This window comes from Grammomys surdaster, unplaced genomic scaffold, assembly GCF_004785775.1.
Source record: "Grammomys surdaster isolate TR1022 unplaced genomic scaffold, NIH_TR_1.0 270, whole genome shotgun sequence".
Classification (NCBI taxonomy): Eukaryota; Metazoa; Chordata; class Mammalia; order Rodentia; family Muridae; genus Grammomys; species Grammomys surdaster.
The window spans coordinates 2,871,046-2,942,880 of NW_021604711.1; the positions used below are offsets into that span (position 1 = coordinate 2,871,046).

The following is a 71,835-nucleotide window of genomic DNA, read 5'->3' on the forward strand; positions in this document are numbered from 1 at the left end:
CCTCTGGTAGGGTAGCCAATGCTCTTAACCACTGAGCCATGTCTCCAACCCCTTGTTTTTGTGTTTGAAACACAGTTATAAGCATTCTTTTGAATTCTTCATCTGGAAGTTCTCCCAATTCATTCTCACTGTGCATGTTACTGTGGAGTTCGTGGTTTTTGGAGAGGACATGCTACCTTGGTTTTCACGTTGCTTTTGCTTCTGCACTGGAACTTGTGCATCTACAGTTGGCTGCTTTGAGTCCTGTTTCTTCTTTCAATGGCAGTATTTACAATGTCCGTGAGAGGGTCAAGTTGTAGTAGGGTTGAGGTAGCATTCTTCTTTGTTCACCTGGTACCAGGACTAGAGGCTCTGTCTTTAATCTTACTCTCAGGGTCAGGAACTGGTCTGGGTCGTCGCCAGCCTCCCGTTTGTATCTTTAGCTTCCACTCCATGTTGTGGAACTTCCTGTGTGTGTGGATCTTGCTCTGGGACACCTCAGGCCTCCTTTCTGGATCCAGCTGGCCGTTTCTTTGCAGATCAGAGAATTGAGAATAAAAAGACTGGTAGATTTTACATCATCTCTTTGCTATGGGAGAATAATAAGTATTAATGAGAGTGTGGAAAGCAGTCCCTGGTGGTGGGAAGGTAAATTGTACAAAGATTCTGGAATACAGCATAAAACATATAATTACAATAAAATCCAGAAGTCTCATTTTTGAGTACATACTAAAAGTATTGAAGCTAAATCTCAACGTGGTGTTTGGAGACCCACATTCACAGCAGCAGTGTTTCCGATAGGCAAAATATAGGTGCGCTCAGGGTTTGTGAGTAGATACAAAAGACAGCAGACACATGTAATTAGTGTTAATTGGCCTCTTAAAAGGTAGAAAATCCTGACTTAGCCTAGAGCATAGATAAATCTAGGTGAGATGGTGTAAATGAAATAAGCCAATGGCAAAGCTTCAAATACGGTTCAGTGAAATTCCTTTGGGATAATTAGACTAATGTAAATAATAATAATAATAATAATAACAACTCCCTAGAATGATGGGTGGCAGGTTCTGGAACTGTAGCAGACAGGAAGATACTGTTTGATAGGAATTGATTGAGTTTGATAGAGGTAATGACTCTGGAGATGGATGGTGGTAAATGGTAACATAAATACATTTAATGTAGCAAACCTATATATTTAAATGTAGTTAAGTGAATTTGATTTTGAGTTCACATCAGCATGATAAAATCTGGGGCAAAAAATGAGAGTTGACCTCTCCCAGTAGAAAGAGTCCGCCGAGATGTGTCCGTGTGTTACAAATCCAAGCTTCTAACTTCCCATCTCAATCCCAGAATCCTTCGCCTACCTGCACTTATAGAAAATATTAGGTCGTGTTTCCCTCAGATATAGTCTTGAAAGAGGTGCCTGGTGAAAGGAAGGCATGATGAAATTGCAGCATCATGGTTGCTGAACGCATTAGAGGGTGGAAGATTGCTAAAGCTAACTTATGAGGAGGTGAGGAATCACAGGAGGAGAGAGGCAGAGTGAGTCACAAACAGATCCCTACTTGGCTTGATCAGGCTTTGGTAAATATTTTCATCATATCTTGGATAGTTTTACTCCAATCTGACTTGTAATTTAACTACTGAGCAATATATGAAACCAGCCATGTTCTGGGAAACTATTCAAAGCACCCATGGAGAATATCTTGCTAGTGCAATATCATAAATTCACTAGGCATTTTGAAGATGTTGGCTTGGATGTATTAAAAAATATATAGTTTACCTTCAAATTTTGTCTTTTCCTGTACAGGCATATGCAATGCAGGTGGCCATCAGAGGACAGAATGTGAGTTTCCCCAATACATTTGTTCTGGTGGGCTTCTCTGATCACCCCTGGCTGGAGATGCCCCTCTTTGGAGTGCTTCTGGTCTCCTACATCTTCACCATGATAGGAAACAGCTCTATCATTGTCCTTTCACTGTTGGAGCCTAGACTCCAAACACCCATGTACTTCTTCTTAGACAACTTGTCTCTGCTGGACCTCTGTGCCACATGCACCATTGTCCCACAGCTGCTAGTCAATCTCTGGGGCCCAGAGAAGACAATTGCCTCCTGGAGCTGCATTGCTCAGGCCTACCTCTTCCACTGGACCAGCTGCACTGAATGTGCTCTGCTGGCAATAATGGCTTTTGATCGCTATGTGGCCATCTGCTGTCCTCTCCGATATGTACTCATCATGCATCTCTGGGCATGCGTGTGGCTGGCAGCTGTATGCTGGGCCAGCGGCCTGGCCAATTCTCTGGTTCAAGCTACACTCACCCTCTACATTACTCTTTGTGCCAAAAACACACTGGACCACTTCTTCTGTGAGGTGCCTGCTTTGATTAAACTGGCATGTAGTGACACCACTACGAACGACCGGTCCCTGGCCTTGGGGGCTATTCCCTTTGGAATACTGTCTCCTTTGACAGTGCTCATCTCTTACATCTTCATTGCTAGGGCTGTGCTGAAGTTACCTTCAGCTGAGGGAAGGCGCAAGGCTTTGAACACATGCACTTCCCACTTGCTCGTGGTCACCATGTTCTTTGGACCTGGTATGTACACGTACCTCCAGCCTCCAGGCAACAGCACTCAGTCCAAGTTCCTGTCCCTCTTCTACTGTGTCTTCACCCCACTGCTCAATCCACTCATATACACTTTGAGAAACAAGGATGTGAAGGAAGCTTGGAAGAAGGTCCTAGCATCCCAGGGTAAGGGGACATCTTTGAAAGGCCAGTGATCTCTGTCTGGCTTCTGGAGCTACCATATGTAAGTTAGTGCTGGCAGGTTCACTTTTCCGAAAAGATAAGAGCTTAGGCTGGAATTCTCATCTCCCAAAGTCAGCCACTCTGATAACAACCAAGACTCTTTTGACCAGAGACTTCTGTCTTCTAAAATCCCTGATAGGACCACTGTACTTTTTTGGACCCTTCCCGGATATTCGTATTCACAGGGGGACCAGGGAGATGGCCTATAGATCTTCTGAATACTGAAAGAAAAGAGTTGTCTATAAATCCCTTCTAGTAATTGCTCTTTGCTCACACGGTGTCAAAAAAAAAAGGTTGCTGAAATTATTTGGATACATTCTCTTCAGTGATGCAGCTACTGATAAGCCATCCATGCTCCTGACAACACTCCATAGCCTATGTTCCTGTAAGTGACTCCAAATAAGCTCATTGACTCACTAAACAAACAAGCAAAAAACCCACATGAAAGTTGAAGATGACCAGTTGGGAAGAACAGGATTCCCAGCAGTGAGAGGGCTACAATAAGATAATAGGGATGTGAATACGATTAAAAATAAATTATATGCATTATGAAACCCATTATTATATAATTAACATTTGCCAAGAAAATATTAAAAGTTTTTAAAAGATCTAAGTGAGACTTTTAAGCAGATTTCATTAGATTTCTCCAGGTACCTACTCAAACTATTTTAACCTCTCCTGTCTGAGAATCTCACATCTCCCTTTTTCTTCAAACACTTGGCCAACCTTCAGGTAATCGTACCCTTACCTCACCCATGCCGACACAATTACCTTCATTGTGAATGTGAAATAATCATAGCAGCACCATTATAGATCGGCTTCACTTCTCTCGAATCATCTAAGACAATCATCACTCAGCGTCTTCAGGTGACATTTTACTATTTATGCTTTATCACTTACATCTGTGTAATTTCTCTATTTGACTTTCACAGACTAGAAAGAGCCCTTCTGTGATGCTCCACCCACTTAATGCATTCCTGTCAAGCAGCAGCAGTTGAACAGGGGTTTGATCTAAGAGAGAATATGGGTCTGTCTCTATTGAATTAGAGTTATCATATGCCAGCGCTATGGGTGGGTCCATTCTTTGGGGTGTTGGATTAATTATTGTCTCATTGGTGCAACAAAACACTGGATAAAAGTGTCTTAAGGAAAATATTTTTTTGCTCACACATCAAGGGTGTCATCCATGAAGACATCGTGGAAGCGGGAGCTTGCAGTGGCTGGCCTTGCTACATCCACAAACAAAACCAGGGAAAGAGGAACGCAGGTGCTCAGCTCACTTTCTGCCTTGTATTTGGTCCAGGAGCCCAGCCCATGAGACGATACATCTCATACTTAGATAGACCTTCCGTCCCCAGTTAACCTAATCTAGAAATCCCTTGCAGATGTGCCTGTGTTTGTCCCATGGTTCCAGTCTTATACACTAGTTGATGGTTAATCTCAACTACCACAGTTCCACCCCTTGTCAATCTAACTTTCAAACACACCACTTTTAAGCCATAGCCTTCTTCTGCTCTTGCCTCAAGAGGTTCCTATCTATCTTATAATGCAGAGTGCATACAGTCAACTTCAAATGTTCTCATAATCTTTAACAATGTCAACACTGTTTAAAGGTCCAAAAATGTAAGTTTCATCTGGAACACAACATGATTTCTTGACTATGAATATCTGTATAATAGTTTAAAAAAAAACAAGTTCTATATGTCCAATATACAATAGTACAGAATAAACATTCCCATTCCAAATCAGAATAATGGAAACATAGCAATGAATGAGCAGACCAAACAAACAATAAAACCTATCAGGGTAAGCACCAAATCCTGCAGCTCCAGACCAGACAGCTGGGGCTCATGATTGAATCATTTTGGCTCCAAAAAGCTTGGATAGTCCTTTGCCTCCATCTCTGCTACCTGCAGCACACATAACTTCTTTCTCTCTTAGGTCAGTGCTACTCCATAACCACAGTTTTTCTCAGTAGACATCCCCTTAGTCAATGCATCTCCAACATCCTGCTTGCAACCTTGAAAAAGTCCATTCTGGCCATATAATGCCTTCTGGAACCCTGACAGAGAACTCCATGATGCTCTCAACTTTGCACCTTTCATGTCTGAAAAGCCATTACCACATGGATGACACAGCCAAATTCTGCTGTCCTCTCAGGATGAACTCTGTCCCCTTAACATCACATTTTCTGTCACCCCTTGGATGCTACCCCAGGGAAACAATTTCCTTGGAATCTGTTTTTGAGCAAAGAACCCCTCCAGGGGCATTTTCAGTTTAGGCGCCTTCCTTTCAAATGAATTTGAATTTTCAAAAGGTGGATCCTGTGATTCTATAATTAACCTTTAATTCTATATCATGCCTAGATATATCCAGACATGCCCAGAGGTTCATTTCCATGGTGTCTCCAAATCCCATCAAGTTCACAATTGAAATTAATCTTCACAGGCTTTGTCGACCTTTGATCATTATAACAGAGAAAACAGTAGGATGTGTGCTAATGTTATGAATACAAAAACATTCTTGCTGCCATTTTAATCTCTACCTATGAAATGACTTGAAATGAGATATGAAAACCAGTTAGCTAAAAATCTCCAGAGATCTTCCTCTTTCTGCCTCCCCAGAGCTAGGTTTACAGGAACATGCTGCCATACTCAAATTTTACATGAGTGTTGGGAATCCAAACTCAGGCTCCCAGGCTCACACAGCAGCCACTTTACTAACTAAGCCACCTCCCCAGCCCCGTGGATCTTTTAAAGTTGGGAAACTATTAATAATGGGGTCCAAGCTTGCCTTTCAAAAGACTTACCTTTGGCTACATTTTCAGCAAAAGAAAAAACTCTTTTGTGAAATGAAAAGTATGTATCCATATCCATCTATCTATCTATCTATCTATCTATCTATCTATCTATCTATCTATCTATCTATCTATCTATCTTATTCATTATGAATTTTTATCTTTTAATTTGCTACATTTTTATTAAGTAAGCATATCAAATACAAATCTCTGAGATTTCCTTTTTAACTCTGGTTCTCATCCTAGACTAGACAGTGTAGAGGACTGAGAAGTGGAGAAAAGCTAGATCTTCGTCCATACCACTTGTGTTTTTATCATGCAATACAGTTTATCACATAAGTAGACACATCTCTTTCCATATACATGTGTGTGCTTCTGTGATCATGGAGGATGCTGCTCAAGAAAAACAGTACAGGACTGAAGAGATGGCTCAGTGGATAAAGGCACCTGCTGCCAAGTGTGACGTCCTGGACACGCTGGGTATAACATGGTGGAAGGACAGAACCAACACCCTCAAGTGTGGTCTAGCCTCCATGCACACCACGGCTCACTCGTGTCATATCTACAGCCAACAAATAATTTTTTTGTTTGTATTTTCTCTTTTTTCTTTCTCTCTTTCTCTCTGTCTCTCTTTTTCACTTTTTCCATCTTTCTCTCTTTCTCTTCCTTTCTCTCTCTCTTTCTCTCTCTCTCTTTCTTTCTCTCTCTCTTTCTTTCTTTCTTTCTTTCTTTCTTTCTTTCTTTCTTTCTTTCTTTCTTTCTTTCTTTCTTTCTTTCTTTCTTTTCTCTCAAGAACACAGTAACCAGGCATGATGGTCCATATCTGTAATCCCAGCACTCAGGGAGCCAAGTTAGGTTGATCTCTGTGAGTTGGAGGTTAGCCTGGTCTACATAGGGAGTTCCAGAGCATAGTAAAATCCTATCTCAAGAAAAAACAACAGCAAAACAAAACAAAAACAGTGTGTTGTGGCATTGTTGCTCACATTTGTACTCCTGGCTTTTGAGAGACTGAGGCCAAATTGTCATGGATCTGAGGCTGGACTGGCTACATACTGAGGTCATGGCCATCCTGGCTTATGGAGTAAGACACTGTCTCAAAATAACAATAACGAAATACCAGCATGCATCATTCCAGAACAGAGAAAAGCTCAGTGTTCTGGAGGAACAGAAATCTAGAGCCTAAGTTTTCATGCAGTTTTTCAGCACCTGGACAGCGCCTCTTTCACCTCTGCTGAGCCCTAGCTCATAAACCTGCATGCAGTTAAAGGAGATTCTAAAAATAAGGCCTCAAAAGTCTTTACCCATATTCCCTCCTTTATCCTGCACCCCCACAGATATGAAAGCATGCTATTGTAGAAGCTTCTCAAAATATATGCATAGATGAAAGGAATCTAAATGGAGACAATCCCCAAGCTAGACATTTTATGCCATCAAGTAAAACTTTCTGGGCCAGGAACGGTTACATCTTGTTGACTCATTGGCTATGGGTCCCCTGGAACCCCAAAACATCTCAGGCTATTGCCAAGGCCATTGGTTGCTCTCCACAACCTTATGGTAAGGCCTTATTGCTGAAGAAGCACGTATTTATGTCGTCACAAATACAGTGAAGTAAAGCTGGAGTCTGACTTAAAGTTTCACCCCTATTAACTGGCTCTCATGGTGCTTGTAAGGTTCTCTGCATGCTACAGGAGGAGAAAATAATTGTCAATGTCACCATCCAAACACCCTGCAACCTGCAACACTAACCTACCTGCAATGTATCCTACTGCAACCGTGGCATAAACATTGAGGTAGTAAACAACCACTTTTTAAATTGTATTTAAGCCACACTCCAGAGATGGAGCCCATATCTGACACTGCTAATGAGGCCAAGAACCCAATACTGGATAGGTCATGGGCCCTGGGGGGAAACCTGCTACTATCTATTATTTTGCTAAAGAAACAGCAATAGCTGTCAAATGACACCTAATGACATGCTGCTTTCCCCATAGATCACTGCCTTGCTTAGTCCTCATCAGAGAAGCTTCTTACAGTAGATGGGAATTAACGCAGAGACCCACAAGTGGACAGTGACAGTGAGAGAGAGACTCTGGCGCACTCTGCTCTAAACGGGATGTCCTCATCAGGCCCCTCCCCTCAAGCTTCAGGAATGTGTGCAGAAAGGGAGGCAGGAAGATGGAAAGAGCCAGAGGTGGTAGACGACACCAAGAAACCGTGTCTCCCAGACACAACAGGACTGATAACACCTATGAACTCACAGAGACTGTGACAGCATGCACAACGCCTGCACAGCTTCAAACCAGACAAAATCCCAGCACTGAGAAGGGAAGTGGACACAAAGTCCTACCGCTGACCGAGAAGATACTCTGCAATTGATATCTGCTAGGAAAAGGAAAATCAGTTTTCTCCACTGGGTTGTTTCTGGGTATGTCAACCGGACCCCATGGCAGGACCCATGCAGAGGAATAGTTGGCAAACACAAATGAGCTCCTTTTTTTTTTTAAAAAAAAAAAGTGGGATTTTAAAACTTGTTTTGTTATTTTTTATCTTATTGGATTTTTGTTTGTTTTAAATTTTGAGAGAGAGAGAGAGAGAGAGAGAGAGAGAAACATGAAGTTTGGAGGTATGGAGGAACTAGGTGAAGCTGGAGGAGGGAGAAAACATGATAAAAATATATTATACAAAAAAAAAAAGACAAGATCTCTCTATGATCTCCTGGTTGTCCTGGAACTCAATATATGCTGATCAGCCTAGCCTAGAACTCATGGAGATTTACTTGTTTCTGCCTCTGGAATGCTGGGATTAAAGGTGTGTGACACCATACCTGGGCTGGGGGGTGGGGTGTGGGGGAAGGGCTGTGAATAGCTGACAAGTTTGGATTATCACAGAACCTCATGCCAGGTTAGAGCTGACCTTGAGCTAAGTCTATCCTGCTAAAGAAATCCAGTCCTTCAGAGCACCAGCATGCCAACTAATTAATACATCCGTTGTTTCCTGCAGCTTAGGGAACGAGAAAGAAGTTTGGATGAGGCAGCCATCTTCCAGTTAACTCACCAGAATGACGAACACAAAGGGAAAGAGGAGAGGCACTCGGTATATGTTCTCTAGGCCTTTTAGGAAACATGGAGTTGTTCCTTTGGCCACATACATGCGAATCTATAAGAAGGGTGATATTGCAGACATCAAGGGAATGGGTACTGTTCAAAAAGGAATGCCCCATAAGTGTTACCACGGCAAAACCGGAAGAGTCTACAATGTCACCCAGCATGCCGTGGGCATCATTGTAAACAAGCAAGTTAAGGGCAAGATTCTGGCCAAGAGGATCAATGTGCGGACTGAGCACATTAAACACTCGAAGAGCAGAAACAGCTTCCTGAAGCGGGCGAAGGAGAACGATCAGAAGAAAAAGGAAGCCAAAGAGAAGGGCGCCTGGGTTCAGCTGAAGCGCCAGCCTGCAGCACCCAGAGAAGCACACTCTGTGAGGACTAATGGGAAAGAGCCCGAGCTGCTGGAGCCCATTCCATACGAATTCATGGCCTAGTGTACAAAAGAAATAAAGGACCCAACTGCAGAGTTTTTCCTTAAAAAAAAAAAAAAAAAGAAGTTTGGATGAAATGAACCTTGTGATCATGTGTGCCCGTGCCACTGAGATGGCTCCCTGACACGCACTGTCTTCCATCACTGAACCTGTACCTTAGACGCTGACTTTGTTTTTGAGGACAAGATTCAGTGTTTTTCATGCTTGTATCACCAGCATACAGTGGAATGACATGCAATAAGGACATTAATAAATAGCTTTTTAATCATTACTATGTAATATATTTTGCTTGTATTTTTTTCTCTCCTCCAGGTCCTTCAGTAGTTCTCAATCTGTGGGTCAGGACCCTTTAGAAATTAAACAACCCTTCCACAGGGGTTACATATCAGATGTCCTATATGACAGATATTTATATTATGATTCATAACAATACCAAAATTTAGTTATAATGTAGCAATAAAATACTGTTCTGGTTGGGAATCACCACAACATGAGGAACTGTTTAATTAGGAAGGTTGAGGACCACTGTGATCCTCCTTATCTCCATACCCACCAACTTCATATCCTCTCTCTCTCTCTCTCTCCCTCTCTCTCCCCTCTCTCTCTATCTCTCAAAAATAAAAAAGAATCTGAAAATTAAAACAAACAAAAAGCTAATGAAACAAAAAAGTTACCAACACACACACACACACACACACACACTCACACACACACACACACACACACACACATACACACCATGGAGTCTGTTTTGTCCTAGCCAACTCTTCCAGTGCATGGATCCTGCCATGGAGTGTGATTGATTGATATCTCACAATGAAAACCCACTAGAGAAAACTGATTTTTCTTTTTGCAGCAAATGTCAATTGCAAATATCTTCTTGGTCAGGATTAGGATTTTGTGTCCACTTCCCTTCTCAGTGCTGGGATTTTGTCTGGTTTGAAGCTGTGCAGGTGTTGTGCCTGCTGTCACAGTCTCTGTGAGTTCATAGGTGTTACCAGTCCTGTTGTGTCTGGGAGACACGGTTTCTTGGTGTCGTCTACCACCTCTGGGCTCTTTGAACGAGGGAGCCATGTTCCAGGCCCAGCAAACAACAAAACTTGGCAGCTTTGTCCATGTGGTTCTTTATCTTGTAAGAATACAAGATAGGGATTGTGAATCTCCCTCTGCAGCTAAGGAAAGCCACTGAGGCCAGGCATGTGTGTCAGGAGTATCCCTGCCATGGAGCCCAGAGAGGCTACTGCATGAAGATGTGAATGTGGAGCCTGGATTGCCTTGGAGACCCCAAGATATTGGAGATGCCAGAGCGGTGGGATACCCGCCAAGGAGAGCTGCTAACACAGCGTAGAACCAACCCAAGAGAGGGAAGTGTGCTGCAGTCAACAAAGTTGAAAGGAGTTGGAGATCTGAAGAGCTCTTCAATGTCAAGCATTCAGAATTTGGAGTTTACCCTGCTGGTTTCTGTCTTGCTTTGGTCCAGTATTTCATTGCTATTCTCCCTTTTCTGACTTTTGGAATGGTGATGTGCCATTGTATGTTGGAAGTACGTGATCTGCTCTTTGATTTTTATTTTACAGGGGTTACAGCTAAAAGATTGTCTTGAGTCTCAGAAGAGACTTTGAATTTTGGACTTTTAAACGGTGTTGAAACTGTAATAGACTATGGGGCTTTTGTAGCTGGACTAAAAATACATTTTTTTTTCATTATGATATGGTGAGATGCCTTTGGGGGCCAGAGAGTGAAATGTGGTGGTTTGAATATGAGTGGTCCCCATAAGGTCACAGATTTGACTGATGATCACCAGGGAGTGGCATTACTTGAAAGGAATTAGGAAGTGTGGCTTGATGGAATAAGGCTTTATTGGAGGAAATATTTCACTGGGGGTGGACTTTGAGGTGTCAGAAGCCCAAGCCAGGCCCAGAGGCTCTCTCTATCTTCTTGCTGTCTGAAGATCTGTAAGTAGAACGTTTCTATTTCTCCAACATCATGTCTGCCAGGATGATAAAGGACTAAACCTCTGACACTATAAACAAGCCCCAATTAAATGCTTTGTCTTGTAAGAGTTGCTGTGGTCATGGTGTCTCTTCACAACAATAGAACACTGATGAAGACAAATAATAAAAGTACCCAAAAAGGGGCTAAAGAGATGGCTCAGCAGTTAAGAGCACTGGTTGCTCTCCAGAGGACTAGGGTTCAATTCCCAGCACCCACGTGGCAGCTCAAAACCATTTGTAACTCTTGTCCCAGAGGATCTGACACCTTCATACAAACAGATATACCATCTAAACACCAGTGCAATTTAAATAAAAATAAATTATTTTTAATGTAGCAAAAAAGCCAGTACATTTACAAAGACATGTTCATCAGAATAACATTAGATCTGGCAACAGAAACACTAAAATCCAGGAAAGTACTAGATTGTACAGTTCAAGCCCTAAAAGCAAATACGGACAAAATTATGGTATCAGCAAAGATATCTCATTTTTTAAAAGTTATGTGTGTGTGTATGTGCTTGTATAAGCTATGTGTGTTTGGGTGCCTATGGAAACCAGATGAATCCCTCGGAGCTGGCATTACAGGAAGTTGTGTGCTACTTGACATGGGTCTTGGAAACTGAATTCAGGTTCTCTGGAAGAGCAACAAATACTCGTAACCTCCAAGCTACCTCTTCATTCCCAATCGCTTCCCTTCTCTTTTTTAAAGATTTACTTTTACTGTGTGTCTGTCTCTATGTTTACCGCATGTGTGTAGGTCTAGCAGAAGCCAGAAGAAGGTGTTTGATCCCTTCTTCAGCTACTGTTACTAATGTTACATGGCATTTGTGAGTATCCTGAGGTGAGCACTGGGATTGGAACCCAAGTCTTCTGAAGAACAGCAAGCACTCCTAATCACTAAGACATTTCTCCGGCCCCCACCAAAAAAATCCTTTTTAAATTAATGGAGAAATAAATATTCCAAATAATTACCAACTGAAGCAAGTCATGACCACCAAGCCAGCACTCCTGGGTGGGGCGGGGGGATGGGGCAAGGAGATAACATATGAAATGTAAATAAAGCATAAAAAAAAACCCTACACATAGGGCAAGAAGTAAGGCAGTCCCTGATCAAGAGACCATGAAATAGCAAACCTCATGAGAACAATAGACAAACAAGTGAGAACTAATGAAGAATCAGACTCAGTTAACTCCGTAACACCAATATGGGAGAAAGAAAAGGACAAGCAGTATATGAACCTGGCAAATGAAATAAATAAAATTACAGGCATAATCAAATTCCTTTTAATAACAATCCAAATGTCAATGGTCTACAGTCTCCAATCAAAGCATGAAAATGAGCTGACCACATGAAGAGACAGATCTGTCTGCTGCCTTAATGCTGACACACTGAATCCATAAGGACTCAGAGTGAATGTCAAAGGATGAAACACTATATTCCAAGCAGACACAGACCAAAAACAAGAAGGAAAAACCATTCTTGATTTAACATTGCAAATATCAAGCCAGAGTTGGTCAGAGGTTTTTCTAAGTCAGTACACTTTTAATAAAAGTTGCTATCAATTAGACATGATGAGTCTAAACATATATACTCAAATGTTAGCACACCCAATTCCATAAAACAAACTCTGGTCATACAGGTATAAATAAATTCAGCTTCAATACTAGCGGGCAACTTAAATAGTGAGATGATCCTGATCAAACCTACCCCCAATCCATCACGTTTAAGTTGTCTCATACATCAGAAGGATGACACGTTTATCTGCGGAACATTCTACCCAAGAGCTGCAGGATGCTCATCCCACTCAGCACACAAGGACTTTGTCCAAAAGAGACAATGTTCTGGACCATAAGCCAAACTTAAGTTAATAATAAGAGCAAGGGCAGACTCTATATGAACGCACAGAAACTGAACTATGGTCTTGAATGGCGGGTGCAGTCATTGAAGAAAACCACGAGAAAAAGGTACACATTCCTGTAATCAGTTGACAATGAAACACGAGCTACTAGAACCCTTGGTGTGCAGCAAAGGCAGTTCAGACAGAGAAGTTTACAGCTGTGAGTGAGCATGCCAAAAAGTCAGAGGAATCGCCAATCAGTGACCTGAAGATGTACGTTAATACATGGTAACAAACTGTGAGTGGGCTCCATGACCACCATGGCCAGCAGAGTAATGGTCTGTGGGAGGCAAGAAGCCAGTTCAGCCCAGCACAACTAAATAGCCAGCATTGGTTCAAACTTTGGGATTCTGATCCTTAGTAGTTTATTTTAGGCATATTTAAGCACAACACAAATTGGTGAAAACACTCCTGGTAATAGTTAACTCAAGGCTGTCTGTACGATAACACATACATAAATCTCCTTGAGGAATAGAATAAGCTAAATATACATCAGATGTGACTACCTCAAAAGTCATTGTAAAGTACATGTGAACCTTCCATAGAGATGGCTGCTATAGCTTGACTACATCTGACACCTTTTATAAATGTGGGTTCTATAGACTGGCTGATTAAAATGAGCTCATGATTAAGGTCTGGGGAAGGATATGGTGGAGTCTCAGCCACACAGGTAGCACAGAGGTCATCAGGCTATTTACCATGTCTGCTTCCAGCTTTCTCAGTGAATAACAGGCCAGACATCCTCCCTTTGAAGGGACAGCCCTGTGTGTCTAACATTCCTGGTTCCCCCAGTGTTATTTATGAGCACAAGGATTTCCGTGCTTCCTTTATCTGATGTGTATCTCATGTATTTTATCTTATGGTTTTGCCTGCATGTGTGTATGTGTACTATATGTGTGTCTAGTAACCAGGGAAGTCAGAGGAGTCGGAAGAGGGTGTTAAATCCTCTGAAACTGGAATTACAGTTGTGCACCACTATGTTGATAGGGGGTCAAGCCTAGGACCTCTGCAAGAGCAACAGATGCTCTTAACTGCTGAGCCACCTCTCCGGCCTCTGTAATTTTCTTTCACTGGTGGGAAGAAGTGACTGTCTAAAGCACTCCCATTTATGGTGGTTGCACAGCTAGCTTAGCTCACGCAATTTGCTGCCCATGACTAAGGATTTGTCCTCCATGCTTGGTCTCTATCCAGAGTTTTCATCCCTTCCATGCAGCAAACGGAACAGGCAGCTCAGACAGTAGCACTCAGGAACAGATCTGAGCTTGGATTCCTCTATTCTAGTTCTTGTTCTAGACAGACTCTTTTATTTCTTGTACTAGGCTTTGGAGGGCAAGATCGGTAGTTCTTATGCTTTTTGGATAGAGATGAGGCACAGCGAATCCAGGTGACCTGTCTAGAGACTAGAGATTGACTTGGGGGCCGAAGCCAGATCAGCTTGTTCTCTACCTGAACCACAGCTCCACAAATCAGTTCTCTACTAACCTTACAGTGAACACCTTACTAACCTTAAAGAGAGGTAGAAGAAGGAAGAGGGGGAGGAGGAGGAGGAGGGGGAGGAGGAGGAGGAGGAGGAGGAGGAGGAGGAGGAGGAGAAGAAGAAGAAGAAGAAGAAGAAGAAGAAGAAGAAGAAGAAGAAGAAGAAGAAGAAGAAGAAGAGAGGAGGAGGAAGAGGGAAAAGAAGAGGAGAAAAAGGAGAAATAACCCTTTCATGCCCCATGACTGCACCATTTCCTCTGGCCTTCTGGTCTTCTAGGACCATTAATTACAAATACTAAAAGTTCACACTACATCAATTATCAGCTAATCCCTTAGACACTAATTAAATAAAACATCAGGGATAACTTTCCAGCCAGAGGAGAGCAAGCTTCTATGCTGCATCTGGGGAGAAAGAGTAGAACCTTCCTGGAAAAAAGCGTAGAGGATGAAGTCAAGTTGAACCTGGGGAATAGTTGTGAAATTATGGGGCAGTGTGATGTGAGCTGGCTCGCTGCCTAAGCGCCCTGGCTTTGGCAATAAGCTGAGCTGTCTATATAAGTGTAGAAGCTGCTCCACCATATCAAAGAGACCACAGCACAAGGTCATTGCAATTCTGTAGCCCTCCTGTGGCCAGAGGAAAACATAGCTGGCCCTGGGCACTTCCCAGAATATCTGCAGCAAGGAAAAGTCCTTTCCACTTCCAGGCCAAGAATGACCTCTGTCCAGCTGCTGGGGGCCTGGTCCAGGTAAGCATGAGGTCTCAGCAGCTTCATCGGAACAAACAGTCTCAGTGTGTTTCTTGAACACCTGCATTTGCAGTGAGTGCCTTCCTAAGTATTCCTCCCCAGTTCAGACCAGCACAGGCTGCTAAGAATGCTCCCTCCCTGAGCCAGGTCCCCTGTATACACCAGAGAACCAGGTGGTACGTAAGGAAGGTAAGGGTCAGTCCTGGGATCTGCACAAGCTAGAGTCTGCACCACAGGGAGGCTTTGTGATGTTCTAGTTTTGGACAAAATAATAGGTGGAGGATAGTTCGTAGAATGAAGGTTTTGCTTCACTGAGCAAAGTGATGCCGGCCAAAAACTGTAATGGGGAGAGTGTATGTTTATTCCTCATCATGCTGGGAATGGCCTGATTTTACTCTAATCAGAACGCTAAGGAGAAGGCTGCCGTTGAGCCAGGACATAACCCTGCATATCCACCCTTGTCATGAACACCTATTAGCATCAGTTAAGGAAAACTCTGCCATCCACACCCTAACCACCAAGGCTCCCATGGTGCAATCCTGCTCACTACTGCAGGAACTGAAGCCTTGATTTGACTGCCCAGATTGAAGACATTTTAAACTGAGTTTCAGATTGAAGAAAGGGCTAATAAGAAATCCATCTCATGGCTGATTATTTTGCCCATCTCAGGAGCTGCTTTGAAATTATATTTAGGGCTCTGAGCTTGCTTTTCCTTTGTGAATGGTGGAGTAAATCACAATTCTATCAGGTCCTAAGGGTATTTCAACAGTAGGTGTTAAGGATGAGATGGGATAAGTAAGTAGACTGACGACTTAATAGATGGTGGATAGATAGATGATAGGTAGACAAATAGATGATAGATAGATGGATAGATAGATGATAGGTAGATGATAGGTAGACAGACAAACAGACAGACAGATAGATGATAGATAGGTAGACAGACAGACAGACAGACAGACAGATAGATGATAGGTAGATAGATATATGGATGGACAGATAAATAATAAGATCAGGGTTGTATATCACACAAAGGATAGCATATGTCATAAGAGTGTATCTGCATGTCCGTATCCTCAGCTCCCCCAGCAGTCCAAGGACTGTCATCAAAACATCTGCAGCATGTTTCCGATCATTGAAGGAGATGGTCCTAATCTCTTAGGAAACTGGGTTACTTGAAGACATTTTGCTCTTAGGACCTGAGTCTAGGAAAGATGCCATCACTGTGTGTGGCTACAAAGTAGGGGAGTAAAAAGCATGCCAGCAAGCTCTGAGGTCTAGACAGGCCTTACTGCCCTGGACAGAAAGGAAGATGAGACAGCCCTTACCAGCCTTGTGATGATAGAATTGATACCACAAGATCCTGGCTGGAGGCCAAAATGAGTAGAATCTCCTTAGAAACAACCTGGATGCTTTAAGCCATCATGACCATGGAGACGTCAGCACAGGTTATGAGGAAGAGGATACATTGGAGTTGGGAGCTCAGTTGACAGATGAAGTTTCAGATGTGTTGGCTCACAATGTCAGGAAAGGATAGGGGGGACTGTCAAAATTACAACTGGAGGCATAGGTCCAGAAGAACTCTGCTCTACTGTGACTATGCCACCAGATGTGGAAATTAATGTGTTCACCCTGGGAGGGAACTTGAACCTCAGAGAACACTTGAGGCCAAGGATTATGTGTAGGTGGTACAGTGACTGGAGAGCTGCATTCTAGCAGGAGAGACAGGAAACACAGAGACTGAAGGGAAGGAAGAGCTGGAGAGCAGAGTCAATGGCAGTCTTTCATCCAGCTGTTTTGTCCCCAAGGAGGCTGCAAAGGACACCATAGGACTGTGATCCCAACACTACCAACATGAAGGCAGATTAGCTTCAGTCTCCAGTGTGCACCTTAAAACATGGGTTTCATAGTTTACTGTGGTAAAACAGAGTTCCAGAGCTCATTAGAGATACATCCTGCTCACTGAAGTTAACACTTGTAAGAATTTTTGATAGAATCGTGCAATAATTGAATGTTTCACACGCCTCATGAGAATGTTACTGCAAAGAACATTAGTTTTGAAGCTACACACAGAGCAGAAGAAATTAGCACTCATCTAGCTAAACTCTAGGGTTTGAGTTGTTTTCAAATAACACTCGAGTTCTTTGGAATATCAGCTGGAGGAGGTATGCTTGCTGCAATGTCTAACTTAAGGAGACCTTCATTAATTTTCCAACCTGTGCATGAAGTATCAAATTGAGAATTAAGAATAATACTCTGTAAATTACCTACATGTGAGATTGATTTTCAGTTTTATCCTGAAGTACTGCATCTCCATTGAGAACTAAAAGGCATGCTTAGGGAAGACTGGGAAATCAGAACTCTAGAACGTCTGTGCAATAGGTCAGGCAGCACGCTGTCACAGTTGTGACAGCAACTGTCTAGACCCTGGGATCATATCTCACAGACAATGAAAAATGAAGGCCAGGGACTCACGCGTTGAACACTTCAACCCACCCTATATATTAGAGACTTATTAGAGAGAGAGAGAGAGAGAGAGAGAGAGAGAGAGAGAGAGAGAGAGACCTTGTGGAAACAGAAACGGGGACTTGTCCTCTGCTGTAGAGATGATGAATTTCTCCTTAGTCCTAGAGCGCCATTGTGAGCTAACGTCGTTCTCAGAGGCCACCACAGAGACAGTCTCATCTCACGCGGCCCCTGCACACAGAGGGGCTTTGAGCCACAGCCAGCTTTGATAGTTGTGAGGGGAGTTTTTCCAGATGGCTGGTCTCCAGGCTATCAAAGGCTTACTGGGGCCAACTCCTAATGATCTTATTTCACTTTGTCTCTTACCTCAAGCCCCTGAATCACTGATAGCAGCTCATTAGCTCTCTGCTAGTGGTAGCACCCAGAAATCAAACTGGCAGTGGTCTCTGTCTCTGTCTGTCTCTCTCTGTCTCTGTCTCTCTATCTCTCTAAGATAATTTCTCCTTGGCAAAGTTGTACCTGGGATTTAAATGTCACTCTAGTATGTAACAAATAGCATCCCAGAGCCATCTGCTCTTTTGTCAAACAATTCTAAGGGCTCTCCCATGATTGCCATTGTGTGCTATCAGGTCTCATCGGGAATCAGTAACAAATCAGAAGCTAAAGTTTCCCTTCCCCTGGCTACTCCAGGTATTCAAGAGCCTGGAACCCTGCTGTCTAAGTGAGCGATAGAGTTGCCATGGTAAGTGGTCATAGGGCAAGAGCTTCTGCAGTCGTGTGACCCAGAGCAATCTCCACAGTGATGGGGCCAGGTGTGTCCATCAAAGGTGAGAAGGCTGCATGCCTGTGATCTTATCAAGAGAGTCCCTCCCTGTTCACAAAGCGTTCCTTCCTGTTTTAGTTCACCTCTTTCCTCTATCTTGTCTCTGTCTCCAGAAGACAAAATAAAAAAGCCTCAGAAAGTGGGTACTTTCCTGTCAATGTGTTTGTGGAGAAGTCAAACATTCCAATGACCGTGGGAGTTGTGGGAGTCATGGGAGTCGTGACCGAGTATGAATGAAACCTGCGTTTGTGTGGAACTCTAACACAGAAGAAGCCTCTATCTTCTGCAAGATCTGCAGCTGAGCCAAGCCTCATTCCCCATTCCCCTTGTAACAGATGCAGGAATTGAAGTTTAGAAAGACTGGCTTGGTGAAGGTCAGAGCAGGAGGCGTGTGAGACGTGCACACTGCTGCCCTGACTCCCTGTCCAGAGGAAGGAGGGTCAGACAGGGGGAAGCCTAAGAGAGAGCAGGCACCATGACTCATTTTCTCCAGTGAAAGCCACTCATCCAAACTCTCTTGACTCATCGCAGCTCCCAGAAGATGCCTGAGCATGAGAAGTGACAACCAAAGCCTCGTCTGGGATAACCCAAAGGACTTCATCCTCCTGGGCATTTCTGACAGGCCATGGCTGGAGCTCCCAGTCTTTGTAGTCCTCCTGGTGTCCTACATTCTGGCTGTGCTGGGAAACATCTCCATCATCCTGGTATCTCAGCTGGATCCACAGCTCCACAGCCCCATGTACATTTTCCTCAGCCATTTGTCCTTCTTGGATCTCTGCTACACCACCACCACTGTCCCTCAGATGCTGTTCAACATGGGCAGCTCCCAGAAGACCATCAGTTACAGTGGCTGCACAGTGCAGTATGCCATTTTCCACTGGCTGGGTTGCACCGAGTGCATTGTCTTGGCGGCCATGGCTCTGGACCGCTACGTGGCCATCTGTGAGCCACTCCGGTATGCGATCATCATGCACCGCCCACTCTGCCAGCAGCTAGTGGCTATGGCCTGGCTCAGCGGCTTTGGCAATTCCCTTGTGCAGGTCGCCCTGACGGTGCAATTGCCTTTCTGTGGCCGGCAGGTGCTGAACAACTTCTTCTGCGAGGTGCCCGCCATGATCAAGCTGTCCTGTGCTGATACTACAGCGAATGATGCCACATTGGCTGTGCTGGTGGCTTTCTTTGTTCTGGTCCCTCTGGCACTTATCCTGCTCTCCTACGGCTTCATTGCTCGGGCAGTGATGAGGATCCAGTCCTCCCGGGGACGGCGCAAGGCCTTCGGGACTTGTTCTTCCCACCTGCTGGTGGTCTCCCTCTTCTACCTGCCCGCCATCTACATGTACCTGCAGCCGCCATCCAGTTACTCCCAAGAGCAGGGCAAGTTCATCTCCCTCTTCTATTCTATAATCACCCCCACCCTCAACCCTTTCATCTACACCTTGAGGAATAAGGACGTGAAGGGAGCTCTCCGAAGACTCCTGGCAAGGACCGGGAGACTCTGTGGAAGGTGAAAGTGTAACCCCAGAAGACCTACACAGCTTGCAGAGAGGACTCTGGGGGGTGGGGCTGTAGTTCAGGTATGGTACAGCACTTATTTGGCATGTGGGAAGTACTGAGTTCAACCCCTAGGGTTGCCGGAAATGCTTGGGGCAGTAGGTTCTTTGAGAGATTTGAAAGAAAAAATCTGAAAGCATTTCACCTTCCATGTGGTGATGATGCTCAAAGTCCGGAATCTGAGAGCACAATTCTAAGAAGCCATATGTCTTCAAGACGTGCTTAAATGACTTGGTGTTCACAAGTACTCGTTAGAATGTTTAATTAATTAAACATTTAATTTCTTCCTTTTTCCTTCCTATATGTCCTCTCTCGTTTCCCAGGTATCTTTTTAAGCCCCTTTCTTCCATTACAGTCACTCCAGATGTGTACAATACGAACCCCACACAGAGTCTTACCTTGCTTATAATAAACATCTGTTCTTCATGGATCAAAATCGATAAATTTTGTAATTTTTTCCCAACATGTCATAAGAATGACATGACTGTGTCCTTCTTTTCATGACCATCGATGATTTTCTTTTTCCTCCGGTTCAAACTATCTTTATAGGAAGTTTTCCCACTGTTGAGTGGGAACTTTCTGCTGAGAGGCTAGATGACTGGGGTACAGAGGTGCAGACACCCTCTCACCTTCCGGATGGGCATATTCCAGTGGAGAATACAGCAACAGTTAAAACGATAAAACCCAACATAAAAAAAAAAATTGAAGAGCTGAAGAATGTCTAACTCAGCCTAGAACTCCTGCCTAGCCTGGTTCTGGCTTTGCTGCTTAGAATCACACATGAGAAATGTTAAAGGTTGTTGATTAATCAATCTAACATTTGTAGAAGGCTTTTGTGGTGCTGGTGATACATTGAGTGTTTATAAGTATAATTCTGTGTGATACTGATGTGATAATGTGTGATTCATTAGCAAATCTCATTTTCATGTAAGAATCAATTATTAAAAACCGCAGTAATTGCTCTAGTTATTATAGAGTTCTGGTAGCCAAGGAAACTGAGATTCTCACATCCTACTGGCTGCCTCCTTCAGTGAAATGGAACCATTTTAGGCATCTTATATTTATTTGCATTTGGTTTTCTTTCTTAGCTAATTCTTGAAGATTGTATTTGATTATATATATATATATATGAATGAGTGAATGAGTGGGGTGTGTGTAAGTGCAGTTGCTCACAGAGGCCAGCAGAGGGCATCAGATCCACTAAAGTTGAAATTGAACTCAAGTCCTCTGCAAGAGCAGCAAGCAAACCACTGAGCCTCTAGTACCTTGCATTTGTCCCCCTCCCCCAACTCCCCGGCACTGAAGATCCCTTTATATTTAGTTCACTGTTTCTATCCTACTGGCTTGAGAGACACTATTGATGTAATCAAGACTAGCAAGTTAACAATAAATGGATGGAAATTACAAAAAGAGGAAAAATTAAGAAAGTGTTTCTAACTGTGACGGCAAGGCTTAAAAGCAAGTCACAGAGCTGAAGAATTTGATTTAAGAAATGTGAAAAATAATGACCATGCCAGTCCAGGACCATGGTGCTTGTTCCAATGGATTCCCAGAGAGCTATCACAGTGTAACAGCTCAAAGCCCTTTATATCCCAGAGTAACATAGAAAAACCCTTAAGCAGTGGTACAAATCCAAGCCACAGTCAATATGATAAGACTCACCAAGAGAGGTAATCAGTACGTATATCAATATAATGATTTGATCTAATTCTAGGAAACATTTGAGGATTGTGTTTCCCAAAACAGCTGTGCTAACTGACAATCTCAAATTCTCTTGGATTTGTGAAAGGCTATGCTTAGCGACCTGCTTGACCACTAAAACTCAGTGAGAGATTCTCTAGAGCTTCCTGGACAAAGCTGTAAAATACCTGGAACTTTTAATTGGTGATATTCTCAGGTACCCCAAATCACCAAGAGGTCCATCTTCTGTAAGACTGGCCATGCTGGGGAGACCATAACTGAAGTACCATGTGAGCCAGGCCTGCAGCCAGCTCTGTGACTTGTGAATGGGGCTAGATCTTCCAAACAGGTAATCTCAACATTGGACAGAAGAACTACTCAGCAGAACCCTGAATGAATCCATGGGCCCTCAGGATGAAATATAGTAAATAGTCATTATTCTCCAGTCCCGGGTGTTGACATGGGCTGCCAAGCAGCAAAGGTACTTGGAACAACAGGGGATCCTTAGAATATCCATTTTCATAGACGGGTAATGCCACAGGATAAGCATAGAGAATTTCTATTTTTTAAATAGAATTAAATAAATAGAATTATTATAATATAATTAAATAAAATTTTAAATTTATTTTATGGGTGTTTTGTCTGTGGAGGTCAAAGAGGTGTTCAATTCTCTGGAACTGGAGTTACAAATGGTTATGAGCCACCATGTGGGTGCTGGGAATCAAACTCAGGTCCTCTGGAAGAACAGCCAGTGCTCTTACCCACTGATTCATCTCTCCAGTCCTGAGAACTTCTATTACTCAGGGTTATAAAGTATCTAAGTGATTAAACTCTTGAGTAAATTAAAGCATTTTGACATGACAAATTGCTATGTAATAGAAAGAAAAAATGTATTTTTATAATTCATGTCAAAAATTTACAACATGGAGATAACATGTCACAATTCAGCTTACCATGATACAGGAAGCAAATATGTAGATAAATATTCAAAGCCCTAGACCAAGACTTGGGGGACAGCTCAGTACTAGACTTTAATCACCAGCATTGCTGCTGCTACTGCTACTACTACTGTACACACGAAGACTTACATGCATACACACACATACACGCAGACATACATGCATACACACATACATGTAGACACACATGCATACACATGCATGCCTTCACACCCCCCACCACACACTCCTAAGTAGGCAAAGAGTTTGCACTGAACTGTGCACCACATAGTTTTAAATTAGTTTAATTTAAATTATTAAATTAAATAAATTAGCCTTACTAGAAAGAGATAGCCCAGTTGGTGGGATGCTTGCCGAGCATCCCCAGAGCCCCAGGTTTGAGCTCCGACATCACATAAACCACGTGGTGGCACACGCCTGTAATGCCAGCACTGGAGAGATGGGGTGTGGAGGATCAGACATTCAAGGGGAAAAATAGGCTCTATTTGTAAAGGCCAGCTTATGTAAAGAGATTGTTTAGTGGCATGGCTGCTTTGCCTGGCATACTCTCCTTATATTAACAGCTCATCAGCCACATCTCCATAGCAAAGGTCTGGTGGCCCCACTGGACAGCATGAAACAGTATTTCCACTCTGAGCACTGCTGTGTCTAAAAGTAGTATCTGTGCACAGGGCAATTAGTCAGTATTTATTCATGACTTAGTACTCAGTGCCACTTGGGAGAGGAGCTTCTCTTCAAATGGATAAACCTAAGGTAAGCTGTTGTCATCCATGGGCAAAATGAATCTAGGTTATACTTCTATTTGAGAATGCCGTAGGATTCATTTCTCCATGTGAGCTAACCTTCCCCTGTGTGATGTTACCCTCTGTGCTCGTAGAGCTGAAATCCCTCCTCCAAAATATGAGTGATGTGATTTTTCCCCCTCATTAACCAAAGTTTAATCATTTTGCAAAGAGATATTTTAAATGTGTAAACTGATTTATTTTTAGTAGTTTGGATAAATAACTTAAAAGAATTCTAAATACATTCTTAAATTAAGAAAACAGCAAAACATAAAATAAATACAAAAATGGGTTTTATAAATCTTTGAGTTTTTAGGTAGCTAAATAGGAAACATAACTATTAAAAAAAAACCCAAATGTGTAGCTGAGAGGCTGCCACAAGGTTGCCATCTAGCCCACAGGCAGATACTTATATGGTATGGTCAGTTAAGAGGAAAACAAGAACAATGCTATGAACAAAGCATTGTCAAGAAAACTAGAGAGAGAGAGAGAGAGAGAGAGAGACAGACAGAGAGAGAGAGAGAGAGAGAGACAGAGAGACAGAGAGACAGAGAGAGACAGAGAGAGAGACAGAAAGAGACAAAAGAGAGACAGACAGAGACAGAGCGATGGGGAGGGAGAAGAGGAGGAGAAGGAAGAGTTAAAAAGTAGCAGAGGAGGTGGAGGAGGGAAACGACAGAAAATGTGTTTTCTAGAAGCTGGTTCCATGAAGTCACCAAGAGGGAACACCTTGCCAGCTGAGGACATGACCCAAAGGGCATCTTCCAGCAGTTTCACATTATCAGTGTCTTCACTGGAGAAAACATGCTTGGTACCACACAAGCCTTTGCTCCATACACTATACTAGAAGAGCCAGGGCTGTGGTCCTGATGGTGAAGGAGGGCTTGATAGCAGTGAAGAACAGTGTTCACTGAGGCTGGGGCAGGACTTGGGGCAGGACTGTGGCCCCTGGTAGTCCTGCTTCCACACCTACCAAGAAATCTCAAAGACAACAGTCAGCTCAGGCTTTTCTTCCTGGAGGGCTTCTAAGGCGCGTTTTGTTTCATAATTTAAATACATTTCACCCAACCTGTGAAAACAGAAAGGAAGCGTTGAGTCAGACTTTTCAGAAAACTGCAAATCAATCCAGAGGAACTCTAATTTTTTTTTTTTTTGTTCCGTGGTCACCCTCCCCTCAGCACCCCACTCCCCAACCCCATGAGAAGCTCTCTGTAAAACACACTCACTGTAGACTCTGCAGGAGGCTGCCCTGCTGTTTCAGAACCTCACAGAGTGTCACCACACACAGATCGCCCAGGTCGTTGTTGCCCAGGTTCAGCTTCCGTAGGCTCTGGTTATGGGTCAGAATTGTGGAGAGATTCCAGCAGCAGTGTGAGGTGAGGCTACAGTTATCTAATCTTTAAGAAAAGAAGGGTGATATAAAGAAAACAGCCTTAATCATCCGTACTCCATGCCTGCATTTTTTCATGTACATAAAAAGCCTCAGGTTGACCAGCTTGAAGTTGCTTTATATGATACTGTTGCTTTTCTCCCGTTTAGATGGAAGTTTCTTTTCCCAAGGTACTGGGTTGTGCAGACCAAAATAGTAACAGAAATATGTTAATTGACTCTTTCTAAACATTACATTCCCCCCAGATTTCCACAAAGTATCAATGGACCAAATGAATTTGTTTGCAGTTCTCAGGACTGTGGTGGCAGGGGCTCAACTTTTAAGCTGTACATCCTCTAGGAACATCCCAGTCCTCTCTAATGGACACCATGAGCTCCTCACTCCTCAGACAGATTTGCCTCAGGGTCACTCCACAGCCTGCCTCACACCTCATATTCCCTCAGGCAGCCCATGGACTCACTCCAGCATCTGTAGCTTACAGTCGGGGTGCAGAAGTCCCTCACAGAGGAGCTTGAGTCCCGTATTGCCAAGGGCATTGTCTCGTAGGTAGAGGTGTGTGAGGTTCCGGTTAGTTTTGAGCACAGAGGTCAGAGCTGAACAACAAATCGAAGTAAGGCCGGAATTCACCAACCTATAGGAAGAACAGAAGAGGGAGTCCTCAGTGCCCAGGTTCTCTCAGGCGTCACTGTGAGCTGCATCCTTCCAACTTAAAGGTCAGAGACCAGCATCTTGACTATAATCTGAAGTATGACTCTACATCTCCGAATCCAACAGGAGAGATGGACAACGGTCTCATACTCTGCTTGGATGACCACGAGAGGGGCAGGGGAGAGAGAATTCACATGTTTGGAGATCAGAGGACAACTTTGTGGAATTAGTTGTTTCCTTCTGTGATGGCTTGAATATGCTTGGCCCAGGTAGTGGCACTATTAGGGGGTGTGGCCTTACTAGAGTAGATGTGGCCTTGTTGGAGTAGGTATGGTCTTGTTGGGGGTGGGTGGGCTTGGAGACCTTCCTCCTAGCTGCCTAGAAACAGTCTTCTCCTGGCTGCCTTCCTATCAAGACACGGAACTCTCAGCTCCTCCTGCACCATGTCTGCCTGGATGCCGTCATGCTTCCTGCCTTGATGATAATGGACTGAACCTCTGAATGTGTAAGCCAGCCACAATTAAATGTTGTCCTTCATAAAACGTGCCTTGTCATGGTGTCTGTTCACAACAATGGAAACCCTAACTAAGACCCCTTCCCTTCTGTGAGTCCAGGAATTGAGCTCAAGTTGTCAGCCTTGATGGCAGGAGCCTTTACCTCTGGAACCTTAGCAACAGTCCAGGAATTTTTGATTTACTATTCTGAGGTCAAATCAAACACTGTCTATAGCCAAATATTGTACTTTAAATATATTTTCCCCTACAGACTCACTGAATGATTGTGGTGCTGTTTAGCCAGGCTGTGGAACCTTCAAGTGGTGTGGCCTGGCTGGAGGGAATAGACCACCAGAGGGCATGCCTTGTAACCCAGGTTCTGTTTCCAGACCTAAACTCTGCTTCCAGATCTTCCCAGAGAGGAACAGTCTCTCAATGTCATGGGGTCACCTGAATCCAAGCCTAGCATGTATGAGGTCCTCAGTTCCATTCATAGCACCTCAGAAAAAAATGACAACGTCAAAGCCATGTGATTAGGATATTGGTAACCATTGAGGCTGAGGGGTAGGTATGTTTAATGCATGGTATAATGCTTAAAAATAAATCAAACAAATATATATTGTCGGCCCGCCCACTAGTAATAACTCAGTTCCAGCCAATCTAGATGTGACAATTTATGCATTGACTGTCAACTTGACAAGATCTGGAATCACCCTCAAGATAAATCTTTAGCCATATCTGTGAGGAATTTTCTAGATAGGTTAACTAAAGTGGGATGCCCTTCCTTAAATGTGGGTGGTACCATCCCATTGGCTGTGGTCTCAGACTGGATTAATGGAAAAAGGAAGTGAGCACCAGTACTCTTCTCTCTGCTTCCTGTTTGTAGACACAGCATGATTGGCTGCTTCACCATCGTATCGCTGTGCCTCCCCCCACCCCCGCCTCCCCTTGCTCTCCCGCCCTGTGATGAGCTGTACCTTCACAGTGTGAACCACAATAAGCCTTCCTTCCTTAAGTGTGCTGTCTGTTGGGTGAAAGCCACTAATCTCCGGTGGCTTTGTTCTGTGTGTCTTGAACACAGATGCTACTTGCTGCATTCAGTTAACTCCACGTGGCTTTTCTATTTGTCAGCAATCCTCCTCGTTCCCTAAAACTGCCTCCCAATGAAAACCAAAGTTCCCATGGTATTGGGATAATGGCATTGAGTGTGATTGTTTTATTTCATTATTACAAACTCAAGATAGGAGTGTTGTCTTTATTCCTTTTCTTGTTTCTTTTTTGAGACAGAATCTCTTGTAACCTAGAATAGTGTTTAACTTGCTGTATAATCTAACATGAGCTTGAATTTCTGATCCTCTGGTCTCCGCCTCTGGAGTGCTGGGATTACAAGCATGCACCACCACACCCTATTTAAGAGGTGCTAGTGATCAAACTGAGGGCTTTGTTCATGCTAGGCAAACACTCTATTGACTAAGCTACATCCCCAGTTGTCATAGCTCTACTTTTAAGTTAGAAAAATGGAGATCAGAATAATTATTTGAGGATGATGAGATGAATTGGTAGAAAAAGGTAGACACAGCATGATGCTGCCAAACCTGATGATCTGAATTTGAACCCAATGACCCACGAGGTGAAAGAAAGAAGAGAATAAGGCCCTACAAGATGTCATCTGACCTCTGACCTCTACATGCATGGCACAGCACGCACACCCACCAATACACACCACACACACACACACACACACACACACACACACACACACCATAGAAAATAAATAAATAAATATCATAAAATTGCCGACCAGAATAATTACTTGAAAAATAATGAGAGCTTCCTACTTGTCAATGGGAAGAGTGGGATCCAAACTTCCATAAGAAAGAGACTGTGAACAATAAAGAAAAGCAGAACAGGACAGGCCTTTGGAACATAAAACTAATACAATACAACACAGAACCAGGGGAAAGTGGGATGAAGGCTGGTTTTTCTCTGAAGGAAGTGAGAAAGGAAGGAAAGACAAGACAAAGAAGAAACTGAGAGTAGTGGAATGTGTAAATGCCCTCTGTGAACTTGCTGGGAAACCTCTGGACAGTTCTCTGCTCAGCAAGTTCAAACAGGGGCAGGGAGGGATCTAACAGTGGCAGACAGAAGGGGTGTTATAATAGCTAAGCCCAGTTTTATGTGTCCATGTGTGACACTTCTTTTTTTTTTTTGGTTTTTCGAGACAGGGTTTCTCTGTGTAGTCCTGGCTGTCCTGGAACTCACTCTGTAGACCAGGCTGGCCTCGAACTCAGAAATCCGCCTGCCTCTGCCTCCCAAGTGCTGGGATTAAAGGCGTGCGCCACCACCGCCCGGCCATGTGTGACACTTCTATAGCACAGGGGAAGTAAGATTAGACTATATTATGCAACCAGAGACTAGAGCATATTATGCTAAAGTTCAAGAGGAGAAGATAGTAATATATAAAGTGGCTAAAATTTTTAGTTCATTCATGCTACACATTAGGGAACCTATTATGAAAGAAATACACATACGTGTGCACACACACATGCACACACACATGCATCAAGTTCCATATACAGGCATGTGTTTTACAGAGTGACTTATAATAACAGTAAAAATGTAGAAACTTACCCAGAAGTCCTTGACTTAGCGAGTGGCTGGATAAATACTGCTGGTGGGCACTATGGGTTTTTGTGCTCCAAACATAAATGAAACCATACATAAATGTATCCAGATAAATGAAAAACAAGTCAAAGAAAAATACTTCTATTGTGTTTGTAGTTTGAATCTCTAACTACAGTGTTGGGTTGAATTCTGTTCTCCTGAAACTTCCTATATTGAAATTCCACTTCTTCAAAATGTGATCATAACTGGACACCAAACCTTACAACCTCACAGACGTAATTGGTTAAGATGAGGTTACCAGGTGGGCCCAAATCTGGTATGACTGACATCCTCATCAGAACCAGAGCTTCTGACTGGAGAGATGGAACAGCAGTTAAGAGAGCTTGCTGCTCTTCCAGGAGACCCAAGTTTAGTTCCCAGCACTCATGCCAGACAGACCACAATCACTTGTGATGCTAATTCCAGGGGTCCAATGCCTCTTCTGGCCTCCTTGGCACTACACTTATATGTAATGGTCTCCCCAACACACACTCGTGCACATAATTACAAATAAATAAATACAATCTTAGAACCAGAACTTGGGACTTAGCGTTACACACAGAGGCACAGAGAGCAGCTTGTGTGAAGATGAAGGCCACAATCAGGTGACACCTCTGCAAGGCAAGGTACCAAGGACTGCCAGTAAGGGTGACAAAAGAATGTATTCTTGCTCATGGCCCTCAGAAGCACCAGCTCTGCTAATGCCTTAACCCCCACCTCGAGAACTGAGAGACAGTTGACGTTGTCTACACCATTATGTTTTGGGTACTGTGTTATAGCAACCTTAGTAAACTCAGACATACAGAATGTTTGGACAAAAAGATGGATAGTTGGATAAATATATTGGTGAGTAAATTCATGGATCAATGTGTGGATTGATAAAGCAATTGACAATGTATGAGCATATGGGTGGATGGGTGTTTGTGTATAACACTGTGTCTCAAATTTTGCTTGCCAGGTTTGTAAGTAGCCTTTTCTAGAGGCAGAAAGATTTTTCACATTTAATCTTATCTGGATAATTCATTATATTAAATTAAGTTTATGTTATTTTTGTAGCAAAACCAAAACACCTCACAAGTGGTATCTGAGTGTGAGATCTTCTTAGAAAGACATTTGTCTATGAATGGTCACTGGTGCTTAGGGGTACATAAGATATCTCAGAGAGTGTAGACACAATTAATAGAAAATCAATGCCAAAACCTAAAGATCACAGGAAGAGAAGCCAGTGCAGAATTTACAGAAGACGAAGCTATCAAATCAATGAGAAAACTCGGGGAAAGGAACTTGAAGAGGTGAAGCTCAAGGCAGGAGCAGTGAATGGCCGTCTGTGTTTTTATTTGCTGCAGAATTCCAACCTCAAAAACCTGATATGGGGTCAGCAAAATGGCTCAGCAGGTAAAGGCACTTGCTGCCAAGCTGGATGACCCGAGTTCCATCCCTGGAATACATGTAAAAGTAGAACTGACTCCATAAAGTTCTTTCGACCTCCACACGTATACTGTGGTGCATATTAAATAAGTAAATGAATAAATACATAAGTGAATAGGTAGATGTAGTGAATTAAAAATAAAGTGTAAAAACTATCAAACCTAAGGAACCATCCTGAAAGCAAAGCGGCCTGACACCAAAGGTAAAAATCTCACTGTGTCTTCAGGTCTGGATGCCAAGAGGAAGATCCACAATCCAGCTGTCACCTGAGAGAGCACGGCTAGACTGGGGCTGATGCTGAGCTACACCACAGCTGAGGGTGTAAAGACATCTGTCCCACATAAGTATGAGATTGTCTTTAAGAACCAGAGACTGGAGCTGCTGCTCCGAGCCCATGTGGAGAAGGGCAAGCACCAGGGCTCAGAATCTAACAAGCTGCTGTGGGGTTGGGAACTCAGTGTAAAGGGCTTGCTTTGCAGAAGAGTTCACACATGAAATGGGTTACTGTTCTTGTGAGTGTCTTAGATGCAAGTTGTGTGCTCCATGGGGGAAGTAGAGCTGCCAACTCTTAAGAAGCTCTGACTATACAGCCGTAAGTCAGTAGAACCTACCTCATCAGCGGTAATACAACTCCCCCCCCCCAGTGTCCTTAGGTAACTGGCCCCAAGACACCCCCACAGGTGCCAAAGTTTGCAGATGGCCATGTCCCTCATGTAAAATGGCAGAGTGTTTGCATATCACCTCTCTACATCCTCCCATGGACTGTACTTATCTCTAGATTACCTTTGGTACCCATCATGGCTGATAGTACAGTGTAAGTAATTATGCTGAGTTGTTCAGAGAATAATGACAAAGAGGAAAGTTCATATATGTTAAGTACAGACATAACTTTTCCTAATATTTTAACACACAGCTGACTAAACCCACGGCTACTTGAATCTGCAGTACAGAATCCCGACTGTGTGCTACATGAAGCTTAGCTTCAAACCACTTCTGATGCCGATGTTGCGATCCCACACTTCCCAAATAAATCATCTCTGAAAAGAATTTGACTTACCCCAGCTTCTGCAAGTTACATTGTGGGTCCTTCATCTTTTCACACAAAACTTGAACTCCTGGGTCTCCCAAGGCATTTTCTCCAATGTACAGTCTGGTCAGAGAATGGTTGGAGCTCAGAACCAATGCGAGATCCTGACAACACTCGGATGTGAGACAGCAGCTGACCAACCTTCCATGCAGAGGGGACAAGGTCAGGGACATCGTTCACGTACTCTGCACCATGGGCTAAGAGACTGTACCTGCTACTGCCTCCTTGGCTAAAATCTGCACCCTAGCTCCACACAGTTCTCATCCCCTTCCCCGTTGGGATAACTAACAGGCAGTAAGTCCATCCCTGTACAAGAACATCTTCCCTTCTCCTTCCATCTGTTTCATTGAAATAAAATGTATATATGGGGTCAAGGGAGACTACTCAGCCAGTAAACGCACTTGCTACCAAGCCTGACAACCTGAGTTTAATCCCAGAACCCACATAGTAGGAGAGAGCTGACTCCAAAAAGTTGTCTTCTGACCTTCACACAAATTCCATGGCATGAACTCACACAGACACACACAGACACACACACACACACCACCACCACCACCAACAACAACAATAATAATAATATAAAAACAGGTTTTTAATATATAAAATCTGTCACCTTAACCACTTTTAGAGCAGAACTTTATTGAGGCCTGGTAGCAGGGACCTGCAGTCCCAGATACTCAGGGGGCTAAGGCAAGAGGATCAAAAGATAAGGGGTACCTGAGCAATTTAGCAAGACCCTGACTCAATATGAAAAAGGAAAAGGGGTGGGTGGGGTAGAGTGCTTGCCTAGCATGTGAGAGGATCTAGACCCAGCCCCCAGCACTGGAAAAAGAGGGAGGAGGAGAAGAAGGAGAAGGAGGAGAAGGAGGAGGAAGATCAAGAGAAGGAAGAAGAGGAAGAGGAGGAGAGGGAGAGGAGGATAAGAAGAAGGAGAGGAGGATGGGAGGAAGAAGAGGAGGAGGAAAAGGAGGAGGAGGAGGAGGAGAAGGAGAAGAAGAAGAAGAAGAAGAAGAAGAAGAAGAAGAAGAAGAAGAAGAACAACAACAACAACAACAACAACAACAACAACAGCAACAACAACAACTCAGTGCCCTTAAGAGCAGCCAGCATCACTATCCATTTCTGATCACTTTGATTTTACAAAACTTAAACTCTCTCTACCCATTAAAACAAAACAAAACAAAACAAAACAAGAAAACAAACAAAAATCTCCCATTCATTCCTTCCCAGTCCCTGGAAGCTACCATTATGTCCTATGTATGAACTTAAGTAATGTTATATAAGTGTGATAATAGTGTTTGCCATTTGTGACAGATTTGTCTCACTTAATAGAACACCCTCAAAACTCATGAAGACTTTAGCAAGTGTCACAGTTTGTTCAAAGCTGCGTATGTGCAGAAACACCTTCTTGACCATTGTCCATCACAGACATGGAGAAGTTTCTGACCTTTGACTGCTGTTACTGACATGCGCTGGACTCGATGCGTGCAAACACGGTTGCACTGCTGGCGGACACACCTGAAAACACATGGGTCAAGTGCAGGTCCGTATTCATTGTGTGAGAATCACCGGGCTTATTGCCATGTTTTACATTCTCGCTTGCTGCTGTTTTACATTCTTACTAGATCAGGGGTTCTCAACCCTTCCTAGTGCTGTGACCCTGGAATACAGTTCCTCATGCTGTGGTGACCTCCAACCATAACATTTTTGTTGCTACTTCATAACTGTGGTTTTGCTATGGTAAATATCTGTGTTTTCTGATGCTCTTAGAAAACTCCTGTGAGAGGGTCGTCTGACCCCCAACAGGGTCTCTACCCACAAGTTGAGAACAAGTGCATTACCGAGATAAAAAGTTCCAGTTCTCCAGGTCCTAGTCCAACCACACTAGTCTGGTTTCTTATTTGTTTGTTGTGGGTTTGTTTTCTATAATCATGGTGATGAACTATGTGCTAGCACCACCTGATCAAGTGGGGTTTTGTTTCTGTCTTTTTGTTTTTGTTTGTTTGTTTTGGTTTTTGTTTTGAGACAGGGTCTCATGTAGCCCAGGCTGGCCAAAAATATGTAACCAAAAATGAGCTTGATCTTTTGATCCTTCTGCCAGTGCAACTGGTTTGCTGGTTTGATTCGGTCCTGAGGATCAAGCTTGGGGATTCACGTATGCTAGGCAAGTGCTCTCAATTGAGCTGCATCCCCAGCCTCAAGCGCTCTCCTATCTTTTTTAGAATTCTTGTCTCCTAGAAGCATTCTGTAAGGACCTCACACCATCGCTTTAGCACTGCTTTTTCGTTCTGTTTAGTGTGAGGATTTATTATGAACTCTCAGAACTGTTCTATCATGATGCTTTGCAGTGCTTCTGTTTTCTCAGGTATCTTAAAGATAGATATAGTTTATTTGATGATTTATAAACATACACACACAGACACACAGACACACAGACACACACACACATACACACACACACAAACACACGACTGCTATATTTTTACAGGTTACTTCCCCCACAGAAATCGTTCGACTGGCAAACTAGCAGAAGGGAGTGCAGGAAGTCCTCCAGGCCACTGAGAACATCCTTATCCTCACACATGAGCTGACGGCTCTTGTGTCTCCCTCTCTGAAGCGGAGTTCCTGAAAGGGGCCTCCACAACAGATCTGCCTAAGGGAGGTGGGCCGGACTCACCAAAGTTTCTGTAGGTTGCAGAGCACATTCTTCAGTCCCACACACAGCAGTCTGACTCCAAAGTCCCCCAGGGCATTGTCACTGAGGTCCAGCTCCACCAGCTTCTGGCTGCTGCTCAGGACTGAAGCGATGTCGAAGCAGCACTGATGGGACAATCCGCAGCGCCCCAACCTGCACCAAGTACAGAATCAGACATCAGAGTGTGGCCCCTCTCAGGATCTAGATCCTACATGTGACCCATGCCTACATCTTCAAACTATGGGGAGGGCATGAAACTTCTGGGAAGTGGAGCCTAGAGGACGACACATAGGACATATGGACACTGATGGTGGTGACCTTGAGGAGCTATTGAAATATTATTCTGTCTGTCTGTCTGTCTGTCTGTCTCTGTGTGTGTTGTGTGTGTGTGTCTGTCTGTCTCTTTCCCCCTCGTCCTCCTTCATTCCTTAAGCACCATGACGGCCATAGACTCCCCTATCACATAGAACGCTACTACGATATTCTGATTCATCACAACAGACTCAACTGACCACGGGCTAGAACCATGAGCCGAAACAACTCTTTCCTCCTTTTGACTGCCTCAGGTACTTATCGAATGGATGAAAAGCCAATTCACACAGCCCCCTTCGTTCCTATTGTTCTCCAGTCTAAATGCAGTTTCTGCATCAGGCAGGAGCGGATGTGTTCTGGGATAACCAGCATTCCTGAGCAATGCACAGGGCATCTTAGAAGTGGGAGGGGCCTTGTGGTGAATACACCAAGCTCATGTTGATCTATGTTTCAGGTGCACTAAGGGTACATCCTAGTTTGTAAATGACAAGGGTAGTGAGCCTGAAGCCCCTGCCTTCCAGAGTTTCTAATGGCTGAAGCCCCCTCACGAGGCATGCATGTTGCTAGAGTTCTTATCTCCGTGACAAACAGTCTTTATATGCATTATGAGAGTTTAATCGCAGTGCTTTCTCTACACAGAGGAGAAATTTAGGAAGCAGAACTGACAGGTAATCTCATAAAGTTCCTATTCTGCTGGGTGAGTCAGGGACACCAAAGCCACAATCAGGAGACACAGATAGGAAGGGTGAGGAAAAGTTAGAGCCTCTCTATGCTTCCCAATGTGCCAACACCTTGGTATGTGTGGCCTTCACTCAGTTTCCTTCTTGGTGAACAGATCTCCGTGAGCCACAGAGAAGAGCTGCGGTGGGCGGGGGGGGGGGGGGAACATCAGCTAAGCAAAGCTCAGCTCTGTCAGCCCCCAATTTGTGAGTCCTTTTATGCACTATTGTTCGCCTGTGGTTTGTCCCCAGGAAGCCACAGCCAGAAGCTTGGTCTTCAGTCTGGTGTTGTGAGAGGGGCTGAAACCTTTAAGGGGTGAGGCTAAGTCCAAAATACTGATGTCACTGTAGGCACTGCTCTCCAAAGGAGTTAGAGGAGTTTTCTCAGGATTCAGTTAGTTCTCCACAGTAAGGCCAGGGTTCTTGCCACCCTAACTTAATGGCCTCACTTCTATCTATGTCACAAACCAATTTCCAAACTTGTCCTCTGACTTCCATATGAACGTTGTGACATGTGCAGGCCCACATACACACAGACATAGATAACACAACAACACACACCCCAAAATTTTTAAAGAAAAGAAAAATAGAAATTTTCTTTTAAAAGAATATGAGCTTTTTAATTTTAAAATTTCTTGCTCCATATATTTGGAGTTAAACAAAATAAAGCACAGAATGGAGTATATGAAATTCAGAAGCATAAAATAATTATGTAGCTCATAGGCTAGAAGGGTAGACATTGAAATATACTATGGGGCTGGAGAGATAGCTCAGCAGTTAAGAGCACTGACTGCTCTTCCAGAGGTCCTGAGTTCAATTCCCAGCAACCACATGGTGGCTTACAAACATCTATAATGGGATCTGATGACTTCTTCTGGTGTGTCTGAAGACAGCTATAATTGTACTCACATACATAAAATAAATAAATCATTTTTTAAAAAAAGAAAGAGAGAGAGAGAGAAAGAGAGAGAGAGAGAGAGAGAGAGAGAGAGAGAGAAAGAAAGAAAGAAAGAAAGACAGACAGACACTATGGAATGGACACTGTGGCAATGCTATAGTAAGCTAAATATGTAAGGAATACATCCAAAAGAAAATTCATCAAAATAACGCAACAAAAATCTGCAGCTAACAAGCCAACAAAGGAAAATGGAATAATCATTAGTTTTCAATAACATTCAGAAATAATAAAATAATTCTCAATATAAAGCCACTTGGAAAGCAGAATAGGGAAATTATTTATTTTTATGTATTATGAATGTTTTGCCTGCATGTATGACTGTATTCCAAACTTGGGACCTCTGCCAGTACAGCAAGAACTCTTAGCTGCCAAGCTATATCTCCAACACCCCAAGTTTGGTTCCCAACACCCATGGTAGCTTACAACTATCCATTACCATAGTTACAGGGAATCCAGTACCTTCTTCTGGCCTCCAAGGGCACCAGGCATACACATGGTACACAGACATACATACAGGCAAAACACTCATACACATAAAATAAATAAATCTAAGAGAAAAGAAAAAGCAGATGCAGAGAGACAAACACCCAACATTCTTCTGATGCACACTCTTAAAGACTGACATGCCCTGGTACTCCAAAGACCATAGCGAAATAACAGGAACTCTTCCCCAGGGAGCCATAGGCTAAGCTCACTGTAACATCCAGCACAGCGTTCCTGGCCCTGGGCTAGCCAAGTGAGGATAAGAGAAAGTGAAGAGCAGCTTATACGGAAAATAAAATTGAGTTTTAAAAGATGGTGTTGGGGTGGTGTATAGCATGATCAATGTGGAGATAGAGAAATGCTCTAAAGAAATGAACTTAATGGCCAGGACGCCGCCTCACACTCACAGTCCCACTAAAGGAGCTGAGGAAGGGCGATTGCTGGAGCCAGAAAGTAGAAGGCCAGCTTGGGCAACATACTGAGGTCCTGTCTTTCAAATAAATAACAAAGAAACAAAATTTAAAGAGCTGTGTAACTTGTTAAAAACTCAGATGCTACATGCATCCAGAGTATGTGTTAAATAGAGCTGGAGGGACAGTCCAGGGCCCAGCTGGTCAGACTGTGGCATGTAAATCACAGTAGACTGAACACGTGGGTAGTACTAGTGAGGCCAGCCATAGGAGATACACTTTTCCCCATAACAGCATCTGTGATGAAATTTCCCAGTTCTCACCCAGAATCCTGGTCCATGAAAAAATTAAAGACACAGACTTTGTTTTGTCAAATAGCTCTTTTCAGTTCTTCTTCATCTTCCCCATCTACAACTTTCTAAACTCACCTCCAGTCCATTCAGTCAGCACACTTATAATAGAATCAGATTTGTCCCTCCAAAGCTTCATGCATCAAGCTCCACCCCCATAAGACCACAGCGTGTGGCCATACTTGGAAATAAGCGCTTCAAAAAGATAGTCAAACTGAATCCAGTGTTAGCCCTAGTGCAGTTGGACTGGTATCAGTACAAGAAAAGGTTGTTGGAGGTTAGAGAACAGACACATACAGCTGGAAGATGATGATGCAAAGTCTCAAGGAGAAAATGGCCAGGGAGAGAGACTCAGAACAAATCAACCAATGGAGACATGACTTTGGACTTCTAACATTAAACCTGAGTTAAAGCCATTAGGGCTTGGCCCTTGGTCCCTTTACACAGTAACCCTGGGGACAACTGACCAGACCCATCAATCATCTTTCTCTACAGTCTCGTCCCAACCATTACACACGCACATGCGCACGTGCGCGCGCACACACACACACACACAGACACTTGTACACATACAGACACTCACACTCACACTTTCACATACTCACACTTTCACACACTCACACACACAGACACTTGTACACATACAGACACTCACACACACTCACACTTTCACATACTCACACTTTCACACACTCACACACATTCACATTCTCTCTCTCTCTCTCACACACACACACACACACACACAGACTTACCACAGTCTGAATGTTACAGCTCACACAAACTCACATACACACTCTCTCACACACTCACACATACACACACATACTCACACATACCCACACACTCACACTTACATACACTCACACTTACACACACATTCACACTTACACACACTCACACTTACACACACTCACACTTACACACACACACACACTCTCACTCACACACACACATACTCACACTTTCAAGCACAGAGAGATACTCTTACACATATAGACACTCATACACACTTGCACTCACACTTTCACACACACTCTCACACTTACACACACTTTCACACACACACACACACACACACACAAACTTACCACAATCTCTGAATGTTACAGCCTGGGTGCTGGAGTGCTTCACACAGCACCCTCATGCCCGGATCCCCCAGAGTATTGTCACTGAGGTCCAGTTCAGTGAGGCTCTGGTTGGTGCTTAGACTTGAGAAGAGACCTCGGCAGAAGCTAGAAGAGAGGCAGCAGTTCACCAGTCTGGAATGGCAAGGGAGGAGGACAGAAGAGAACATCAGTTTCCAATGACAACAAAGTGGAACTCAGGACAGGTGTCCTGGCACCTGTTCATAGAAGAGTGTCCTAAGTGTTAAGCCACCAGTCACACAGATCCATTCAGAGGAGGGAAGCAAGCTGGTGAGCCTTGGGTAGAGAGATTCCTTTTGAGATGCAAAGAAGTAAGCCTTTGGCTTACTACAAACACCCTCTGGCACCTCCTTCCCAGTTAGTTAGCAGTTGTTACCCTGGCCTGGACTTGAAGCTTAAGCCAAGGAGCATCTTTGCCTCAGGCTGCCCAGATGCATCAGGAGTGCTGCAGAAAAGCCCTAGGCCAGGCTGCCACCACAGAAGGAAAGTCTGAGTCTTAAAAGAGAGACGCAGCTACACTGAAAGTTTTTAGTTTTTATAGTCATTTTCAAGGAGTCACATTAGAATACCCTGTAGCCCTGTGGGACAGGGTGTAGTTCAGTGAGTAGGGGTTTGACTAGCATGTTTGAGCCCCTGAGTTTGGCCCCTAACACTACATAACAACAGAGCATGTTTTCGAGTGCCGGTAATCCTAGTACTCAGAACACGGAGGCTAGAAGATAAAAGAGTTCAAGGTCATTCTCAGTTACAGAGTGAGCTCAGGTTCAAGGCTAGCCTGGGCTACAAGGAACCCTAGCTTTAAAAAAGAACAGAGCTTCTTTGAATAGCTGCAGGACTGGGTTTTGGACTCCGGACCTCTGATGGGGGATCTGCACTTAGCTAGTCCTCTTGAAATGTTCAGTGATAAACTTAGCCTGTACCCTGCAAGGAAAATGGCTGGTACCTGAAGTAAGAGCTCACTTCTCATCAGGGGCTGTAGCAGAGTCCCTGCCCATCAGTGTGTGGTCCTTGTCAGGCCTTTCATCCTCTCTCCACCTTGTATTCGGTCCTTAAGGATCAAATCTGCCTTCTCTTATCTCCACCCCCCCAACCCCCTCCCCCACACAGTCTGCATGTCCATCCTGCCCTTAAAAACCCATTTAGGCCAGGCAGTGGTGGCGCACGCCTTTAATCCCAGCACTTGGGAGGAAGAGGCAGGTGGATTTCTAAGTTCGAGGCCAGCCTGGTCTACAGAGTGAGTTCCAGGATAGCCAGAGCTATACAGAGAAAACCTGTCTCAAAAAACCAAAAAAAAAAAAAAACCAAAAACAAAAACAAAAAGAAACATTTAGACAACCTCATCTCGGAAGGATGGGATTAGGAAGTGAGGAGTATGGCTGGCCATGCTGGCAGACCCTCATAGAGAATGTCAGCATCTTGTGCAAGGGAGACCTGTGAAGCTGATATCTTCCTTCTGCCAGATGAAAACAGCCTGTGGGATCACCTATCTTTAGACTTCCCATCCTCCACAACTGTAATAAATAAGTCTTTGTCTTCAAAGATAATCTCTGGCATCCATTACAGCATCGTGGGTTGAAGAACAGTATCCATTGCTAGGATACAAGCAAGGGACGTCTACAGACATATCCACGCAATGCCACCAGCCACCTGATACTGTGCACTGAAGCAATATTCTCCCAAATGCTTACTTCTTAGTTCACTGGGTTTTGTTCTCAATCCCATTCATCCACGCAGCATAAGTCACTCTCAACCAACGAAAGGGTGACAGTCATGTTATCATGAAGCTTGGCAATTATACTTGGAAAATAATCAGAAATAGAGGAGAGAAAGAAGGAAGGAAGGAAGGAAGGAAGGAAGGAAGGAAGGAAGGAAGGAAGGAAGAAAGGAAGGAAGGAAGGAAGGCTAAGAAAAGTAGCCAGAAAGCATAAGGTTATCATCTGCCTGAAGCCAAGTTTCTTTACCTAGAAGAACAGGCAACACTAGAGTCTGGGAAAACACACTGGACCTGGTCCAAGGGTCGACTTCCTCTCTTCTCTTCTTCTTCCTCCTTCGGTGAGTTGTGGAAAAACCCCAGGGAAAGTGTTTTTACCCTATGACAGTTCTTAATACAGAAAGAAGAAACTACATGGTCCATTCTGGTAGAGAGGTTGATCTCAATTTTGGGAAAGTGGTCCATGGCGCTCTGCACAAAGTCTTCCTCCTGCATCTCATACAGGCAGTAGAACAGTTCCAGCTGGCTGGGCTGCCTCTGTACCTTCTTGGCCTTGGCTTTCACTTCAATCCACTTCAGCAGCTCCAGTCTGACTTGCTGAGAGATCTTGCAACTTAGTTTCTTCTCCAAATAGGAGGTTCTTTCCTGGTTTACAAGGCCGAAGAGGAAACGGACAACAAAAATTAGATAGCCTTTTTCAAACTTGCCGTAATTTTCTAGGAGGACCTTCACGTCTCGGTTCAAAAGATCTGAACAACCTGCCGGCCCCTTCCTCGTGGTCACCCCTTCTTCCTCCTCTTCCAGCAAATAGTACATAGCAGCGAAGAACTCCTGGAAAGTCATGTGGCTGAAGCTGTAGAACCTCTCGCAGTCCACTTCCTTCTGAAACACGTTCATCCCCAGGAAAGCGGAGACGTCGGTCTTCTGCAGACCATGTTTCCGCAGATCACACTCCTCAAATAGGATTTTCTGGTTCCAAATTCCGTCCGCAGCCAGAGAACACAGCCCCTGCAGGTGGGCAGAGAAGAGGTGCTCCTCGATGTCCCCCCGGGTTTGCAGCAGGCTGGAAAGGAAGAAGACGTAGACGGCAGTAGTGGTCTTGGAGGTCTGGGCCAGGCTCTTTCCGGTCTCCATCTGCTGCTTTAGCCCTGTGCACACGATCCAGCAGACCAGGGGGATGAAGCACATGGTAAAGAGGATCTCGTTCTCTTGGATCAGCCTGAAGGCTTCCCTGGCCTGCAGCTCATTTGAGAAATACTTAAAGAAATATTCCTTCCTTTTGGCCTCAGAGAAACCTAGGATCTCCACGTGGCGGGGACGGTCCAGGAGATGCTGCAGTTTCTCCAAGGCTACGGGCCTCGTTGTAATGAGCAAAGAGGCCTTAGGCAGCAGTTTCTTTCGGATGAGGCTGCTTAGCAGGATGTCTCCCCGCACAGCCTTCTGCCAGTCTGTGCAGACCTCCTCAATGTGCTCATCAAAGGCCCCTTGCAGCTCATCAAAGCCATCCATGAGGAAGAGGATCTTGGAAGGTTTTCGAAGGATCTTGCATACTGGTGGGTTTGGGTCAGGCCAGCAGCTGACAATCAAATCTGCTAGACTCCTTGGTGTCCTGAGGCTTACCTCTCGACAATGGATAAAGAACAAATAATCAAATTTGTCTTTGAAGAGCTTCCCCAATGCCCAGTCCAACATAATCTTCCTGGCTAGGATAGTTTTCCCGATGCCTGCTGCTCCCTGGAACACTACTGTGTGCACAGGCTCCAGGTGCTCATCCTCCCGCTCAAACAGCAGCTCCAGCTTAAGGGAACTCATGGGTCTGTCCCACATCTTAGTCCTGCCGATTGTCAGGAGTTCATGCTCCCTCTCCTGCTTGCTTGGATGCTCCTTGACCAGTTGGAGCTGAGTGTAGCGCCTGTTGAGGTCCACACTCTCACCCAGACGTGCATTCCTGTCTTTGATAGAGTAGAACCTGCTTCTCACATGTCTTCTGTACGTCTTACAGTAATCTGCAACAGAGACGGAAAGGTAGAATCCAGGAAAAGCCCACCCATCTATTCCCCGACAATAACACTGTTGTTGCTACAGGAGGAACAGTAAGAATTGGGAGGATTCAACAACAACAATAACAACAACAACAGAAATGCAGAGTGCTGACTGTCAACTAGCTCGCCAAGCACTCAAATGTGTATAGTGAGATGTAGTCATTGATACAGTCGTGGCACAGTTGTTATGGCAACACCAACCATTTTATAATTGGCTGGAAGCCTATGTGGTTGGGATCTGCAAGTCCTGGTGGCAATGTGTTCTCCAGGGGTCTTATTGTATCTATTACTGTTTTCCAAATTTGTATGAAGGCAACATAAAAATGCATGTAAATATTAAACATGGGCCGTGTGCCTAAAAGGAAAGACAGTGGCTTATACTCTAGGGGAAGTAAGAATTGGCTTAGAAAAAGAGATGGTAACGGCTGGGCAGAGGGCTCAGCCGTTAAAAGCTAGGCTCACAACCAAAAAAAAAAAAAGAAAAACAGGAGGTGTAATTTGTCTTTACCGCTTCAGTGTATCAGTTCCCCAAAATTCTGGTGTCAAGTACTTCCCACTCACGATAGGGCAGAAGGCCAGCACTGTGGCCTCCAGCCAGAAATCTGTTACTTAAGCCTTATACCTTTAGCCTGAAACTCAAATCTAGTTTTTTTGTTTGGTTGGTTGGTTGGCTTTTTTGTTTGTTTGTTTGGTTTGGTTTTGGTTTTTCGAGACAGGGTTTCTCTGTGTAGCCCTGGCTGTTCTGGAACGCACTCTGTAGACCAGGCTGGCCTCGAACTCAGAAATCTGCCTGCCTCTGCCTCCCAAGTGCTGGGATTAAAGGCATGCGCCACCACTGCCCAGCTTCTGAAACCCAAATCTACCTGCAGTAAATAACCCCTCCCCCGGGACCTTAGGAAGCCATGTGACTATGCATCTGTTTCTGCAGTGAAGGCGGATTTCCTGAGGCAGGCCACGCTTCCCTGCTTTCCAGTTCCTTAGCCCTTGTTCCAAGTCTTAAAGTTGAAAGCAGCAGCTGCTTGATACTTACCTTTCTTTCTTTTACAAATTGAGATATGGGAGAGATATCCCAGCAAACCCATCCACTCCTCTTCAAGGCTGTCTTCCCGGCATACCACAGAGGAATTAGACACACAAGCATCATCTAAACACAAATGAAAAAAACATAAAATATATCAAAAAGTCCTAACACAGAGGATAGAACTGAGCCTAGACTGTGAGGTAAGGCAAAGGCCCTTCTCCTTATTCCTTCTGAATTAAATGTGCCTTAGTCAGGCAGGAGAGCATATACCTCTAAGCTAAGCACTTGGGAAATGGAGGCAGGAAGATCAGAACTTCAGAGTTATTCTCAGCTACATAGTGAGTTCAAGGCCAGCCTAGGCTACATGAGATCATGTCTCAAAGAGGAAAAAAAAATGAAGAAAAAGAAAAAAAAGTAGGGGAACATGGCAGTAAGCAGACACTTGATAGTTCAGGCATCAAAGGCCTAGTAGGTATGATTCTGCTTGCCTTACTTTGAAAGAGGAGCTGTCAGTCTTCAGACAGAACTGTGTTCTCAAGCTCAGAATGTCTTTCCCAGGCCCAGATACTCATTAGAGAACTTATGAGATCAAACCGTGTTTCCTTTGCTGTTGTCATCTGTCCCTGACTGTCCCCAGCACCCTGACTTAGGGTCCATGTACAAGATCCGCAATGTTCTCCTGACAGGTTCACCTTCCCCTGAGCTTAGGTGGATGTATGTAGCCCGTGTGGGCCATTTCTGTGCTGTCGTGTCTAGATTTCTAGGTCTTCAGAAGGGAACATTAGTCAGTCAGTCCAATTACGTAGTTCAGAACAATGGCTTACTATATTCACATGGAAATGTTTGAAAATGCTAGGTAACACTCTACTCAAAGGAGTTCTTTCTACTCTGTGCTGAGGCTTAGGCATCGTCATCCATGGAAAAGTCCAAGGTGATTCCAACAGGTACCTACAGCCAAGAACTACATATCCGAGTAATATGGACTTTCCTCCTAGGGGAAATTCAGGAATACAACTAAAGTCCCCACCAGGAAAAGACATACGACAGATCAAGGACACAGACATACTCCTGAGAATGCAGAATTATTCTGGAAGATAACATCAGGGATGTAGCTCAGTTGGTAGAGTGCCTTTCTACCCTGGATATAAGCCAGGCATGGTGTTAGCACACATACCTAGCATCCAGGATGTGAAGGCAGGAGGATCAGGAGTTCAAGGTCATCCTTGGCTGCACAGTGAGCTTGAGGTCAGCCTGTTTTATGTGAGACCCTATCTAAAGGAGGATGGGCAGGAGAGAAGGAAGGGAAGAGAAAAGAAAAGAAAGCACCACTGGCAATGGAGTCACAAAACAAAAATCTAGATATTTGTGCAACCTCAAACCTCAACCTACTTCTTACATAATGTCTCTGACTAGGGACTACTTCAGAGGGTTATTGAAAGAAAAACAAAATCCATTAAAACTGCCTTGTACAGGGTTCCTGGAGTGGTGGCTCAGTGATTAAGAGCACGTGATGCTCTTCCAGAGGACCTGGATTCAGTTCCCAGTACCCACATGGTGGCTCACAACTATCTGTAGCTCCAGTTCCAGGGAATATGATACCCTCGTCTAGCCTCTTCAGGTACCAACACATGAACGCTGCATGTTCACAAAGTAAATTCACAAAGTAAATTTTTTGTTGTTTTTGAGTTTTTGTTCTTTGGCTTTTCTTTGAGATCTGATCTCTTTATTATACAGTCCCGATTGTCCTGATTGCTCTGTCAACAGGCTGGCCTCTAACTCCCATGGATCCATCTGCCTCTGCCTCTCAAGTACTGGAAATAAAGAGATGTACTACTACATCTGGCCCAAAATAAATCTTATAAAAAACAAACAAACAAACAAAAACCAACTACCTAGTATAGAGCCAGAGAGAGCTGGTTCAGGGAGTAAAGGCACAAACCTGATGACCTGAGTTTGATCCCAAGACCTACACAGTAAAAAGAATCAAACCCTGCAAGCTGTCCTCTGACCTCCACACATGTGCCATGGCGCACACACATAAGCACACAAAATAAATAGCTAAAAACGTTTAATGTTTTAATTTGAAAACATCTAAAATTGCTCAGTCAGGACTTCTATTGCTGAGATTAACACTTCACTCCTGTTGCACACAGTCTCAGGACAGGAACAATTATAGCTGCATCATGATGTGCAATTTGATTGTCACATAGCTCCGTCTCGTTCTCCTGGATCACCATTGCCTTGCTACACACCTCCTCATCTCCAACTGGATGAGGAGAAATGGATGAGGAGGAATGGCGTAGGGATGGAACCCAGGTCCCTGTGCATAACAGGGAGGCCTCTATTTCTGAGTAACACCACCCCCCAGCATCCTTATCTCCTGTGATTACTTCCCTCTTCCGCCCCCATTCAGCATCCCCTTCCTGGGACTTCTCTGGTTATTCTGAATCCCCTCTGCCACTTCCCTGGTTTAGAGCAGACAAGCATCTGCTATGAGCCGGTTGGGGAGCCAGAGGAGGACCTCAGCTCTGAGCAGACTTGAGAGTGTGGTACCAGCCACAATGGGCTCCTGGGAGTAAGTTGAGACTCAGACTGGAGTTTTTACAGAATTAGGGAAAGCACACTGCATCCCCCACACCCTGTCATACCCCGCCAGGAGAGAAGGAAAACCCATGGTAATAAATTAACATTTCAAACATGCTAATATCTGTGTAGTAAAAGACATAATCACCCAGCAGTTAGAAGGCTGCTGAGTTTGGAGGATTCTGAGTTTGGGGCCAGCCTGGGATACTTGAGACTCTAACTCAAAACCAAAGAAAGGAAGATGTTGAATAAACATAGTTATCCACAGCAAATGGATGTGTGCAGATGAGACAAGCACAATGTAACCTAGACACATGAATATTCATTAATCTTTAAAGAAGGAAATTCTGACATACCTGAAGACACTACACTAAGTGAAATAAGCCAGCCACAAGAGACCAACACTTTGATTCTACCTACGTGAGGAATCCATAGTGGTAAAGTTCACAGGGACAGAAAACAGAATGGTGGTTGCTAGGAGACAGGGGGAGGTCACAGGGACTTAGCATCTAGTGTGTTAGGAGCTTCAGTTGTGCAAAATGAGAAGTTGATTGCACAACCGCATGTTTCCTAGTTACTGAGCCATATACGTAAAATCACTAAAATTCCACCTTTTGTGTCATTTGTATTCTACTGTATAGAAAAAAAAAAAACACTTCTTGTTCACTCACTCCACTCTGGCTGGTCCTTCTTGGCTTTTTCCCAGAGGTCTCGCCTGTTGATCGCTGCAAAGATCCACACTGCCATGGCCCACGCCTTCTCCTCCCCATTGAAGTCAGTCATGAGCGTGGCTAGATCCAAGTGGTCTGCCTTCTCCATCTGGCCCCTGGGGATTGGGATACAGCCTTTCTCAGGCGGGTAATCTTCCAAATGCATTTTGAATTTCTTGAAGTCCACATCTTCAAGGTCCTCTAGATACTGGGCCAGCTTGCAGCGGACACTTGTCATCTTCATCAGCAGCCCTTTTGAGGGTCTTTGGGCTTAGGTCACACTGCAAGAGGAGGAGTGAAAACTCCATGTGAGTAAAGAAGAATCGTAGTAATAGTCTCCAAGTCCGGAAAATGATGTCATCAAAAACCCAGAAAACTAGATGCTAATATTGAACCATCTAAGGGTACCCCATAGATTGGTACAGGTTTTTGAGTTTCTTAAATCAGAAAACTCAAAAGGAAAAAAAAATACCACTTGACTCTGAGTCACCATCTCTGACATAGTAAGAACTGAATAAGCCAACTATTTACCAGAAAGTTCTCTTAGCTTGATCCAGGAGTATGTCCTGAGCCATGGAAGAAAAGTCCCTCTGTAGAGATGAAAAATAAGAAAGCCGTTAACACAATCAGATATGATACGAAGAGAACAAGCATACACAAGGTCACCAGGACTCCTGAATGACCAGAATCTATGGTGCCGAGGCTGGGACCTGGGACCTGGACACAGTCTTCACTGTTTCTCAACCCCAGCTTCCTTGTTCAGAAAGCAGAAGAGATTGCTTCCCGATTTCTTTTAATGGAAAGCTCTGGTTTCTTGCTTGTATTTTCATCTGAGATAAAGGAACAAAGGAAGGAGAAAGCCAGGAGAAAATAAGCGATAGCAACTGCAGGGCAACAAAGTGAGGGACTCACAGGCCAGATGGATGGACAGCCAACCCTTCAGTGCCCCTCTGTGTCCCACTGTCGGACAGAAGGAACCCCATCAGGTGAAACTTGGGTGCATATAGAGGAAGATTAAATGTGTACATCGCTTTAACGGCTCTTTGAATATCTCACACCTATAACGAGCATCGTGATTCACACTTAGAGCTCTTCTAGGCCTAGATGCTGCCCTGAGTCTATTTATTTTTCTCACCTAGTTTCTCAGCTGTGGTGTGTGGCTTCCTTCTGCTGGGTAGTAGAGACACTAAGTGGCTTTCTCAGACTGATGCCATAAATGGTGGAGGAAAGGGCCTGGAAGATGGTGACGGCCTCCGAATTGATATTCATGTGACAGCAAGGTGACATTCCAAGTGCCCCAAGCTCACTGTCCTTGTTTTATATCCATTCGTCCATCTCCTCTCCCTGTTTCCTGCAGCACTTCACATCTTTCTTTCTATCATCTCTAGTGTTCTTGCTGACTGCTGCCTCAGCTCCACAGATCCTCCTAGATTTTTGACCCCTCAGTTCCCACTCTTTCCCAGGAGTCTTCTGCCCCTGCTCCCTGCTACTAAGACCTGTCACAATAGCTTTGGTCTTTACATTATCTGCTCCCTAGGCTTCCAGCACATTCCCTCACTGACAGTCCACCCTCTGCTGCCCTGAGTGAATACTGTTGAAGTCCTAGGGAGCTATAATTGCTTTTTCTGTGCATACACACACACACACACACCCCTCCCCAACATACACGAACCACACACATAATGGCAAACAGAACATCTCAGAAATACTTTAAAGTTAGACAAGTCTAAAAGAATTTTTTTGTCTATTGACTAAGATAAATCATGCCATTAAAAAATAGCCTCCCATTCCTTCCCTGGACATTTTACCCACACTGCTCCATGAAACTATACTCACCCAGATAGTAGCCTTGGGTACAGATAAAGGGGAAATGAGATAAATATATAGGGGTCACTGTAACACTGGTGGCAGGAAGGATGTGGCTTCAAGACGTGAGCAAGCTTGCATCACTGTCAAAGGCAGACTAGCAGATACTCATTTGCATGGATTTTCCAAAACCAAGCAATAGAGTTCTGAGTCTAAACCTAGGCTGCAGACCAGAATTCCCCGGGGTTCCCTGCAGAAGCCTTTAGAAACTGTAGGAAAAGGTGAAACGTCAGGGCTTAGCACAGGCTGTGATCAGTGAGGGCTGGGACCCCAGAGAGAGGGAAGTAAGTAGTGGTAAGCAGAACTGGTATGTGGAGAGTTGAGGACAGGGTCAGGCTCTGAAACCCCAGATTCCAATTTCTTTCTTCTCACATGGAGGTGGCCAACAGCCAGTTCCAAGTGTTCCCCATCTCCTGTTAATTTTAAAGGCAGGAGTTTTACTCCATGACTTTTGGACTCACCTGTCAGGTTGAGGTAGAGAATTGGCAGTATCCCAGGAAAAAGCCAAAGTGGTTGGCTCTTTGTACTGCTGAAGAACAAGGGAATTGATGGCCACACAGGCCTGCCTCCCCTGCCACCCTTGGTAACTGTAGAACCACTGTTTGACAAGGGCACAGGTTCCAGCCAACTCTGAGCAAGAGGTACTCTCTCAGTGTCCTGAAGGAGGCAGCCACTCATACTAATCTATAGGTGAAAGGGCAGAGCCACATCTCAGAGACTCTGCTGAGACAGGGGCAGAAGGGACAAGAATCCAATTGCTCAAGCTGAAGAGAAGTAGACCAGCCATACTCTGGAAGACGGGAGCCCCCATCTGTACCGAGAGCTTTTTCTTATAAGTCGGGTTGACTGCACTATATTTTGCATGTAACAAAAATCCGCACCTTTATAAGAACAGATACATAGATCAATAGAAAAGGATAGAAAAGCAAAAATAAACCTGAGTTTATGGGAGCAGCTGATTTTTGACAAGGACAACCAAGAAGGTAAAAGGAAAGGTTGATCTCACCAACAAATGTTCTTCAGCCAGACCTAGTGGTACAAACCAGTTATACCAGCTGGTTGGGAGGCTGAAGTGGGAAATTACAAGTTCAAGGCCATCCTGGGCAGCTTAGTGGGACCCTGTCTCAAAGTAAGAAGAAGGTGGAGTGATACAGCTAGCTGGTAGAGCCTTAGCTAGCATGCCTATGACCCTGGGTTCCATCTCTAGTACTGCAAAACATAAAAAGTAATAAATGACTGGTCTCCAGAAAACTGGATAGTTAGTTACATGCTGAAGAATAAAACTGGACCCTGCCTGATCTCACACCGCATTTAAATCCACTCAAAGTGATAACGGTCTAAGCAGATCTGAAGCCCTAAAAGTTCTGGAAAAAACAATATGGAAGTTCTAAATAAATTAGAAATAGAATATCAATTGGCTCAGCTATCCTTCTGGGTATAAAGGCAAAGGATTGTGCCTCCTCCTCCTCATGCTCTCTATACACTGCTATTTGTTTTAAGATCAAGAAACCTCAGGCCTGTTACTCTGTTACTGCAGCACAAACTTGATTAAGGCATTGCCAGACTACTTGGAAAATACCGCCTTTGCTTTCCGTAGTAGGGTGTGAGGGCCCCACCTGCTCCTCCTCCTTGCCAGCATGTGATTCCAGAATTGGCAGTCTTATTTACAAAGCCAGCCATTCTAGTAGATTTCTGTGGAGCTAGGGAAGTCAGCAGAAATGTTCTGAGGAGGAATTGCGCAATTGTAAGCTGGTTGCAGCCATTTCAGAATGTGGTTCACTCAGAAACGGGAGACTCCTGGAGAACAGGCAGTGCTCCGACCTGCAGGCTCAATAGCGCCTCCAACTCCCAAACATGGCAACCACTTGATGGCCCAGCACCCACTCGCGGTCTCTTCTGTAAGACAACGGTCAAGAGTGGAAGACCAAAGTAGTGTGATACAATTCCAAATGTTTTAAAAGATACTCTGGCCGGGCGGTGGTGGCGCACACCTTTGATCCCAGCACTTGGGAGGCAGAGGGAGGCAGATTTCTGAGTTCGAGAGTTCGAGGCCAGCCTGGTCTACAGAGTGAGTTCCAGGACAGCCAGGGCTATACAGAGAAACCCTGTCTTGAAAAACCAAACCAAAAAAAAAAAGATACTCTGATGATGATAATGACATTTGGTCAAGAAAACAATCACTATACTTCCTTAATCATTTCAGATATGAGAAGATCAAAACCAACAAACATTGCCAGGACACAAAGCAGAACCCAGCAATTTTCTGCATATCTCATGAAAACACAAGCCACACAGAGACAGTAACTTGTACATGAAAAAAAAAAAGACTGCCTTTATTGAGCCCCAAAGCTTACTCTGAACAGTGACCTGAAATGGAAGGCTAAACTACCACAAGCTATTTAAAGTCGAATAAACTCAAGGGAAACAAAAAACATGTAAAACTCACACTAATGTTTGGTACAAAGACAGCCTTCTGAAGACAAGAGGAAAGACTTAGGCTAGGAGCAGCTAGCTACGTACCTGCTCCTACAGTTAGAGAAGTTTAAGATGATGCCACGGGGGGTGGGGGGGTGGGGGGGGTGGCTAAACAGAATGTGGGATTTGCACATAAACTGCTAGCTACTCCTTTCTGGATCAGGGCTGCTCTCTGCCTCCAGCGGACTTACACACCAGCTAGCTTGCACACTAGCAGGAATCCGCGTCCCTGAACCGCTGATCCCTCCTGGTAAATGCTGAATTGAATTTGCAAGCTAACACCCCAAAGGCTTTAACTACTGGGGACCACGGTTGTGACAAGCTAAGAAGGGTATGAATACATAATAGAAGCAGGAGGTTTTCTGTGATCAGTGTGGAGAGGAAGCTGCTGTTTTGGGATGGAGGAGTAGCCCGAGTTAAATTACAAGAAATGTGTGGTGTGCGGAGTTGAGTATGTGTCAAGATTCTCATCAACCTTCAGAGGACCACGCCCCACAGAGCAGAGCAGCAGATGCAGGTGAAAGCAGGAAGGCTGGATTCATATGCCTGCGCTCCCACCCCACTGGGTCCAAGGCAGATTTGGATCCTTTCTAGAATAACATTTTCAAGTACATCAAATGAGTCACAGATGACAAGGGGGTTAGGGTTTGAATGTGAAGTGTCTACCAGAAGCTCATGTGTCCGCACGCCTGACCCCCAACAGGTGGCGCTGTGTCAGGGGGGTGTAGACCGTCTAGAGCACGGGACCTTTTGGGCTTGATGGAGCAATTCGGCCTGGAAGGTTTAACTCCTTTGCGGATCAGGGGTGCTCTCTTCCTCCAGCAGGCTGCAACCACACACTCCCACCTTTATGGATGGAGCTACTCCAGGCACCTTGCCTTCTCCTGCATGAGGGACTGAAATCCCCCTGAAACCCTGAGTTAAAATAAACCTCCGCAGGGCTGGAGAAAGGGCTCAGCAGTTAAAAACACTCGCCGATCTTAGAGGGGATCTGGTTTTCAGCAGCCACGTGACAGCTTGCAACCTTCTGTAATTTCAGTTGTGGGGATCCCAATGCCTCCAAGAATACCACACAGATGTAGTGCACAGACATACAGCAAAACATTGAAAATAAAATAAAATAAAGTAAAAATAAATAACAATTTTAAATGTTTAAATAAACCTTTCCTGCCTTAAATTCTGGGAACCAAATTCAGGTCCCTGAAAAAGCAACAGGTGCTCTTAACCACCGAACCATCTCTCCAACCCCCTTCTAACTTCTTCCTTCCTTCCTTCCTTCCTTCCTTTCTTCCTTCCTTCCTCCTTTCTTTCTTGAGACAGGGTCTCATTATGTAGCCCTGGCTGCTCTAGAACTCACTATGTAGACCAGACTGGTTTTGAACCCACAGAGATCTGCTGCCTCTGACTTCTGAGCTCTACAACCACTTTTCAACAGATGGAGGTGGGGTGGAGGGGATCCGTTATCTCAAGTAAAAAAAAATGATGTTTTTCTTAAAGAAACAGTAATGGAAACTGTAGAAAATCACGAAAGAAAATACAGCAAGAGAGGAAAGGCATAAATAGAACAAAATCAGAAAAGGCATCCAACAGACAATAGACACAAAAGCAGGGGAATCACAGCCATTCACAGCAAAGCAGGTGGAATTACTGTGGCAAAACTCTTGGTTCGTGTGCGGTAACCCCAGAGCCTTATGTTGGATCCTGGTGCTTGGTGTGGTCATTTTCCTGGAAGTGTACCCTTGAAAAGGATTGAGATAGACCTCATGGAGACCCGAGCTCTTGAGTTATTAGAAGGATAAGTCTGGCTTCTAATGCTCTCTGACTTCCCACACATGGTATGGCCCTTACCATGCATGAGGTGACAGAGCTAAGAAAGCCACACGAGAGCATGCCCTTGAACTTTGAGCTCATACACACACACACACACACACACACCGTCTGGGCTGACTGTGATCAACAAGACATCTTCTAATTTTTTTCTTTTTCTTTTTCTTTTTTTTTGAGATGAGATCCCACTGTGTAACCCAGACAGACTGAATGTGTGATCACCCTGCCTCAGCCTATAGAATGTTGGGATTATAGGCCTGTCCATCATACCTGGGTAGCTTCTTGAGTGTTTTTCAAATTTCCTTTAAAAAAAATACAGGTTTTTTTCCATTCTGCATTAACAACAACAAAAGCACAATTTGTTTGGTAGAGTGCTTTACTTAGCTTGCACAAATCACTGGGAGTAGCCATCAGCTATGGATGAACTGGACATCTGTAATCTTAACACTTGGGAGACAGAGACCGAAGGGTCAGATATTCAGTTCAGTGTCAGCTACATAGCTAGTTGGAGGCTAGCCTGGAAGTCATATGCCACATTAAAAAAAAAAACAAAAAAACAAAAAAAAAAAAACACAGCTGAGTACTGGCTCAACAACTTCCCAACAGCCACATGGAGGCTCACAACTATCTGTAACTCCAGTTCTAATGGATCCACCACTCTCTTCTGACCAGCATTGACATGTACATGGTACACAGACCTGACGATGGATAGATGATAGATAGATAGATAGATAGATAGATAGATAGATAGATAGATAGATAGACTGATGGAAGAGGCAGAAGAAAAGAGAAGATTTCCATCTGTCACCAAGGAGACGTTACTTATACCATATTTCCAAGCACCCTAGACCCCAGAACTGTGAGTCAGATAAACCTCTATTCTTTTTAAATTACCTGGACTCAAGGATATGGTTATAACAACTGAAGCAAATTAAAAGAAGAAGCTTGTTCAGCATCCTCTGGAAAGTGAAGTTCCCAGAAGCTTCTCAGCTGCACAGTGTCCTACCTCTATGCAAATTCTCATCATACAACTGTGACCATAGGTTCAGCCAGCATCCCACAAAGCATCATGTCTAGTTCCTTTCTCATATTCCTAAAATTATTTTGTTTCAGTCAAGATCCTCAAGAGGAACCAAGCATGTGTGTGTGTTTATACATATATACCATATACATACATACGCATGCAGAATTCATTGAGTGAACTTTAAAGTGGTACTGAAAGGAAAAGTATCAGCTCAAGATGCCCCAAGACTAAGTTCTGACTACAAAGAAGATTTATTTGTCCCAGAGTGACAAAGGACAGGAGATAAGAGACAAAAGAGGGAGATAGAGGATGAAGGAGAAGGAGAAAGGGGAAAGGGATGAGGGAGAGAGAGGGGGAGAAGGGGCATTTGTCCCAGAATGGGCAGAGCACTGACTACCTCTGAACAGAGAGAAGACATAAGTGGCACATAGGCAAATGATGGTTTATAAAGGTAAAATGGAAAGCCTGTGTTAGAATAAGGTGTTTGGTTTTAACTGAACATGGTAATTAGGTGACCCAAATGGGGCTTCTGATTGCTGGACTTCAATACTTTGATAACTGGACCTTGGTATTCAACCTTAGCCTGAGGAAGTGACCAAATAAGGGAATAGATCTTGGTGGCTGGCTTTAGGGATGTAATCTAACAGTTTTTAGTAAAGTAGAGGAAATGAGGGATAAGGGCAAGATCTGCCAGAGACATGTTTGCCATGCTGGGCTGACTAGAGTCCCTTTAGTAACAATGGCCAAATCACACCTTAGACACAGAACACCATACTTGGTACTTGAGGCTAGGTGCCTAACAGTTAGACTATCCCAGAATAACTGTCTCTCTGGGAGAGGGGAATGGGCAATAACCATTAGTCATTCAGCCCAAAGGGCAGGAAGCCTCAGGAGTTCCAGTCTATTGCCAGAAGCCAGAAAGGTTCCTGGACAGCTACGATCTCTATTCCAAGACAAAAGCTTAGAAAATACTGTTTCTACTGTGTTGAGTAGCAGTTGCCTGGAGCTGGAAAGTCCCCATCCTGCAGGGAAGCTTCATAAAACAGAAAATAAGCAACTCAAAAAACTTCAGGAAGTCCCTGAAAGTGATCAGATTCACTAGGCCCCTCAATTGCAAGAGTAAGCAGTAAACGCTGCTGAGAGTCACTCTCAGACAAGACAAGCTGCAAAGAAGAAGCAAAGATTCACCAAGCTGTCTGGAAAGAAGCAGAGGCCTGCCAAGCTGTGTGGAAGAGCTGCAGACCATTTGGGGCACCAGGAAGAGACACTCTCCAGCCTATTGAACTGTCTGAAGACTTTACAACATGCTCCAGGTTTCCAGCTTTGACAAGATGTCACCCATTTGGGGTGACCTTTGGTGATGCAACTGTCTTTGAGTCATTTCCACTCCTGTAAATAACCATCTTCACTCATATAACTGTAAGTAACCCCAATAACACACTGGCTCAACAAGTTGGATTTTTGGCAGTATCCACAGTTTGGTCTGTGATAGGTTCCCAATCTGGGGTGATAGATGTGTATGTTGGATCTTCTCAAAAAAAAGTCTGTCACACAACATACTGTTAGCAAAGGAATCAGCAGCAACAGTAACTAACAGGGCAAAGCAACTCAGCAGCAAGAAGGAAGGCCAGGAGAGGAAAAGGCAAGACGATCTTCCTTCTGAAATACCCTTTTTATCTGGGCTACTCCCAGAAGGCAATTAGGGTGGCTCTTTCCACATCAACCAGGACAGCTCTACAGACAAGGCTGTGATTATGATTTGTGACAGGTTGACATTAAAACCAGCCATAACAATTTTGACAAAAACACAATGGAGTTTGTTTTGTTTGTTCCAGTCCCAGAGATGAAACTCAGGACTCCACTCACACTAGACAAGAGTTCTACACTAAGCTATAGCCTCAGCTCATATATATGACAGGATCTACATACCCCAAACTAGCTGGGGACTCTCTGTGTAGCTGAGGCTTACCTTGAACTTCTAATCCACCTATCTCAGCTCACGAGTACTGGGATTATGGACATACATCACCATGACTGTCTCAAAACACAATGGGAAGTAGCACAGGTAGGTAAGTGTCTGTCATGCAAGGGCCCCTGGGTCCAATCCCTAGCACTGCATAAAACCAGGTGTGGTGGCGCATATAAGAGAGATGTGTCGGAAGATTGTCATTGATGTAAGCCCAGCACTTGGGAGATAAAAGCAGGAGATAAATTATCTTCCACTACACTGAGTATTGGGTTCAAGGCTAGCCTAGGCTATATGAGATCCATCTTCTTTTGTTTGTTTTTCAAGACAGGGTTTCTTTGTGTCGCCCTGGCAGTCCTGGAACTCACATTGTAGACCAGGCCGACCTAGAACTCACAGAGATCCACCTGCTTCTGCCTCCTGGGTGCTGGGATTAAAGGTGTGTGTCACCATGTGCAGTCTTATTCTTTAAAAACAAAACAAAAACAAAAAACCTTTGTATTGATTCTTTGTGAGTTTCACATCATGTACCCCAGTCCTGCTCATCCCCCTGTCCCCTCATATCCACCCTTTCCCCTTGCAACCTCCCCCTCAAGACAAAACAAACAAACAAAGACAAACAAAAAGCATAGAAAACATCTCATGGCGGAAGCTACAGTATGTCACAGTGTGTTCCACAGCGTACTCCTCTGTCCACACATCTTCACTGCAGCAAGTCACTGGTCTGATCAAGGCCTCTGGCTTCTGTAACACCATCAACATTGGATCCTCATCGAGACTCCTCCCAGTTATCCTGTTGCTGCCCTGTGTCACGGAGATCCTGCAGCTTCAGAACAGCAGGACTGGACCTTTCTTTCATGCACCTCAACCATTCAAAGATGATACAGATTTTGGGGTGGGCCAATTCAGAACCCTGGATCTGGGCCTGCGGAGTAACTGAGCTAGACAGCCTGCCAGCTCCCTATCTGTACCACCAAGGCAAGCTCTCCAGCACTGTTCAGGCTAGACCAGCCAATGCCACAGTCAGCAGGAGACAGGGTCAGCTCTCCTGCTCTCATCCCCTTGGGGCTGGCTCACCTGTTCCTTTGCCAACAAGGCCAGCTCCACTGTATTGCCCAGGTGAGGTACAGAGCCTGCTCTCCCGAGTGCTGCAGCTGGTGGGGGGCATCGACAGTTCACCAGCTTTGGTGACCTCAGGGCCAGTTCTCCTGACTGCCACAGAGGTGAGGAGCAAGTGGGGAGGGTGTCACACACACCCACACACACCCATGCCATCTCACAGCAGAGAAATGGTGGAGCCAGATCTCCCTCTCACTATCCTCGGGAATGGCTTACTTGCTCCCCCTTGACCAGGGCTGCCCAGGCGAGGTGGAGGCCCTGCTTTCCTGAGTGCTGTTGCTGGTAAGAGAATGCCACATCCAATGAGGGGTGTAATTTTGCTGCTTTTTTTTTTATGAATTGTAATGTAAATATTTTTGGAGACAGAGGCTTACCAAAGGGCTCGCAACCCACATGTTGAGAACCATTGCCTTTTCTGGGTACACAAGAAACAAAATGTGTTGAGAATTTATACCCATAGTGCTTGACAGAAGAATGAGACATTTTCTTTAGTGGAGTAGCCACTAGTAAGGTACACGTACTTCTCAATAGCCCTCAGGAGATTCACTGGGACACACACACACATAGTAGTTGAGAAGAAAGGGGTCTGTCGGAGAGAGAAGGTAACATGATCAAAATATACCATGTACATGTATGAAAATGTCACAACTAAACCCATAATTACCTATAATTTATATACTAATAAAAAACATCTTCAAAATGTACCATTGCAATGAGTTTCAAGTTTTAAAAAAGGGTTCAGTCAGTGTAGCATTTAAAACACTACATGTCGCAGTGGGGTTGCCACTTCCCTTTTAATGAACTGAGATTCTTAAACCAGAAAAAAAAAAAACAAAAACAAAACAAAAACAAAAAACCAAGAGGAACTGGTCTCAAGCGGCTGTTGCAATGCTTTTCCTGACTGCTCTGCACTTCCGCTGCTGCTCCAGCCAAGCCGCTATGTTCCCTCCTTCCTTCTTTTCCTCCTTCTGTCCCTCACTCTCTCCCTCCATCCCTCTTTTCTTCTCTCTCCTAAGCATAACCTGGCCCAGCGGGCCCCATCTGCCAGCCTAATGCTTTCCACATGGCTGGGCTGGAGAGAGGGAAGATCACAACGGCGCCCACAGGCAGCTCCTGCTCTGTTTGCTCCAGATGGCTGTCAAGGATGTTAGGACATCTGCCCCTCCATCGCTATCCCCCTCCCCCCATGGAGAGAATAGAAAACTGAGAAGCAGAGGAGATTGTGAAGCCAGAGCCCAGGGAGCACCAGAGAATAAAAGGTAACCGCAGGCAACAAGACCCTGTGATCTGACTGAGGTTTCCATACAAAAGCAAAGGGTGAAATACTGGAGAGAGATGGTATTTGTGTGGGTGAAGGCTTGCCTAGCACCAAGGTTCATAAACTTGCCACATAAATTTACCTGTGTTAAGCTGGGCGGTAGTGGCTCACCACTTTAACCCCAGCACTTGGGAGGCAGGGGCAGGCAGGGCTGTTTGAGGCTACAGAGTGAATTCCAAGACAGTCAGGGCTACACAAAGAAATCCTATCTTGAAAAAAACACAAAAACAGGCTGGAGAGATGGTTCAGCAGTTAAGAGCACTGACTGCTCTTCCAGAGGACCTGAGTTCAATTCCCAGCAACCACATGATGGCTCACAACCATCTGTAATGGGACCCGATGAGAGAGACAGTGTACTCACATAAATAAAATCGACAAATTAAAAAAAAAGAAAGAAAAAAAGAAAAAGAAAACAAAAGCAGTTCCCCTATATTCCAAAGAAATTACGGTGTAAACATTGGTAAAGAATGTGGACTTGTTTACATTTTGTCCTAAGAGAGGAGAGAAAGATTTTCTTTCTGCCTTCCCAGTTCAGAGTTATAGAAAAGGTTAAGCAAATGCCAGTGAGTGTCACCATCATCCTGAGAGAAGCTGTCAGAACCACGTGAAGTCTCTTCCTGGGGACAAATTCTCCCCTGTGCCACGGCTTCAACCTTCTCTGCTCTGCCCCTCTCTGCCTTGGATTCCTGGGAAATTTTAATTCCCAGGGATCCTTTGCTTTGGGGGTCCCTATTATGCTGGTTCCTATCTCCAGCACTGGAGTGGGGGTGGGGCCCTCACCTGTTCATTACGGACCGCCCAGGCCATGAGCTGTTATAGCAGCTCAGATGTACTAAGCAGAGGACCGTGGGGGACGGGTGGTACGGGCAGAGTGGGATCAGGACTGTTCTTGGGTTTTTTTGGGAGGGGGAGGGTTGTTGTGTTTGTTTCTCTGTTTACTTAGGTTTCTGTTTTGCCTGTTTTTGTTTTTTTTGTTTGTATTTTGTTTGAAACTATTGGGTTTCATGCAGTCCAAGCTAGCCTTAAATGTACTTAAATATAACCTTGAACTTCTTCTGACCCCTCTACCTCCTGAGCATTGGAATCACAGATACACATTGCCATACCTAGTTTAATGCAATGGTGGGCGTCAAACACAGAGCTTCTATACTAGGCAAACACCCTACCAAGTGAGTCCCATGTACAGCCCTGTACAGTTTTGACTTTGAATTCTTGTAGGGAAAGCTCTCATTAGGTCACAAAAGCCTCCAATCCCGAAATCAGGATGCTCCAGGCCAGCAGCACACCCACTGCTCTGGAGAGCATAAGCACTTCTGGGGGAAGAAAAGGGTGTGACCTTTCACACCTCTGCATCCAACCCTAAATTCCTGCTCAGGGACCTATCCCTTCTCCTGCTGGGAAAAGCAGTCAAAGACCTCCTCTGGCTCTGTGAGCTCTGACCATGTGGAGATCAGGGATGTGGAGACAGGTTGTCTCCACATCTCTTACACAGACTATGATGTGAGCTCCCAAAATGATCTCAGAGTCCTCAGTCTCCTGGGGACAGAGGCACTGTGAAAGGATTCCCTCTGCTCAGATGGAGCAGGTCAACACAAAACACAGCTTTCACCTCAAAACTGACAAGAGTTAGTTTGTTCACAAGTCATATGTGAGTGACCACTGCCCATGAAGAGATGCGGGTTACCCCAGTTCCATGTTCCAACATGGTAACAGCTTGATGAAGTTTTTGTAGTAACAGAACAAATAAAGCTATGAAGTGGGCTGGAGAGATGGCTCAGAGGTTAAGAGGTCTGCTCAGAGGTCTGCTCTTCCAGGGATCCTGAGTTCAATTCCCAGCAACCACATGGTGGCTCACAACCATCTGTAGTGGGATCTGATGCTCTCTTCTGGTGTGTCTGAAGACAATGACAATGTACTTACATGAAACAAATAAACCTTATAGAAGAAGAAGAAGAAGAAGAAGAAGAAGAAGAAGAAGAAGAAGAAGAATCATCTAAGTATGATGGTGCACAATTTTAATCCCAGCACTCGGGACATAGGGCAAGTGGATCACTCTGAGGTCAAGGCCATCCTAATATATATATAGTAAGTTCCAGATCAGTGAGAGGTACGTAGTGAGACCTAGCTTGAAAGAGAGAGAGAGAGAGAGAGAGAGAGAGAGAGAGAGAGAGAGAGAGAGAGAGATATCCAGGTATTGTGGTTTGCAGGCCTTTCACCCCAGCAGAGGCAGGTGGATTTCTGTGAGTTTGAGGCCAGCCTGGTTTACATAGTAAGCTTCATGCCAACACCAGGGCTAACACTGAGAACATGTCAAAATATTTTTAAAAAAAAAAGAAGAAGAGGAGGAGGAGGAGGAGAAAAGAAAAAGAAAATTAAAATACATTAGGGTTCTGTTGTTTTTCTGGAGAATCTTGTCCATTCTTTTTTTTTTTAAGAATTATTTATTTTACATATATAAGTACACTGTAGCTGTCTTCAGACACACCAGAAGAGGGCATCAGATCCCATTACAGATGGTTGTGAGCCACCATGTGGTTGCTGGGAATTGAACTTAGGACCACTGGAAGAGCAGTCAGTGCTCTTAACCGCTGAGCCATCTCTCCAACCCAAATCTTGTCCATTCTTAAACTCATGATCTTCCTGCCTCAGCCTTCTCCGGAGTTTCTAGGATGACAGGAGAAAGTCACAAGTTCTGGTGGACCTTGACTAAGACGGTCTCCAACCCTAACTTCCAATCAAACTTTGACCCTCTCCATACTTCCTGAACCTATCTGCCCATTTCATTCACACCCTAAAAATATCTCAGTTGTTCAAGTGCTTAGTTGCTTTTCCCTAAACAGAGAAGCAGCCAGACTTGAGCAACACAGGAAGGGCATTTGTCTGTTTAACACTCAAGAGACCTACTACAAGTCAGGAAGTGATGGCACATGTCTTTAATCCCAGCACGGAGTAGGCAGAGGCAGGCAGATCTCTGAGTTTGAGGCCAGCCTCGTCTACACAGAGAGTTCTAGGACAGTGAGGCTACACAGAGAAACCCTGTCTCTAAACACCAAGGTAGGGGAGGGGTGGGGGCACAGACGACCCACTATGTCAAGCAAGAAGGTGTCAGCCACTCCCTTCACCTTTGGGAGGTCAGTTCACATACCATGACAACAAAGGTAACATCTCCAGGATTGAGGCTAATTCACTGAACTCTGAATATATAGAAACTCCGAGAGTCTTGCAAATGTTGGAACTCAGATGCCATCCTATTATCCACCTGGAATTGGCATCAAATCCCACAGGCTGCCAAATGTGGTGGTGTGGGCAGTTAATCCCAGCATATGGGGAGTAGAGGCTGCAGGGAGAGTTCTAGACCAGCCACAGGCTAAGATTTCAGCCTCAGAAGACTTCCTGGGTTTAGGTGTCACTCTAAGGTCCTTGGCTGTCGCTTCTAGCCAACTGGCTACAAAGTCAAGATTTCTAACAATTCTCCAGTCTCAAACTTGAAAATTCATAAATGTGGCTCCCACATCTCAGGATAGCACTTATTGCCTGGTTGACTCGTACCGGTGGTGCAGGAAGACTGTTTCTACAGCTCCCTCTTTTGGAGCAGCATGGATGTGGTTCCTGGACTTCCAGTCTGAAATCTTCAGATTGGTAGCGGTTTTTTTTTTTTTTTTTTTTTTTTGTACAGCGCTAATAGCTTAGGAACTGTCTTTGCTGCCCTCTGCTGGTCACGAACTGTCAAGAACGGCCTCCTGCGGGATTCCGCGGTGCCATTGTGATTTTCCAGTCTTCCCGGGGGAATAATACCCACAGAACCCTGAAATTTGCATCTTTTAGTAGTCTAGGGCTGGGATGATCTTGAGCCCTCAAAAGCAAGATAAGAGTTCTCTTATGGCCAGGTGTCCTCTGCGGTATCCTAGGAGGCCAACCAAGCAGTGCTCTTCTGAACCCTAAGGGTCAGATGTGCTTATGTCTCAGTATTCCTCCAGAGCCAGCCTACTCCAGGATGGTGTGCAGGGGACTGAGGGAGGGACATTCCCTGCTACCAAGGCCGCCGTTCTGGTTCCAAAGCTGCATCATAGCTGTGTCAGTACTTGTCCCTCAAGTCTGCTTCCAGCGACTGGCTTTGAGATGGACTAAATCGGGTTGTAAAGCACATCCTCCATAGTCACCGGTCCCTGGACAGGCAAGGGGATGAATCACAGAAAGCTGCAGAGGCCGTCCTTGGGCAGATGACCCTTAACCTTTGTTGGGTTGTACAGAAGAGGCGCTAACCTTTTGTATTAACACTCTTTGCCTCCACTCCATCCTGCCATTCAACTCACAACACAGAGGAAGGATAAGTCTTTTGGTGGAAACCGTTTTTGTACTTGCATGGTTATTTTCCAAAGTTATTCATTGAGTAAAAAGTTTGGGAAGAGTAAGGCCTCAGAAATTGTTAAGACTGAGTTCCCTATTCTGGTGGTTTATTCTGACAGTTCACAAAACTTCCGGTATCACTAAACCTTATACCGTATGAGCTTTGTTTTGCTTTTCAGCATCAGTCTCTCAAAGAGAACTCAGACTTATCAGTATCTGGATGTATTTCTGCATTTGTCCTAAGGAATAATGGACAAAGAGAAAGAATTCTTTTTTTTTTTAAAGATTTATTTATTTATTATATATGAGTACACTGTAGCTGTCTTCAGACACACCAGAAGAGGGCGTCAGATCTCATTACAGATGGTTGTGAGCCACCATGTGGTTGCTGGGATTTGAACTCAGGACCTCTGAAAGTGCAGTCAGTGCTCTTAACCGCTGAGCCATCTCTCCAGCCCCCGAGAAAGAATTCTTGAGCCAAGCTTTTCTCCAGAGAACCTGGGTTCAATTCCCAACACCACATGGTTACTTACAACAGTCTCTAACTCCAGTCTCATCTTGAGCCCTCTTCTGGCCTCTGCAGGTACTGCGTACACATGGTGCACATACATGTAGGTGAAATACCCATAAACATAAAATAAAAGTACACTTTAAAAAAAACAAAATAGAATAAAATTGGGAGATGTTGAGTTTACTCAACGTTTCAATCACAGGTCGACTTCATCTGTGAAGAATAAGAATGAGAATGAGAATAAGAATAAGAAAAAGAATAAATGGATCAAAACATGACAGTTTTTAAACACTCTTAATCCTCAAATGTGTTTTACTTGAGCTAAAACAAACCTCCCAGATATAAAAATATAGATAATAGATTATGAGAAAATATGCTCAGTAGCAGTTCAGCAAGTCTCTACAGCCACTGGGAGCCAGGAGCCCCATCGTGGTCAGGGCTTCCCTGTGGCCCAGGATCTCTATTTTGGTATACTCCCTGTAAGCACTGGTCCTTACTTAGCCCAAGCTTTTATTTGTCTTCTATTTCCCCCCTTTTTGCTCTTGGTGTTTAGAAACAGTCTCTGGGGCTGGAGAGATGGCTCAGCGGTTAAGAGCACTGATTGCTCTTCCAGAGGTCCTGAGTTCAATTTCCAGCAACCACATGGTGGCTCACAACCATCTGTAATGGGGATCCAATAGCCTGACAGTGACAGTGTACTCACATACATTAAATAAATAAGTAAATAAATAAATACATATAATAGAGACAGTATCTGTCCTCACCTTACCCTTTACCTCTTTTTTATGCTGACCCCAAACTTGGGATCATCCTATTGCTTAAGATTCCCCAGTGCTGCCATTATATCCAAATGTCTTTCCCTGTAAAGCATTCTGCCTCCCTGGGTCACTGTCCTTGGGCAGGAAGATGTGACTACAGAGCATTCTTTAGCTCACTGCATCTGTCCCACCCAAACGTTTTAGTTGTAAGTCAGCACGCTATAGTTGGAGTTCTTCATGACAATCGCCCAACCTCCCCTGATCTGATTACAGCATTACTGAGTCCTTCCTCGGGGTGGGTCCACATATGTCTCTGCTTTCCCAGGAATGGCTAATGAAAATGGGCCAAGGATGCTGAGTCCCAGGTTTCTGGGCCAAGGTCTCTCAGAGTTCATTGTTTTCCCTTGACTGGAGCATGCTCCTCTATTTCGTATTCAAATACAATGGAGTCCAGGAAGGGAGCTTTCTCATATATGTCAATGTCACTCAAAGCAGAGGCTTTCTACCTTTGTGTTTAGGAAACCCACCCAGGAGTGGGATTTAGCTGAGCATTTGGTTAGCACAATGGGGGAGGGGAACGGGAGCCCAGGCAGGACCTCCAGCACCTAAAGAAGAAAAAAAGGTAAAGAAGGGGAGAAGAGAGGAGGCAAACCCACAGGGGATCTTACCAAAACAAGGAAGGTGTTCTAGAACTGCAGGATTTCTCAAGCCTTAACCAAGTAGTTTTAGCACAGGACAGCCCCACTGCACTTTAGAAAAAACCTAAACTGATAGTGCTAAAAAAAACTCCACAGCTACTTTGGAGAGATCATGTTAGGGGAGGGGCAGCATTTGCGACACACCTCTGAGGAACTAGTGACCTTTTACCAGACTGTTTCAGAGGTTGGAACTGCAGCTCAATTAATAGAGTACTTTCAGGAAGCCCTGGGTTCAATCCCCAGTACTGACTGCATAAATCGAGTGAGGCCATAGTACATGCCTATAATCCCAGAACTAGATGGAGAAGCAAGAAGATCACCCTTAGAGTAATGAATTTGAAGCCAGCCTGGGCTAATAACACTCAGCTTTGCCAGGCAGTGGTGGCACAAACCTTTGATCTCAGCACTCGGGAGGCAGAGGGAGGTGGCTAGCCTGGTCTACAGAGAGAGTTCCAAGATTGCCAAGATTACACAGAGAGACCTTGTTGAGGTGGGGGTGGGGAGCACTTAGCTTTTAAAAACAGTTCCAGTGGCCCGATGGACCTCCTAAAGCATGAGGCGTGTACATGGTACACATACACACATGTAGGCAAAACACTCAGACAGATAAAATAAATATAAAAAATAATAATAAGCAAAAATGTATTAAAATAATAGCAATAGATAAAGGAAAATAAAAGGTAAAACACAAATAAAAAGAAGAGCAAGCTTGGACTGGGTGTGGTGTCGCATCTTGATGAACCAGCCTGCCTCCATCTTGGGCTTGAAAGCCATCTTAGAGTAGAGACAAACTAGATTGCTTCCTGTTTATAATTAAACCTCTGCTTCTCAAGGATTGGGCTGTGCCCCACCTGTAACCTTAACTACACATGGTTGTTGTTCTGAATACCTTTTCAAGTAGGTGTGCCTGTTTGGGGTACTTTCCCATAGAAATGTTGCCATTTGCTTGGTTAGTCAGGCTGTCTCACGCAATAGAAAGCAGAAGAGCCTCTCAAAGGTGAATGAAAGGCTTGCTTTCTTAGGACTTCCCAACCTCCAAAGAGCCTTCAAACAGAACTGTGCGGGATGGGAGGGGCTTCTGTTCTCAGTAAAGACAGGCAAAGCTTGCAAACCTAAGTACAAAAGAAACACACACGCACACACACACACGCACATGCACACATCTCCTCATAAATGAGTAGGATTCTGCTGGACAGGTAACCATCAGAACACTGACCTGAGGAACTTCTCTTCCAGGCACAGAGGATCTGCAAGCTTTCTTTAAGAGGAGGGGAGGGAGGGTAACAGTGTCCCCTCCCTAAATCACAGGCACCCACTGAGAGGTAGTTACAGATCTGATCTGGAGCATTCTCTACAGCAAAGAAAGTGAGTGCCTGAGGCCCTGCAGTCACTGCCTAGTTACTCTACAACCAAAAAACAAAACATACAATTTCCTTTGAAAGGCGGTTCTTTCTACTTTATGTTTTGTTTGTGGAGTTTTGGGGTTTTTTTGTTGTTGTTGTTTTTGCTTTTGTTTTTTAACATGTCACACTGGAACTATGTAAGCCATGCTGTGACAACTCTGCTTCTGGCTCCCAAGTGTTGAACTAGAGGCCTGTGCTTCCACGCTCAGCTACGAAAGGTTACTGAATCTAAAGAACAGTATGTCTGTCATTGAGCTTATCTGAATCCCCTTTAGATTTTTAAAACAACATTCTGCCCAGTTGTGGAGGCATACTCTTGTAGTCTTGTAGACAGAGGTAGGCAGATATTTATGAGCTCAAGGGCAGTGTTGTCTATATAAATAGTTCCAGGCAGCCAGGTCTACACACACACACACACACACACACACACACACACACCCCAAAGAAAGAAAGAAAACAACTTTTCACTTGAAAATTATTAGATTAGTCTCAGTTCCAACAACTGCAGAAGAATCTGAACATTATTGAAACAAAACCACAATTCTCACTCACCTCAAAAAGAATCAGAGGTAATTTATTCTGAAGCCAAATGTAAGTGACTACGGCCTAAGAACAGATTCAGGGTACCCCAAATTCCATGTCCAATGTGCTAACAGGTTGACGTTAGATTTCTGAGGCAGTGGGAAGAAGTACAAGACAGAAAGAGACCAGAGTCTAACCTCATCAGATAAAATGTGTTTATTCGTGCACACAGTGAGGGGCAGCCTCTGTCCCGCAGGAAATCCAGGGCCTGTAGGTTAAAGGTTAGCTCGGAGCGTTATGGAGGTGGTGGGAGTGTTGGGAATGAGGAAGTTGTTAGAACTCAGGGGTCTGCTTGTGGTCTCCAGCCTCCCCTTCCTGAAATTGTCCGCCCAAGGCAAGACAGACCATCTTGAGAGACAGGCTTTCTCAGCAGACATTCCTTTCTGGACTGACAAATAATGGTTGAGCAAGGTCAGCTGTAATCTCCCAAGAATTCCGTTTGTAAAACCGAGATGCTCTATCAGATGGTGTCTTTATGGTAGCTGAATAAAGAAAGTCATAAATCAAGGTACTTTCCAATACATTGTGGAAACAGTAAATGGGCAGCCACAGCGAATCAGAGAAATGACAGGGACAGGTTTCGGCTGCCATCTGGTGACACTCTGAGCTTTGGAGTTGATGAAAACTAGAGGGCTTTTTGTTTTTTTGGTGTTTTTTTTTTTGTTTTTGTTTTTGGTTTTTTGTTTTGTTTTTTCGAGACAGGGTTTCTCTGTGTAGCCCTGGCTGTCCTGGAACTCACTCTGTAGACCAGGCTGGCCTCTAACTCAGAAATCTGCCTGCCTCTGCCTCCCAAGTTCTGGGATTAAAGGCGTGTGCCATCACTGCCCGGTGTTAGAGTTTTGTTAATACATTCCAAAAGGTTTTATCTGTTATTCATATGACGTTAGGTCAGACACAGGTGGACAAGGACTGGCCATTTTAAGGGATAAAGGTAGCCCAAGATAGAGTATAATTTGGCTCTGGCCCTGCAACGTGTCAACAATCACTGATGTTCCAATCAGTTAACCAACCTGATGACAGGGTTTCTCTGTATAGCCCTGGCTATCCTGAAACTAGTTCTGTAGGCCAGGGTGGTCTGAAACTCAGAGATCTGCCTGCCTCCTGAGTGCCGGAATTGAAAGTGTTTGATATCATTGCCCAGTTTAAATATGCTTTTACCTGCAAATGGCTTTGCAAGTTCTAACCAACCAAGTTACACTTTGAGCAATTTAACAGGTTTCACAGATACAGATACTAAACGTTTATGTCATTATTGGGCAAATGGGAAGATTTACAAAACAGAAATCCTGTCATAGCAATCTTTGAGATAGACCAGATGTTCTTCTAGGCAGCTCTTAGTTGGGGTCATTCTTTTTGAACTTGGTGAGCAAATTCAAAAAGGAGCATACCCTTGGTGAATCTGAATTCTAGTTATGTTAGAAGTACAACCCTGGTTTCCTTAGGTTTTACAATTTCTAAGAAGTCTAGGTAGTGTGCTGCTGGTCTTAAGAGTTCCACTTGAGGCTAAAGTTTACTTCTGTATAACTTTATTTTTTTCTAAGCAGGCTTATTGGTAAAACCTCTATAACATTAGCTTGTGGTTTTTACTTTTTTTCTTCATCCACTCCCACCCAGATAGAAGGAGACATGAAACTGGGAATCATAGCTAAGTATTTTGGTCCCATAAATTCCTTCTGATAATGTGGTCCTGAACCTATCACAACCTGTTTCCACTCAATTATGAAGTTTGATAGTGGGTAATGTATCAGAGTTAATTGTCTGCTAATAGAAACAGCAAATAAAAAAAAGTAATTGAAGCACTTGGAAAATGGAGACAGAAAAACTGCTAAGTTCAAGGTCATTCTGGGCTACATAGCCAGCCCCAGCCAGCCTGCAACCCCTTCCCAGGGCATGTGTTCTCTGCTTGCAGCTTCTGGTAGAGCCCAGACAGCAATTCGGGACTGAAGCTTCCTCTCTACATGGAAGTGTTGGGATAAAACAATCGAGGCTTGCCCTAAGTACTGCCATTTGTTTTCAGACTCCATTTTAGTCATAGGGTGTAACTAAGTCCAAGTTCCCAGGCTCTAGGGAACTTTCCAGATGGCTCGCCAACTTCCTCCTGCTCCTCCTCCTGTTCCCAAAACGTGATCATTCCTAATCATGAAAGAACAAATGACTCTGACTGACGCTGTGTTGTGATAGAACTTAGCACAGATACTCGTGACCTTTAAAACTCTATAGTGTGTGGCTCAGGGTCACAGTTCAGATCCCACATCTGTTCTGTACCCCCTAATTGATCAGTAGAGACCTAAATGCAAGAAAACTTTCTCATCTGCTTAACTACATGCCAAGATGAAGATTCCAAAGACACAGTCAGCTTTGTCAAGGCTGTGCCGTTGTCCCCGACTGGTCAGTTTTTGCTGCCTGATTCAAATAAAGATCTTGCTTTGCTGGACTCTTATTTTGTCTTTTTTTTTTTTTTCAGAGCTGAGGACCGAACCCAGGGCCTTGCGCTTGTTAGGCAAGCGCTCTACCACTGAGCTAAATCCCCAACCCCACTTTGCTGGACTCTTGTAACTGCTTTGGCTGTTTTATATTTTTCAGACCCCAATAAAGGGAACTATTGCAGCCAAGCTCACTTCTTCTGGTCTTGTTCACTCTTTAAAAAATTTTTTTTTTAATTTTATATGTATATTGTTGTCAGGCAGGCCAGGGAACTCTTGATGAGGAAGCCAGATCATTCTCAGAGTGGCTGCTTTAACACTCTGCTCAGCTGATGCGCTAAGTCTGCCCTCAGACCACAGCACACAGGGTTCTCTCTCCGGGCCTTCCTGTCTCTACACTTTCCCTCCTTGAGAAGTTTTGACTGAACTTCTGCAGAAGAAGAAGTCCTGATTGTTACAGGCCTGACTGTGTCCAGGCATGTGAGTTGCTCCTTACTTTCTTAAGTGAGCTGAATCCCTACACACCCTTCTGCCTGGGTGTTTGTATTAGTTCCCATTCTGCAAAGAAACAGACAATAATATAAAGGCAGAGTGGAGAGTTAGCTGAGTGCACATGCTTAGCATGTGAAGCCCGGAGTTCCATCTGAAACAAAGCAAAAAACAAAACAAGCCAGGCCTGGGAGTCCACAGCTATGACCCGGAACGTGGCAAGAGATAGAAGGTTTTAATTAGCTACTTAAAACCCTGTCTCAGATACACACATACAAAAAAACTTAGCTATCTGCTCTATTTTTCTGTTGTGACAGACACCATGGCCAAAAGTGACTTGAGGGAAAATGATTGATTTTATTTTACAGGTTATAATTCATCATCAAGTTAACTAAGGCAAGAGCCTAAGGCATGAACTGAAGGAAAACCATGGAAGAATGCTTCTCGTTGGCTTCTTCCCTTAGGTAGCTTTCACATACAGCTCAGGCCCACCTGCCTTGGGATGGTCACCCACAGGCACAATGACCTAGACCCTCCTACATCTATGAGCAATGATTATGATTATTATGATAAAGATCTAGGGCTTTTGGACTGGCCAATCTGATGGAAGCAGCTGCCCAGGTGTATCAAGTTGGTAGCAAGATCAGCCGTCACACCACCATGGCGTCCAAGTGTTCAGAAGCAGAAAGGCAAGCTGAGGTACAGTAATGTCAGAAAAGCCAAACAGTTGACACATTTAGAAGTCATGAGTTGCCTGGAGGTATGGAGAAAATGGCTATGACAAACGAGAGCTGAAACTGTCTTCTGCTCTGTGCTGAGATATTCATATCTATAATTTTGCCTTATCTGTAGAAACCAGGTGTTATCTCCCCTCATTTAAGGAGTCGAATGTGGGAGCACTCTAAACCTCAATCTGACAGACAGATGTTGTGGAAAGACTACCTAGACACAGGAAAGACTACTTAGACACAGGTTTAAGCAAATAGAAAGTCTTTATTAGCTGGTTGGAGACTACACTGGGTTTTCGGGATACCAGTGTAACCCTGAGTCTTTCCTGGGGTGAGCTTTTAAGTACAAAAATCACATCCTGGGTTGACATACTTCTTAGCCAGAAGCAGAACTACAGAAGCCGAAAAGCAAGCAAGGTTAGTATATTTAGAGACATTGTCAGAACTGTGGGCTTTGATGGGGCACATGGTAAGAGCCTGGCTGACAGAACACCCAAACTGCAGGGGAGGGTATACCCATCAAATGCTGAAAATACTCTGTAGTCTCCCTTCTGTGGTACCATCATGGGTTCTCTCTCTTACACACACACACACACACACAGAGTGGGGGGGGGATTCAGGACGGATATCTGCTTAACTCAGCCTCACACACTAGGCGCTCAGTCCCCATAGCCACACCTTCAGCCCAGCACCAGAAACAAGCAACAGTGTCTCCCTAAGCTTCGGTTCCCTTCCAGAAATTCCAGATCCAGGAATTCAGCTCATATGCCCAGACTCTTAGGAAGGCCCGTAGTGATCTGGATTTCTTCCTTTACAGAGGCTCACGGGAGGGAAAGTATGGAAACCAGGAAGTCCTGGAGAGAGAACCCCGTGTACTGTGGTCCGGGGGGGGGGGGAGTGGGGGGAGCAGACCCAGCGCATCAGCTGAGCAGTGTTAATGCAGCCGCTCTGGGAACGAGCTGGCTTCCTCATCAAGGGCTCCCTGGCCTGCCTAACACCCCCAGCTTCTTAGCGGGACAGCCACCCACTTCCAGCTAGCTCCACTTCTCTTAAGCAAATCTCTAAACAGCAAACAGGACAGAGGTGACCGCCACCCAGCCCCCTTTCCTGTTTTGTAAGTTTCTTAAAGCTTCCTAACTTCCTGATGCCTCACTCAGCAGACTGTGAACACTTAAGCCCTACCAGGCACCGAGAAGAGAAGGCTAGTTCTGCCTCAACCTGAGGCAGAACAGAAAGAAAAAGTGAGGAAGGTAGCCGGGTGTGGTGGTGCACGCCTTAACCCCAGCAGAGATAGGCAGATCTCTGAGTTTGAGGCCAGCCTGGTCTACAGAATGAGTTCCAGGACAGCCAGAGCTACACAGAGAAATCCTGTCTCAAAAAACCAAACCAAACAAACAAAAACGATGAACGTATGTGAGAGAATGGAAAAGGTCTGGATTGCTGCCTGCTGGAAAACTTGGGGAACTGCTGATAAAGCCAAAACTGTTTCCAGAGATGGTGTGTGTCTTCCAAGGGACAGCTTGTTAGACAGGAAGCAAACCGCTTACTCAAGACCAAAATGATATTTAACCTTAAGTTACTAGCCCAAGCTTTTTTTTAAAAAAAAAATCTAAATAACCCTCATAAATTCATCTTTGCAGCTTTGTTTTCTGAATGTTTTCCAAATCTTTATTATTTTTCTTTACCTCCCCCTTCCTTCCTTTTTTGGAGACAAGGTTTCTCTGTATAAACCTGACTGTCCTGAAACTTGCTCTGTAGACCATGCTGGCCTATAACTTAAGAGATCTGCCTGCCTCTGCCTCCTGAGTGCTGGGGTTAAAGGTGTGCACCACCGCTGCCAGGTTTTTCAGTTTCTTTCTAATAATCCCTTTAATTAAGTTCTATATGGAAGCCAGGTGTGATGGTGTACACCTTTAGTCCCAGAACTCAGGAAGCAGAGGTAGCCAGATCTCTGTGAG

General features: G+C 44.3%; 3 protein-coding genes across 4 annotated transcripts; 2 read left to right on the top strand and 1 right to left on the bottom strand.

The window, feature by feature from the left end:
• The first annotated feature begins 1,795 nt into the window (after positions 1-1,795).
• On the top strand, positions 1,796-2,755 carry LOC114628577 (olfactory receptor 15-like). The gene has a single exon (XM_028776453.1). The coding sequence runs from the start codon at positions 1,796-1,798 to the stop codon at positions 2,753-2,755; it is 960 nt and encodes a 319-aa protein (XP_028632286.1).
• A 16,314-nt stretch (positions 2,756-19,069) lies between these two features.
• On the top strand, positions 19,070-20,026 carry LOC114628645 (olfactory receptor 2B11). Its single transcript, XM_028776569.1, has one exon. The coding sequence runs from the start codon at positions 19,070-19,072 to the stop codon at positions 20,024-20,026; it is 957 nt and encodes a 318-aa protein (XP_028632402.1).
• A 4,061-nt stretch (positions 20,027-24,087) lies between these two features.
• Nlrp3 (NLR family pyrin domain containing 3) lies at positions 24,088-48,194 on the bottom strand. Of its 2 annotated transcripts, XM_028776605.1 has the most exons (11): positions 48,180-48,194; positions 46,875-46,933; positions 46,305-46,624; positions 43,060-43,173; positions 40,238-41,993; positions 38,220-38,390; positions 33,879-34,049; positions 31,172-31,342; positions 25,341-25,511; positions 24,717-24,887; positions 24,088-24,559 (listed from the first exon to the last, which is right to left on the bottom strand). In XM_028776605.1, exons 3-11 carry the CDS (start codon positions 46,585-46,587, stop codon positions 24,460-24,462), a joined length of 3,108 nt encoding a protein of 1,035 aa, XP_028632438.1. In that variant the 5' UTR covers positions 46,588-46,624; positions 46,875-46,933; positions 48,180-48,194; the 3' UTR covers positions 24,088-24,459. The 2 variants fall into 2 exon arrangements, with proteins under 2 accessions (XP_028632438.1, XP_028632439.1); XM_028776606.1 differs by lacking the exons at positions 24,088-24,559; positions 48,180-48,194 and having other exon boundaries at positions 24,778-24,887; positions 25,360-25,511; positions 46,875-46,980.
• Positions 48,195-71,835: the final 23,641 nt, after the last annotated feature.

Bases quoted from the DNA above. Each gene is read 5' to 3' on its own strand.
- LOC114628577 (XM_028776453.1), top strand. From the start codon at position 1,796: ATGCAGGTGGCCATCAGAGGACAGAATGTGAGTTTCCCCAATACATTT.
- LOC114628645 (XM_028776569.1), top strand. From the start codon at position 19,070: ATGAGAAGTGACAACCAAAGCCTCGTCTGGGATAACCCAAAGGACTTC.
- Nlrp3 (XM_028776605.1), bottom strand. From the start codon at position 46,587: ATGAAGATGACAAGTGTCCGCTGCAAGCTGGCCCAGTATCTAGAGGAC. The intron at 41,994-43,059 runs GTAAGTATCAAG...TCTCTGTTGCAG, and splicing joins AATTTGTAAAAGAAAGAAAG to ATTACTGTAAGACGTACAGA. The intron at 34,050-38,219 runs GTAAGTTTGTGT...TACTTGGTGCAG, and splicing joins TGTAACATTCAGAGATTGTG to GTTGGGGCGCTGCGGATTGT.